The following is a 72089-nucleotide window of genomic DNA, read 5'->3' as shown; positions in this document are numbered from 1 at the left end:
AGAACCAACCACTACAAGAGGTTATGTGCTCTTGTGACGCTCTTAGCGACGGAAATACACTGGGTTTTTATAACCCCCGGCGTCGCTATAAGCGTCGCTAAAAGCGTCGCTACGAGAGCGTCGCTATGAGCGTCGCTATAGGCGTCGCTATAGGCGTCGCTATAGACGTCGCTATATAGCGACGCTCATAGCGACGCCTATAGCGACGCTTATAGCGACGCTCTCACAGAAGAGTATAGCGACGCATATAGCGACGCTACAGAGCCATAAATAGCGACGCATATAGCGACGCCTGAGAGAATATTTTTTTGGTGGCAGGGCATTGAATGCCTGCCACCCATCAACCATATTGTACTTGATTCACTTTTTAAAAAAAGTGCAAAGGTAAATAATAGACCCAAAATAGTCACCCACAAGACGCATTGTTTGCAAAATTGACAATTGTACACATCATAGACAAACTGAATTGATTGGCAAATGTAATAATGACAATTGTACAACATCATAGGCATAAAGAATTGACTGGCAAAAGGAATTGCGGTGACAAATGTAATAATATACATGGTTCAAAAAGACGTATAAAATCCGTCTCATGATACATAAGCTATGAGAAACCCTAAACTAATGCTATCTAGATACGGCTAAACTGACGTCGTCTAATCAGACGTCTCATCGCGTCCAAGCGGCGTATCTGTCGGATTCTGCAAAAAAAGAAAATAAGACAGTTTTCAGTAAGTATAAACATATAACGACATTTATAAAACAATACAAAAAATAAAAAAGAGTAAACCCTAATACTAACCATGCCGCTGCGAGAACTGAGAATGTCCATCAGGGCGTTTAAGCCCTTCCTGCCTGCGTACTCGCGCTCGTACGGTGTGGGATCACGTCCTGTCATCGACCACTGTCAAAACATACAAAGATTTCATTATGTTAGAACTAAAAAACTCATAAACCCTAAACTATCGAACATGCATAAAGTGCAATGTGAAAAGACTTACAAAATCGGCCTCAAATGATGCCCATCCACCGCTCCCCAAGTGGTGCGAGCTCCCTGCCTCTACTCGCGCTCTGGCTGCATCCTTTTGTTGCTTCCACTTGTCGGGATTCTCGCGCGCTGCTTTCTTCGCATTCTTCCAATCTTCTTTGGCCAGCCAATCTGGCCTATTCCACCCATTCTTGATTGCTTTTTGCACTTCGGAACGCTTGTGTTTGCAGTATTCGCGCATTCGAATCTTCATCAGGTCTTCATTGAAGCGCTGATCCCGTGTTGGAACGGGAAACTCATCATGAAGTATGCTGATGACTCTGTTTTTTAAATCACTTGGTACTTCACTCCATTTGTTTAGTATATAGTGTCTAAACAGCTGAGAGCAAAGACCACGCATGCGCGAGATCACCTTCTTGCCGTCATCATCCATGATGATGCCGCCGCTGATGTCGACGGAGTAAGGCAAGCCCTCTGGCCGGTGACGCGTGAACCTGGGTGTCCCGGCAGGGGTCTCTAGCGGCGTGTCGATGGGGGTACGGACGTCAGGTGTCTCCACCGGCGTCTGGGCCCCGAAGCGAGGAGTGTCGAGTGGGGTGGCTCCTGGCGGAGTAGGTAGAGGTGTGTAGCTTCTAGGAACAGTCAGCCGTGCAAAACCTGGCGTAGACGGCGATGCTGTGGCTGGTGTGGGGGCGGGCAAAGAAGGGGAGGGTAAAGAGCCTCGTCGAACACGAGGCGGTGTGGAGGCATCGGTGGCAGAATCCCCACAACAACCGCCACCGCCACCACTAGAGCGCCGGTGTCTAGAAGAGTGTGACGCTCGTCTCGTCGACGCCGAAGCTTCGGAGCGCGCCGAATGCTCCGAAAGAGAGGGAGATGCGGATGGTGTAGGAACGCGCGATGATGCGCCAGAGCGATGACGCTCCACGTACCACTGTCTCTGCTGCGGTGACAAAGAAGAAAGAAACTCCTCATCATCCATACCTGCATTAAACACACGAATATTTAAACTTAATATTGAATGAATAGAGTAGACAATGACGCAAAGACCATTAAATACAATGACGTAATGACGCATATAAATACAATGACGCAATGAATCGAGTGGTAGAAGAGGCAAGTCGAAAACTCAGAATTTTCAATCAAAAGATGTGAGCGCGAGTAGAAAAGAGCGTTACACACCATGGAAGCTACTTAGAGAGCTAGAGCTTTTACAGCACGGAGCAAAATTGTTCAAATACAATATTTGTGGCTTTAAGAGATCTCTCTCTCATCCTCGCATAACTCAGCATAACTTCCTATATCTATATAGAGCTCTCCGTTTAAACACATATCCTCTGTTTCATTTTGTAGCTCCTCTGCATGCACCCCATATAGAGTAGTAGCATCTTGATGCTCGTCTGGCACCACCGCAGCGGCTTCTGATTGAGCATCTTCTCTGATCTCCTCCATTGATGTCGTTGTGATTGGCACATGGTAGCCTTCATACGTCCTTGCACTACGAGGGGCTAACTCTATGACGTACCACCAGTTTGATGTAGACTTTGTAGGATGAAATACTACCTGCCAGAGCCACATAACTTACATGAGAGCTTTCAAGCACATAACTTGTAAAAGGGGGATGTTAACTATTTATATACTTACTTGTTCACAATGCTCGGGTAGTACGAAAGTGTCTCTTAGGTCAGTCCATTTCTTAGTAGAATCCACCTCAAGAAAACCAGACTCTCCTCTACGCACAGTAGCGTTTCGACCCTCCATGATTATCTTGAACCATTGCACGTCGAACAAGTCGACAAAAAATCCTCTGTAATCGATCCTCAAAATCTCTTGCAGCGTGCCGAAGTAAGTGAGTTCCGCCACCACGGGATCTGCATCAGAGGAACGTCGTCGACTAGACTGTTCAAATTTTGCCATGATTCCACAATCTTGAGTAAAACGCTTTTTGTCGATTCGTTCCACCCTAAAATGTCGACCTTTACACCATGCTGCTGTGTATGACTTATACTACAACGAACAAAGATTATGAGTGGCCGTTCAAACGTTTATAAATAAAGTCACTTGCTAGTCGTACATTGCAAACTTACCTTGGTCGCGCAACCCCGAGAGTACTCCCACTCTTCTTCAGTCACTTCGTCACCGCATTGTTGTGCGCTTTTCAATTGGTTGTGCAACCATCTTAAGCTCATGAAGGTTGGTAGGCTCTCCAGAACCGCTGTATAGTGCATCGGTGGTCGTCTTCCCCGTCTCCACTCGATTCGTGCCCTTTGTCGCTCTTGCTTTGCATCCTCATATTGTGAAATCCACTTTTGCATCACTGGATTGTGAAGCATGCAAAATCGGTTGATTTTAGCCTCTAGATCTTCCGTCATCTTCTTCTCAACACCGAGATTGCACATGACAATCCCAGATATGCGCTCATCATCTATGGTTCGCCATAGCGTGTCCCGGGATTTATCAAATCCGTCTAGCCACTCTCCAATGTACACTAGGGACTCTGATACCAACCAACCTTCTGCCATGCTACCCTCCGGACGTGCCTTTTGACGCACATATCCCTTAAGCGTTTTCATGAAACGCTCTAAGAAGAACATCCATCTGGAATGAACTGTGCCAGCTATTTCCACCTCATCAACTATGTGAATAAGAAGATGCACCTGAATGGTTAGCATTGTAGTAGGAAAATGTTTCTCAAACATGCACACAAGCTCCGCAGCATTTAGTTTGGCGAATGGTATGGAGTCTACGTCGATCTCCTTTTGTGAGATCCATTGCACCAGCTTTGCAAGTTTGTAGATTGTGTTACGGATGTCGAGAGACAAACATCCCTCAATGGCAACCGGTAAAATAAACTGTAAAGTATGTGCAGCAATGATATTAAAGTCCACATTTTATGCAATGATATTAAAGTCCACTATGAACGTACCTGACACATTTTATGCCAATCGTGTGACTTCAAACCGGTAAGCTTTCCTTCTTTAGTAAAACACGTTCGGAGCGAGTGCATTACGCCAGTGGGGGTCCGCAAAGATCGAATGGCCTCTTTTACTTTGCGTTCTTGGGCTCCTGTGAAAATCCATGGTGCTTTAGGAAGTTTTATCGATCCATCAGACGCTGTTTGCGGCCAATATTGCTCCATACGATCCACATTTCTAAGGTCAACTCTGGCTCCCAAAGTATCTTTCTTGCCGGTCAAATGGTCCCATAGTAGATTACCCACATTCTTGAATATGTGCATTGGATCGAGCAAGTGATTGATCACGAGTCGAGGCCAGTATGGTAACTCGTACCATAGAGATAGTCTCTTCATCCCTGGAGGCAATCCGTCATCGCACATCTCCTTCTGCTCTAACCATGCTTGTGCAGACATCCTTGGTGGCTCTCTTCCCAAAAAGCCGTCGCGTAACACATGATTCTCCGGAAGATACGCTTGATGACCTTCGTAGATTTGCTTCTTCAGTGAGGGTGCCCTACGTGCATTCAGTCTAGGTCCACATGTGACACATGCTCTGTATCCGCTTGTTTGAAGCCCTGCATGTATACACATGATAATAGATCAACTATGGGGAAAAACCAGATTTACAGTGTCTGAGAGAGGAGTGTCAATAGATCACCTGAGCATTCTGTTAGCCCGGGATAGTCATGCATGGTCCACATTAGAATACCTCTGATCAAAGCATTCCGTCGTCCTGTGTGTCGGCTCATATCCACCACCTCTATGCCAATCCACAATTGTTGTAGCTCTTCCAATAGTGGACGAAGATACACATCCATATTCCCCACTTTATATCGCCCTGGCACAATCAAGCTTAGCCATAGGTGCCCCTTCTTCGTAGTCAACCACGGGGGAATGTTGTAGTTGACGATGACAACGGGCCATACACTGTAAGATGTTGATCTTTGACCAAATGGATTTACGCCATCCATAGCCAGGCCTAAGCGCAAATTTCGAGCTTCCCTGGCAAAATCCGACCATGTTCCATCTATATGTTTCCAGGCTGCGCAATCTGCAGGAATTCGTAGCACACCATCCGAAGATTTATTCTCCTCATGCCATGATGCTAGGGCGGCCATGGACTTACATTCGAAGAAATGCTTGATGCGAGGAAGCAAAGGAAAATGTCGCAAAACCTTTTGTGGAATTTTTGTCCCGTGGAGATCTACTCGATATCTTTCGGAATCACATTTCGGACACTTCTCCATGTCTGTGTATTCCCCTCTGAAAAGAATGCAGTCATTAGGACAAGCGTGGATAGAATTGTAATCCATCCCCAAGTTTCGCAAAATCTTTCTTGCTTCATCTCGGGAATCTGGCATCACATTGTCAGCTGGTAGAATGTGCTCTTTCAGCAATCTACACAACATAAAAATATGATACAGTCGTGTAAAAATCTATCAGATCATTATACACCATGAGTTCTATTAAAGTAAACTAATTGTAATAGATCACCTGAAAAGCGCTGTGACGCTAGTGTCACTCCATCCAAACTTTGCCTGCATGTTGAGAAGAACCAGGAGTGCTTTCAATCTAGACATACGTGCTCCATTATACAATGATGTATCGGCTTCACTTTTCATATCATCATAGATAAGCCTTTCTGAATCCATGATCGTCTCGATCATTTCATCAATCTCGGGCTCAAACATTGCCTCGTTGGGAATGTGCTCTGCATGATCATCCCCCGAGCTGTCAGAGGCTACATCTTGTGGCCTCACATATGCTGCTTGACCAAAGCGCCTGCGAATACGTCTATTGGGTTGCAAGATTGCTGCTTGTTGGCCAGCGTCAGAGTCCGACGAGTTATAATTGGCAACAACTCGATCTATAATAGATGGATCGAACTCGCCAAATTCACGAACGTGCTGCAAAGAAACACGTCTTGTCCGTCGCACAGCATGCTTGCATTGATTACAAGGACATAAGACCCTCGTTGAGAGATAGGTGTTTCGGTTGGACGGTCCCACATCCTCGTCGCTACTCATAATGAGGATAAAAAACTTATAACCTAGACAACAAATTTAATATTCTATTGGCATTCTTCGTCTTATCTCTCTCTCTCTCTCTCTCTCTCTCTCTCTCTCTCTCTCTCTCTCTCTCTCTTTACCTCACATTCTCTAGTCATGTCCAATCCCCGCACACCTCGGTCTAGAGGTGCACGGAGATCAGAACCACCGGGTTATAATCTCGTCTTTATTGGTCAATACCTATATTTGTGGGTACAAGAAATCTAGACACCCACGTCTACATGATACTGCATGTAGTGGACAAAATCCCTTTGCCTCTTCTCTAGCTGTAGCACTTCACTTCATCTTAACATCTTTTCACAGTAGATCTTTTCACTGTTCGTCTAACTCTAAACCCTAAACCGTAAGTAATTCTTGCGTGGACTCGATCTAACGTAAATAAGCGTAAATCTAAATAAACGTAAATCTAACTAAAAATAAAGCTAAATCTAATTTAACGTAAGTCTAATGACTAGAGGTTGTCTAGATGGTCATTGTGTCGGGGATGTAGTGACTCTTGCCGCCCTGAAGATCCACCTTCTTCCCTATCTTCTGAAGATATTTCACCAGTACTTTTGGATCGACGGAGCCCACTATGAGAGAAGGCAGCAATACCCTATATTCCATTGAGGGCTTTCTTCACCCGCTTCATGCAGGCATCGCAGTCTATGGAGACCCGCATCTAATCTAATATAACATAAATCTAAATCTAGCTTAAATAAATGTAAATCTAGTTAAAAATAAACCTAAATCTAATTTAATGTAAGTCTACATATAACCTAATCTTTAACGTCTTTTAAAATAGTTTCCTACGACGTTATAACTCTCTTCTTCCTGTGTGTGTGCGCGTGTGTGGATGTGTGTGCCAATAAAAAGAGATAAATGGTATAACCTTTCTATCACCCATGCCAAGTATGATAGATTGATTATGCCATTTCTCTCTTGAATAATAGGTCTTCAGTTCAACTCTTCGTCGGCTAGATCTTTAGGTCTTTTAATTTTAATTAGTTTCTTACGACGCTCCCTTAGTTTCTCTTTCTTTCTCTTTCAATGTGTGTGCGTTTTTTTGGATCGTATGCATGTTTTCTTTCTCTTTTCCTCTCTCAATGTGTGCGTTTTTTGTTTATGCATGTTCTCTCTCTCTTTTCCTCTCTCAATGCATGCGTTTTTTGTTTATGCATGCTCTCTCTCTTTTTCTCTCTCAATGTGTGTGTGCATTCTTTGTTTATGTATGTGTGTGCGTTTTTGCACTCTCTCTCTCTCTCTCTCTCTCTCTCTCTCTCTCTCTCTCTCTCTCTCTCTCAAAAACACTATATGTGTGTGTGTATGTGTGTGTGTGTGAGAGAGAGAGCGAGGGAGAGAGAAAGAAAGGAAGGGAACATGAGAATGAGGAGAGGGAAGGAGCATACCTGTCTCTCCTTCCTCTCCTCGTGCGTGTGTGTGTGTGTGTGTGTGTGTGTGTGTGTGTAAAAGAAAAAGAGAGAGAGAGAGAGAGAGAGTGAGGGAGAGCGTTACCTGCTCTTTGCTTGAGGGCGCCGAAAAACTCAGATCTGAGATCTGAGTTTTTGGGCGCGCTCGGTTATTTTTTTTACCCCAGCTGGCGTCGCTATGAGCGTCGCTATAAGCGTTGCTATGAGCGTCGCAAATTTACAAAGAAATTTGCGACGCTCATAGCGACGCTCATAGCGACGCCGGGAATTTTTTTTTTGAGCGTCGCTGTGTGAGCGTCGCTAATGTGAAGAGCCTCTTGTAGTGAACCTTGGAATCTCAACACACCCAAGGCAACCCTCCCATCTCCGATTTATGGGATTGAGGTAATGAAAAGCAGATCTAATGGAGTAAAAGAGTGTATATCACTCCTCCTTTTTTTAGAAAAAAAGAAAAAGAAAAAGAAAAAAAAGAAGAAAAAAAAGAAGAAAAAAAAAGAAAAAGAAAAAGAAAAAAAAGAAGAAAGAAAAAACTCTTTTGTTTCATCTAGGAGCATGAATGATCCTAGATGAAGGGGGAGGGCTAATATGAGTAGCGTTAAATGGTAACCTTGCATTTGCACTACATTTCTACTTAAATGTATATATTTTTTATCAAAGTTTTAACCTAGTGTTCATTCTCTCTTTCCGTAATAGCCTTTTTCCATACAAACACCTTACCCTTCTCAGATCTTTATGCATTTACATCATATTTCTCTCTTCATGTTGATCTTTATGCATTTACATCATATTTCTCTCTTCATGTTAAATGTAAATAGTAAACTTAATTCTACTCTCCTAGTTTTTTTACTGCACATTCTTTTAACTAATTACCTTTACTAATTTAAATAGCTATCTACATCCCATAATTTGTAAATAAATAATTTATGGGCACTTATCTTACCCATCTTCTCTCAAGGGTAGGGTTAACCTTGTAGGCCTTCCCTTCCCCACCACTATGTGACCCAAGTCTTGGATCATTTACTTGTGTTGGTCAACAAATCTTAAATATAATGTATATCCCCAATAAATCAAACTTTATTGGAGCCTACCTCATTTGTTTAAGGTGGATTCTCTTTTGAAAAAGCATGCTACACCTTGGATGCATGCTAAAGGGGCCCCTACAAGGAGACTTGGTTCAAAAGGTGTTTTGGATGCATCTTGAACGCTTTAGCTCGTGGGTATACTTGAGGAACACTCCAAAATCATCTTAAACACTTTGAGAAGGTCAACTTTGCCTTTTACAGCACCCAATTCTGAGTTACAGGCTGAAAGTTATGGTGAAAACAAAGTGCTGCGGACACTGTTATTGCAGGTCAAAGTTACAATCAGGTAAACCACAAAGGTGAAAAGTTTTCTTGACTTCTCCAACATTCTAAAATACCAATGGGGAGTTAAAAACCACTTGCATGTGGAGGGGTCGGCTCAAGATGCTTCCAAAGACACAACAAACAGGATGGGGACACTCTGCAGGAGCCACTGGAGGGACATCATGGTGGGGCCCACATACATTATCAACCCTTATGGAGCCTCCACGACCTAAAAGGATATTTTTAATGAAAAAATAAGTCCCTTATTTGCATAATTGAAGGAATGGTCAAAAGGGAACCTAACACCACTTCCCTTTAAAAATTGACAACATAAACATAGTACTTAATTAACTTGCATGAACAATATTTTTGCAAGAGAAAGAGTATAAGAGAACATGACAATAGTTGAGGACCGGATTTACTTGGAGCCAGGTCCCCCCTCCAAAAGTCGTTTGTATTATAGATTCTCCCATCAAGAGAAACTTGATACAATATAATCTTTGTGTTCCTAGTGACCTAGAGTGATGCAATGAAGATGGAAAGCTTCATGCATCACAAGCATAAAAAAAACTTTTCAAAAATCATTAACTATCCCAAGCCTTAGTCCCAAGGCCTCTTGAACACCTTCGAAGGTGGAGAGATCTAGCGGGGAATGAGGGTAGGAAAGAGGAAGAAGAATCATCCATATGAGAAAGAAATAGTTCCTCCCTTATCATCACTCTTCTTGCTTAGCATAGCATAATATCATAGTAATGAAAATGAAGAATATGGCAAGCATAAGCATTGAAGCATGGCTCTTGGTTGGATTTGCATTCCATAGCCAAGAGTGTTGGTGTAGGCTCTCCACTTCTCAACAAGCTTGGAGAAGGAGATGGATCTCTTGCACTTTGCACTCCACACAATGAGAGAACGTGTGCATGTGTGTGGAAAAGTATACCCTCCCCTCATGCTTGGTCCACACCTCTCTCTCTCTCTCTCTCTCTCTCTCTCTCTCTCTCTCTCTCTCTCTCTCTCTCTCTCTTAATATTTAATTATATCATTTGGGACATGTGTCCTCATTTTTCTCTTTGATAGAAAGAACTTAATTATTTATTTTTATGTATCTAAATTCTCATTGGACCCCTTTAAAGCTTATCCAATAGGATTCAAGCACATCTTGAAGGCCACATGTGGAGAATTTTGCTATGTGTTTTTTATGCTTCTTAAGTCATTTGGTTTGAATTGAACACTTCAAGCACTTAGTCAATCAAACATGGAAATCGTTTATGTCTCTTGAGAGATTATCTTTGAATTAAACACTTCAAGAACCTTAGTCATTTTAATCATAAAAATCACCTCAAGCTTTGGGCAAGGTTCCCACAAACACTTTAAGAACTTTAGTTAGCAAGCCGACAAGCACCTCATGCTTGAGTAGGATTCCCACCTCAAGGTCAGCCATAGCTTGCCTAAGGTCAAAGGACTTTTTAACACTAACTTTTGGAGGTCTTTTAATGAAGCTAACCCTAGGGTCTTTAAGCTCCATTAGGTAGAGTTGCTCTTTAACAGACCATCTCTCATTTGGACCTTTAACCTTGGCCCTGTGTTGAGACAAATCCATAAGCACGTGTCTATATTATAACCCTTGTTCCTGTTTATTCTCCCACACTAAATAATTAGTTTAACATGAGAAAATCATTTGGGCTGGTTAGATATTAGATTTTATGACATCAAACACCACTCAAATGATGGGATGATGCATGTCCCTGTCAATTCACCAACATGGAGACACATAGAGACTCATTGGCCCGAGTTGTAGCTAAAGACTTGACACTTGAGGCTTGGGTTGGCAAGTGACGATGTCAATACCTTTGGCACCAAGTCTACATTATGGAGCACTTGATCATCCAGTACAATATTCCACCATTAGAAGACACCTATATAGCTTACAATGGCAAATCGAGCAACCATTTGAGAAGTGCACTACAATACTGATCCACCCCTATCTACTCCACCAAAAGGTACTCCATATTTTTAAGGCTTCCACATTGGAAGAACTTAAGAATACACCATCTCTTGCATCCCATGCATATATGCAAGAATGTTTCTCACACCCTATGAGACCACATTACATGAAAAAGGGACTCTTTGGGGGCTAGAGGAAATTTGAGGGCCTTGAAACGTCTCCCCACATACGCCACTCTATGTCGAGCCCAAAATGGTAAGAGTGTGTTTGCTAAAGCCCCATAAATTCTAACCAAAGATGAGCTAGATCAAGTGAAGGGTTCCATTGCATCTATCTGCACACCCATGAGGTACATGAGGTCACTAAAGGGAGCTTTCACAAAGGCAAAGAAAGGTGGAAGTGCTCAATTGTATGGGTTGAATTCCCATGATTGGAACAAGATATTATAGGTAATCCTTTATTTTCTCTCTATCCTCTCCCTCATTTTGTTTAGATATTGAATTTTGTACAAGACTAAAATCATATGGTATTTTAATCTTTTGACATTGTAGTTCGTTTTTCTGGTGAGTATGTGTATATGCCGAGATAAGAAAGTGATGGAAGCCATTTTCAAACTCGGGAAGTTCGTAAGGTACCTCAAATCTCTATTCAACTAAATTTTTCTATATACACTATATCTTCTAGTGTGTTATCTTAGTGTACTTTTGTGTGCTATCTTGTAGATTTGTGAGCTCCAAAGAAACCAAAATACATGCCATCCCTGTTGCTCAGTCGCTTGCTGTAGAAATTGTGTGTGCCATTGATAATGCATTTCTTGATTCATTTTCTTAGTCAAGTCCACCTCTTGGTTAATGTGGTTGAGGAGATTGTTATATATGGAGTAGTGCATGCACAATGGATGTTCGTTTTAGAGAGGTTTTTGAAGACTCTCAAAGATTATGTGTGACTATGGGCCCCCAACAAGAGGCATGCATGGTTGAAGGATGGATCGTGTAAGAGGCATTTGTTGACATTTGAGAGTATTTGGCACAAGTTGATCCCTCAATGCCTCGCGCGTGGTCAGATGAGGAGGATGTAAGGATGAATTCACACTTGCCAAGTGGAAAGGAGAATTTATTTAGCATGTATATATGCCAAGTCCTCAACAAATTTTGCATCCTCAATGAAAAGGTTATGACCAAGTGGGTGGAATAAAAAATTCAAGGCAAGAGAGGGAAGCATGGAAGCAAGGTCACGGAGGTAGAAGGGAACCCCACGTTCCTCGACACCTTGCATGTTTCCCATGTCTCATTAGTGCCGAGTGGATGAGAGAACGACCAAAGCAAAGGTAGGCAAAGAGGACACCGCCAAAAATGAATGGGAGTATGCACAAGGTTGCATGCCAAGGTATAGTACTCATATACTTAAACCATAATGCATAGTTTTTTTTTTTTATCTTTGTATTGTAAATTTTTTTCTATTATAGTGCCCTTTTTATAACTCTATGTGGTGAAAGGGTCGACACTTTCGTACATGCCACATTGACAACCATAGAACCACCATGGATTGTGCCATGGGTTTATTAATTTAAATCAAGCTACTTGTAGAGATCTTTTGGAAGATGAGTTATAAACATTTTTACATTTATTTTATGAAAAGTATTGTCTTGTCGTCCATTCATTGCTTTCTCTCACTCTCTCTCTCACTCTATAATTTTTTCAAGCATGATAGTTTATATTAATCAAGTAGATGTGATTAATCTAATAATAAAATAACTTTCATTTTTTGGTACAGAAAAATAACAAATACATGCTTTGTAACTATTTTTTTAGAAACATAGAATGAAATACTCAAATTTTTATATTTTGGCTCTAAATCATTGTGCGCAACAATGCTAAAGGCAATAACAACGGTTATAACGTCTCTCCCTTTCTAACATCCACCTTCACACATTTTCTTCTGTTATTGTTCTAAAGAGTTATGAGTGCTAGTAGTGTTCTTGTTGTGCAAATGTGAGTGCTTCCACTATTGAAAATTTCTTTGAAGAAGCACTCATTTATTGTGTTGTACCTTGCTTAACACCCCCACATAGTAAGAGTGTTCGATGCTCGTCGCCACCACTATGTAAAGCCTTTCAAAAATAAGCAACAAATGCATGAATATAGTCTCTCAGCTAAATGCATGCAAGGTATTTGGGAGAAGAGTGCTAGCCTCTTCTATTTTGTACATGATGCATATATTACTTGCGGCCCAACATTTTTTGACAGAGTGGTTGTATGCCTTGTGCAACCTAGTTTATCCAAATAACCGTTGTTTTATGTTTTAACATCAACTTTCCCCATTTTTGAAATTTGAAATCATTATGTTTTTAAAAAAATTAACAAGTAAAATATAGGAAATATTCAAATTTGAATGATTTAGAACCAAAGCGACGGTCAATAATAACCGTGATAATCTTTACGAGAATAACTTCAATAATATAAGTAGTAATTAAGGCGATAATTTCCCTGGTAATATTTAAACTACAACAAAATGTTCTCTTGTCCCCCCCTCTCTTCTTTGGCTTGCCCATTTCTCTCTCTCTCTCTACAAACTGCGATAAAACACCGCAGTAAACATTTTCAAATTTTCATAGTGTATGTTGGCTTTAGACCCCTCTAGTTTGATTAATGGTAGGTTCTATTATTTTTCAAAGGTAGAATCTGGGAATGATATCCATTCCAAGCATAATAAGAATTCCGTTTTGTATATCCTATGATGGATGTGCCTAATTTAGACATGTCATATAGAGGCTTGGATTCCATGTGTATTAAAGAAGGCCTCATGTATAGCAACAAACATTCTTGGGAGAGTGGACTAGCCATGAGCTTCCAGCTTCTACTTTGAAAGCTTGTAATATATTGATGTAATAGAGTTGTTTGGAGGTTCTTGATCTTTCCTTTCTCTTGTTAACACTTAGAGTCTTAAGCTAACCTTCATTAATGTTTCCTTATATCTATATATCTATATATATATATATAGTGTTTGTACTTGCATTAAGGAGCATTAATAAAGTGACTTTGTTCTCCCTTGGAGTCACAATTACTCTCTTATCAAACCCACACTTCAAGCACCACTTGTGTGCGGCGATAGCTTGCAACAAGAGCTTTCATTCAAGCCCTCAACCTTTGCATTTGGTAAGTTTTAGCACCATCTATTGATCTCGCAAGTTTCACCTTTTGCTCTCTGGTTTCTGTTGGAGAAGCTTGAGAGTATCCATCCTTTTTTTTATGTGTGTGGCTTTTGAAAGCATTAAGTGCTTCAACACGTTTTTTGGTGCTCAAGGATATTTTCATTAGGGAAATATTGGACTCTCAAATGGGCCCTATAAGGACTTTTGACTTTTTACCTCTTGTCCAAAACAGGCTCACGGTATTAAAAAAATGTACAAATAAAATCAAAACTTGTCGGACCTTTTGGATTCAGAATGTGCTCATCGAAATCTATCCTTTGATATATAGCATGCCATTAGATTCCTTATATTCTAGAAGATTCCATTTTTTTATGTGACAACTCCGTCTTATAAATGGAATCTCTCCCCACATTTCAATTTCAATTGGAAGGCATTAACTTCTACAAATCAACTCCAAATTTGTCCGAGTTTGGGGATTTAGAACCTATGTTCTAAGATCTTTCCAATGATATGCTAGTTGATATGGTTTTGACGAAGCGTTTATGTACTTCACCGGGTTGCTCACTTTGGACAAGAGAGGCAAAGTCAAACCTCCTTATAAGACCTCTTTGAGAGTCCAAATTTTTCCTAATACAGTAAAGCAAGCCGTGTGGGTACCCCAGATTCAGCACTTAGTGCCACAAGTGATCCATCTAAAGTATTTTTTGTGGGATTTATAAATATCCATTAAGCATGGAAATGATAAGTGGTTAGAGAACCCATATAATAGGATGTCTTTCTCAAAAGACTAGATAGTTGCCATAAGTGAAAGGTGCCAAGGAAAAAATCCTTCTCTTGGAGCCTTTTGTTGACTTCGTTGACCATGAAGTTCTTACAAGAAAATGATGGGTTATTTGGAGCTTTGTCCACAAAAGTGAGAGCATTGTGTTAGGTGGAAGCAAGAGAGCACTTGTGTCAGGTAGAACCTTAACAAAGCTATTCTTTGGGAGACTGATCTCACAACAAGACTAAAATATTTGGTTTATGTAATTTATACTTAAGTTAGTTAGGCAAAGGTATAATGGCTTTCTCACTTACCATGAGCTCTACACAATCCTAAAGTTTTACGATAGTCAAATGTAAGCACAACGGGGCAACTGGGATGTGATTCAAACCGTTAGCAAGAAGAGCTTCTTAAACTTCATGGCCTCATAACTAACAACCAAAAATAATACATGTTGTATATCATGATTGAAACCAATAAAACTAGGAGAACATGTACACGAGGTGAGATTACTGTCAAAAATAAAATCCTTAGCATTGCATAGCTGAAGCTTAAGGAAGTCATTAAAAGACTAGGCATAGCATATGGAACCCCAAACACAAAATCTAAACACAAGCTAAAAAAATCCTATCATACATCTTGCATCCAAAAAAACATTCCGATATTTATGGTGTAGAGTTTGCCGGTAGTTGAGGATTTTGTACTAGCCCAAAAACATCTCCCTACTTCATCAAAGCTTAGCAAATCCTACAATCATCCACCAATAAGAATCAATTATGCATCACACTTTTGACACTTGGGGCACAACTAGCATTGAAGTCCATGTGGATACGGGTTGAAGATTGAGCATGTGAATAGTTACAATTAGGGTGGGAGGCAGGTCTTTGCATGCCTAAAGGGTTGGCTAAGGTGCCACTACCCATAGAGTATCTGGATGTAGATTATGATGGAGAAGTAATGGGATCCAAGAAGAAGGTGTGGGTGGTTGAGTAAGATATCTAGGATTCTGATTCTTTGGCTTGTTTCTGCCATGGCCAGAATCACCCCAATAGCTCTTGCTTCCTTTAGAGTCAAAGGATTGGTCTTTTGGCAAGAAACGCTAGTTTTTGTAAAAAGGACTCCAATTGCCAACTCAGAGATTTGAGAGGAAGTTGTTGAAAAAGGAGGTTTGACTACCATCTAGAAATATTTCGGCCTTATATATGATACAAGCAAATAGCCTCTTCCTTAGCCGATATAACATATTTATTTTTACTGATTTTTGGTGAGTGAGATGATCGATTTATCATCTATTTCATTTTAGTCCATTGAGTCTACTTTGATTGTGCGACTCACATCATGAATGGTGCACTATGTGAGCAACACAAGTCTCATTAACTGGTATCATAGCCATGCCTTGGGTCGTTTATGCTCTTGGGCCCCTTCACCATGATCATCAACACTCCACTTTCTTCCTAATTAGCGTTAGCCTCATTAATCTTAGGATAAATGCATGTGCCCCATTAAGCACATACTCCCTTAGTAATATAGCTTCTTGCTACATTACATCCTGAATTTTTAGAGTGCAAGGTTCCTATCAGTCAACTTGAGATGAATTCACTCATAGTCTCAAAAAGAAAAAAAATTCACGTCACACGTTGTAATCACATCAATTGATCAACTAGTACCTTAATCTAAGTGTTGTTTTGTTTACAATCATGCAAATTTTGGATACATTCTCTCTACACAAGTGCTAACACAACCAAACATCTTTTAATCAAATCTAAACGGCTCTCCATTTGGCCATTTACATTAATGGCAACCAGCTCTCTATGAGTGTTGCTACTTTTCCACATCACCATCCTAGAGCTAAAATTTCATGTGTTTTAGCTTCAACACACCATCAACAGGAGTTAATATCACACATCATTTGTGTAAAAAGGTACTCTACAAAGGATCTATTATTGTACAAATCCATATAGACTTGGATTTAACTTCAAGAAGATTTGCCCACCACATAATAGTCCTACACAATCTAAAAATTTTTGAAGAGTAGTGGAAGTGCCCTATATCATTTGCAAGGAGGTATCTTTTAAAACTTTTTTATTCTTGAGACTCTTTACCAAGGAAGTTACTTATATCCAAGATCTTAAATCTATTAAGAGTTCTCGACAAAGAGCTGTAGTCTTTGCAAGTTATTACAACTCACTCAATGTCTTGGGAGGTTAGGGTGTCATAATCTTCTTCAATCATATTACAATAGGTTTCTCTTTTGATTTTTTTGGCTTTTCACTATGTGAGATCCTCAATTGCTATTTGTTTATGATTTAACTTTGAGTTTCAAGCTCTTTACTCCGTACCAATGACCTTCATCAACTATAAAACTATGTAATGTATATTGTAATCCTGGCTCATTGAGATAACCAATTGCCTGTTGTCTTAAGTGAGTAGGACTTGCTCAAAAGTCTACACAACTATCTGTCGAACACACACTCTCTAATATGAGTTTACAATGGGACAGTGGCCTCTAATTAATTGGCACTGGGCCTTCCAAAGAAACTCTAAAAATGATTGGTTATTTTTATATATACTAAAAGCACAAAAGTGAATTTTTCAATGATCAATGCATGTCCTTATTAAGCTCTCCTGGATGAGGACCGAAAGTATTTTGAAAACATGAAGAAAGATTATAGAATCACTAGACCATGCAAACTTTGCTTGCATAGCTGAACCTTTTATGTATGCAAGGCCTTTTACGAAAGTTGGCATTGACTGACATGACGCTATCATCAACTTGCCATTAGTTTGTTTTGCTCTAGTACATGCTTTTCAAAAATGAGAAAATTGGCGCTTCAAAAGTTGGCCTTTGGATATGTAGGACAAGAATCGATGTAATGCGAGCGCATCTGTGTTAACGAAAAGTATTTATGCTCGCATGCAAGAGCAGGCAAAAGGCATTGAATACATGCACATGAAAATGTTGCTTGAATATATTCACACATTTCTTGTCAAGGATACAAAGAATTCACAATGAAGAAAAATCTATGTGATATTGTATCTTCCACTTGAAATATCCTAACAAAGGTGGTGGCTTTCTACGCTAGCCAAGGAAGCTTTGATCTTTTTCAGAAAAAGTGGAGGGACTATCAATGATCTATGTTAGTGCTTCATTTTGCCGCCACAACGCATTATGTGAGATTTTGATAGGGATAAGCAATTTCAGGTTGGCATTATTGAGATGTCATGTAAGTATAGTGCCTTGTGCTTTTGAAAGCACAACTTCTTGACTAGCATCTTTTTCAAGACTTGGTATCTTACCATGTAGGATCCCACAAGATGCAAGGTTGTGAGCTTTTTGCAAATATGGAGCAAGGGTTTTTCTCCGGATAGTCTCTTGGTCTGCACTTTTGAAAACGTAAGCCTAGCATGGTTCAGACCACGGTAGCGGTGGGTTATTTTCAATAGATACAACAAGAGGGCATTTTCCAAAAAATAGTTACTCTTGCAGGTGTTCGCAATGCATCTTGTCAACATGTCATTAGATTACATGGTTGATCTTATTGGACATGCAAGGAAGGTTGGACCAAAATAGTGCAATTATAGTGATACCATGATCTAATTGTCCTGTAGCTTCATTTGCTCTTCTAATTGCTTGCCAGAATGTGAAGCTTGGAAGGCAACATAGTGACAAGTTAGCTATGGCTTGCAAGGATTCCCTCTCTCCTTCTCGACCAGAAAAACCACAGCCATCTCTTTTGCTAAGTTAGGAAGGAGGGAAAAAAATGGTTTGCACAATGATGGTGTCCTTCTAAGAGCATTACTTTTTGACAAGCTTTATGTGCCTGATGTCTACTTTATGACTGCATGATAATGTGTGCTAGCTTTTTTTTATTGCATAGCTAAACCACCTCTTGGGGCAGTAGGTTTTTTTATCAGGAGAAAGTTAGTAGACGTAAGGGTTATTTCGACTGAAGTTGGCATGAGGTTGTTCATGTAGCCGCGCATAGCTCGATTGTTGCAGTACATGAAACTGCCATCTGGGCTGTGGTTCCGTTCAAGACATTGTTCAAGTACTCACTATCACCATCAAGTTAACAATGGGGCGACTTTTGTTGTAAAACACACTGTTCCAAAAACAGATGTACTCTTTTTATGACAAGTGAAGAGCTTCATTGGCTTGCTCGACATAATGTGCATGCCAAGAATATGGTTTGCTTCGCTTGGATTTTTCTTGTTAACTTTCTCCTATCACTTCAGTTTAATGCATCCACTCCATGAGTGTTCTTCCCAGTTATTTATGTGGGTGGCCTAAGGGTGAAAATAAAGGCAACCCTTTGGGACTACTGGAAAGGCAAACCTGAGTTGGTAAAAACCTGGTTAAAATAGTGTTGCCTCCCGCTCCCACAATACATGTCCACGAGTGTTCTTCCCAGGTCTACGTATCTCAATAATGACACTCTACACTTAAAAGTGCAAGCATGAAAACCAGGTATGGAGAGAAGGGCTCACTTTTCATTTGATAAAATCAACCGAGAGCTTCCACATGTCTTGATTTCGTCCCCACTATGGCTTCCAATATGAAATTTGGGCCTCTAATGGCGCGACAACTATGGTTAAAAATGAATCAAATAGCCATGCCTTCAACTTACGCTGCTTCATCAAGCCATACATGATGGCTAGTATAAGCTATTTGTTGAGAAGCTTAAGGAGTGCTTTATTACATGTGACAACGGTCCTGCACCACCTTTGTGTTTTCCACCTCTTTACTTAGGAGATAGCCTATCCATGCTAAATCATTATTCAGTTAAGACCCAAAAAAAAGGCCACTTCAACCACATTCTGAGTAGAAGAAGAATTACACTTCATCAATTTCACAAAGCAATAAAAGATGTAGAAATAGAAAGATAGAAAAGCTAAGGAAAAAGGTTAACTTTAATTGCTTGATGAAATATTTTAAATACACAACAAAGAACAAGCCTAGGGAGCATAATAACATAAGGAGGCTGACAAATACTTATTTGTTGGAACCTTCCAACGGCACATTGTCCCCAAATACACATCCATCCATTTCTTTGAGTTGCTCTAGCTGTTTCAAGAGATAAAGGCGATCCGCACAATACGCAGAAGGAATCTATCAAAAGACACAATTCTCTTAGATTTTGGATTGTTCAAATAAGCAGAGAATAAAGCAATTACCAAAAACAACTCTAAATAGAATTATAATTCTTAAAGGAAAATTACCAACATGCCCCTGAAATTTGTCAAAATTCCCAAAATCAAATTTCAAAAAATCTGAAAATACCCCTCTTATTTGGCTAAAACTTCCAAATTGCCCTTCAATTTTATCAAAATTCCCAATATACCTCTCCTTAATCCCACAAACATCTCTCTAGACATTATGTTTTGCAGCTCTTTATAGGAATACTGGTTCTCCATCATTAGATAATATTAGGAGTATGATTTGTGATTGTACTGTGGGATCCTGGAAATAGTTCACTAGTTGTAGACACAAATGACGCTATTTATCAGCTTATCAGTGAAAATGTTTGTCTAGGTCATGCTGTAGCTTGTCCACGGACACATAGGGTTGGATGTGTCACATGACATCCCCTCCTTTTCAAAGTGAGGTACTGGTATTTTGGAAATTTCCACATAATACAAGGGTAATTTGGGTAATTTTCCCTAGCTCTAAATACTCCATACAAAGTAGTGAGGGAAGAAATCTCCCTATTTCCAAATCATCCCAACTTTCAAGACCTTCAAGATCAATTGAAACTTTGATAAGAAAGTTACTTACCAAAGCTGGAATATATTTTTGAATGGCTGCAAGCATGGCTGCATGCCCAACTGCAGTCACCTGAAGCACATATAAAATACAAAATTCAATGAATTATAAATGAGCTGCAACCAACAAACAAAGGAAAAAATGAGATTCACATACAGGGAGAAGCATGAGAAAACCAATCGGAATGACTGAAGCTAGATCTGTGCAAGTCCTACGAAGTATTCTTTTCTCCCTTTCAGTCAATTTGTGACCGGAAATCCTACTTCGAAGAAGAGAGATGGCGATAGCAATATCTGTGACCAGAAGTTGAGTACCTTTGAATACATCCTGCATATTCATAATACAACTATACATGACTATGAGCTTTACATCACAAAAAACTTGACACACAAATTTATAAATCTTACCATGCTGACATCTTTTAACTTCCTTGTTGACTTGCTTAAGAAGTCCCAGGTTTTGTATTTTTCAATGGTAGTCTCCACGCTTATGTGTGACATGCTGGCACCATCCTGAAATGTCATAAAACCCACAACCGCCTTTCTTAAACTCTCATGGCGAGACAATTTGAACATACTCATAATTAATTGATCAAACAGTAAAACTCAGTGACAATTATATCCTCTCCATTATCTCTCTATTCCTGAAGCACACTAAAAGATTCTCGTTGTACAAGGTATTTCGCATTGAACGTGCACATAACCAAGCCACAAAAGAGTGCATGCTGAAATTAACACCTTTTGAAATCCTTGCAAATGCAGAAATCCTCAGTATTGCCTTACCAATAAAGCACTTCCTTAGAAAGCAAGGAAAAAAAATGTTAATCTCTCATTCAATGGAAAATGCAAGTTTCACCTAGAGTTCTCACATTTTAAGGCCATAAAGACACTATCCCAACTCTGTTACAAGTCAAAAAATACTGAAGAGGTTAAAGAACGAGGAACATGCTTTGAAGCCGTTATTGTAAAACCATTTCCTCAACATCTTTAATTCAATGAAAATTGCAGATAAAACCTACATTTTAAGGCTATAAGAAGACACTTTCTCGACAACCAGCCGACAACGACACTCATCAACCAATGAACTAGCACTCTAAACTTCAATAATCCTCAAATTTGTGCCAAAATAGAGAACTGTCTTCAATCACTTATTGCTACAAACCGAGTTTACTATACAACTACAGTAGAATAACTCTCCGCAAGTTTTCTTGCCCTCTCTTTAATGTGGCAACTGGACCAAGTATGATACTCTACATTGCATCCCATAACCCAAAAGAAACTTGTCAGATGTAAATAACTGTTGTGAAAAAATTACCATATTATCAATTCTTGCGTCGCTGACATACTCACGAATTCGGAAATCGAGCTGATATAGTTCGGACTGCAACACCCCCAATTGCATTACTTCTTCTGAAACGAGAGTCTTGTCTGTTGATACCTCAAAAGCTCTTTGGAAAGTGTTTTGAACCTACATTGCACGATTCTCTTTTCTTGTGAGTCTGTTAATGCTACAAGTGTTAATATACAGCCAAATGAGATTTCACACAAGCTACAACAAAAGAAAATTGTGTCCTTCATTTCTTCCTTTGATGAGAATATATTACAGCACCTTAATTTATTAGTTAAATAAAAACCACAGACACTTACATTTAATATTTCAGCTTCATCATTTTGCAAAGCATCCAAAGACTCGTTCGATAGAAAATCCTTTGCCAAGTCATGGGCAGTGATGGTTCCACCCATTGAGAGCCTGCACAAAAAAGTTTCATTTGAAAAGAAGACAATTCACACGAGAATGTGCACATTTGAATGCATTCATGAGTTGAACTTTTTGAACAGATTTCTTCTTGAAAGTGAGAGAGAGAAATAAAAATAAAATGAAATCTTCTATTAATGCATGTAAAAGGCCAACAATTACCGTATGAGACCGAAGTTAATCCATGGTACAAAAAATACAACCGTCTGGGATAGAAAAAAAGAACCTAAGAACAAACTCGGTGAATAGATGTGTCCTAGAAGAATGTGCTGAATTCTTGCGAGTGGGTAGATAAATTATACAAATGTAGATAGTGGAGAAACTGAGCACTACAAATACTACAAATAATGACGTTTACAAAAACAAAAGAGAGAAATTATCTGATGAACTCCATAATGGGTCTTTTCATATACATGTTAAATCTCCTCCATGGAGAGAGAGAGACACAGATGCCCACTACTCGGATCCTCTGAAAACAGCACTTTGCCACCTGCGGGGCCTCTACTACAACTCGTTGTAAGTGTCCCCCACCCTGAAGCTCGAAGAAAAGAGATGGAACAGTCTCTGAGCAAGCCCTGACTGAGATGAGAACCTCAAGTCGTGTGAAGGCTCCCTTCCACCTGGGTGCTACTGGCTCGAGAGGCGTGAGCCACTCAGCTGGAACTGCCTCTGAGATGTCTTGGCACATGCTCTGCACCCCTCTCATGCCCTGTAGCTGGAAACCCTATACCTCCTCTGACAAGCCTATGAACTCTAAGCAGTCACCTAAAGAGCGTGCTCGACCCACTGCCATGGGACCCCAGGAAACATGAGGCCGACTACCAACCAAGTGGCCTCTCTGAGTGCTAACCATGGGGTTCCAGACAAGGGGCTGTTGTAGGTGCTCCTCCGTGCAAGTAGGCTGTCTCTGCTCCAGGCCTCGCCGCAAGAGCTCTCAAGATCGAAGCAAACTCACAGCAAAGCGGTCCTCCAGTCTCCTGCTCAAACCAGCTCTGCGCATCTTTGTGAAGATCCATCTGGTCGAAGGTCGCCAGGGGGTCTCCTGCCTGAGGCACCCTAGCACGAAGCCGTTGTAGCAAGAACTCCTTCCAAGGCTCCTCACCTGGAAGAAGTTATAGACAGTGATCGAACTCGTACGTTTGTAGCCTTGAGAAAGTATAAACTTGTGGAACTTATCGTACCATGCCCTCTGTGATTGTTTTAAGCCATAAAGACTCTTTAACAACTGGCATACCAAATCTTCCTTGCCTTTCTCAACAAACCCTTCTGGCTGCTGCATGTAAATTTCCACATCTAAATCACCATGCAAGAACGTTGTCTTGACATCCATTTGGTGCAACACCAAATCTAATATGGCAACCAATGCAAGAAAGCATCTCAATGTAGTCATCTTGACCACCGGAGAGAAGACTTCATCAAAGTCAATGCCTTGTTCTTGCTTAAAGCCCTTGGCAACAAGCCTTGCTTTGTACTTTGGCTGACTATCATGAGCGGTGATCTTATACCTGTAAACCCATTTACAAGGTAGAGCCTTTTTGCCCTGTGGTAATTTAACTAGCTTCCATGTCTTGTTTTTATGCAGAGCTGTCATCTCTGACTGCATGGCCAATTGCCAATTCCCGAAGTCCTTCATTTGCACTGCTTCCTTGTAACATGAAGGCTCATTGCAATCAGTCAACATGACATAGTTCATAGATAGAACAAACCTATCAGGAGGTCGCGTGATATGTCCAGATCTACGCACAATAGGTGGCTCAGGCTTAGCCACAACCTGTGGTTCCACTCTATCTTGTCCTTGCTCCTCTTGAGCCCTGACATTTTGTCTTGCACGTGCAGGTCCATCTTCTTGGAAGACAACTCTTCTAATCTCCTCAACCCTCTCTGGTTTACAATGATATTTGGATTCATTAAAGTGAACATCATTGCTGCGGACAACCTTTCTGGATTCGGGATCCCAAAGTCTGTACCCCATCTCACCAGAATTACCATAGCCTAGAAAGATGCACTTTCTACTCTTTGGCTCAAGTTTGTTCCTAAATTCCTTTGGAACGTAAGTATATGCCTCACAGCCAAAGACTCTGAGATGCTTGTATGAGGGCATTTTGCCTAACCATACCATCTCTGGCACTGAATCCTTCTGCAAAACCTTGCTAGGAGATCTATTTACAAGATGAACAGCTGTTGATACAGCTTCGGCCCAAAACCCATTTGGCAGCTGTGCATTAGACAACATACTTCTGACCTTCTCTTGTATGGTCCTATTCATCCTCTCAGCAACACCATTTTGAGGAGGATTGTAAGGAGCAGTAAGTTCACGTTTTATACCTTTTGACTCACAAAAGTCCTGAAAGGCCTTTGAAACATACTCTCCACCATTGTCAGTGCGTAAGCATTTAAGCTTCTTGCCACTCTGATTCTCCACAAGTATCACAAACGTTTTGAAAACACTAAACGCTTCATCCTTGTGCTTGAGAAAGTAAACCCATACTTTCCTCGAGTAATCATCTATAAATGTCATAAAGTAAGAAGATCCCCCTAGAGATAGGTTAGGCATAGGTCCACACAAATCACTATGAACAAGTGCCAACTGTGTATCTCTTCTACTGCTTCTATGCTTATGTGGCTGCTGTGTTTGCTTACCATACAGACAATGTTCACAGAATTCAAAATCATTAAATGAAAAGCCAAGCAAATAACCAGAACGAGACAAGATTTCCATTCCCTTCTTGGACATATGTCCTAACCGGCTATGCCACAAAGAAACGTTCGGCTGCTCGGTTACATTGATTACATTTTTAGAGACATTTGATACATAAATCATGTAAAGTCCTCCAGACTTTACTCCATGTGCTACTGTCATAGAACCCTTGGATATCTTCCACATGTTCTGTCCAAAAGTGGTGACGTAGCCAGCATCATCAAGTAAACCTGTGCTGATCAAGCTCTTTGTAATTGCGGGAACATGTCTCACATTCTTCAGCGTGAAAGAAGAGCCATTCTGAAACTTCAATTGAACATCTCCAACACCTAAGATCTCACATGTCTACCCACTGCCTAGCCGAACATGATCTTTAGTGGTCACATAAGAGGTAAACCACTCCTTGTTTGGAGACACATGAAGTGATGCCCCTGAGTCTATAATCCAGTCACTCAGTGCATGTCCATCAGATGCTGTAAGAAGAGCTGAGTCCATTGTATTCTTCAAGAAGTAGATGTCTCCTGACACTAGACTGTCATCCTCTACAACAGTGTTTGTCACATTTATTTCTCTGCAGTCTCTTTTCATGTGACCCTTCTTGTCACAATGGTAGCATTCTATGTCACTCTTGCCTTTAGCACTGCGGGACTTGCTACGAGATTGATCCCTCTTTCCACCTTTGTACTTTTCTTTGGTCCTTCCCCTGACAACTAAGGCTGTTCCTTTGCCTTTGTCCATTGTCTTTCTATTGGTTTCTTCAGTAAGCAGACTGCCTTCTACACCTGCTATGGTCAAACCATCTGGAGGTGCAGAATTACTCAAAGCTGTGCGAAAAGTGTCCCAACATTCCGGCAATGTGATCAACAGGAACATAGCTCTAACAGGTTCATCAAACTTGACACCTTGAGCTGACAACTGACTGTAGATGGTGTTGAATTCATTCAGATGATTAGACATAGGTGTCCCTTCTTTCATCTTCAAGTCAACAAGCTTCTTAAGCCAGTATACCTGTGAAGCTACACTCTGCTTCTCATAAAGATCACTCAGCTTTAACCATGCTTGATAAGCCGACATCTCGTCTACTACATTGAAGTAAACGCTTTCTGCCAAAGTCAGCATAATGGTGGAAAGTGCCAATTCATTCATTTCGCTCCATTCATCTTCGTCCATATCTTCTGGTTTTATCCCCTTGAGCTTTATAGGTTTTATTTGCTTCTTTTGTACCAACACGTGCCAAATCTGCTTCTTCCACAATGGGAAATTGGTTCCATCCAACTTCTTGATATTGTAAAGAGCAATGTCCTGTGATCCAGCCATAGCTACGCTTCACAGTAGTTTACTTTCCTGGGAAAAATTCGACAGAGTTTCCCCTGTAAACTGACCTCTGAACCAATATCAACCTGTCAAATGAACCAAGAAAGCTTCAGATTCTGCAAAAATTTCGGTAGAGTCTCCTTTGTAAAATGGCTCTCGTGTACTCAAAAAAACAGACCAAAAAACAGCTCAAAAAACCATTGTCTCTCTAACACTGTAAGCTGTGGGTAAACCTGTCCTGCACCTGTACTGTCTCTGACTGTCCTGTCACTGTCTTGTAAGCATAGACTGCGACAATGCCTCAACGGCAGTAAAGCAAAGATGCAATCCCAACTGTCTAACTCACAGTCAATACATCCCAGCTGCCTATCTAAGGGTGCTCGAGGGATCGCTCCAAGACCTGTATCACCGAAAGGATCTCAACATTCGAGAATCCCCCAGCTCAATAAAACCTCACTCGACCCTCAACAAAGGCTGCAGTAAATCTGACAGTACATAGACTTCCCACAAAGTCATACATCCACAAATTTCTCACTATATACTGTAACCGCTGCAGCGGTTGTTTGCTGCGTGACTCACAGCCAGCAAACCCTCAACAGACATACATCATCTCTGACAATATATCCCATGTGGAAGTACCTGCAATGTTAGGATGAAATCTGGAATATCAAGCAGCAAACACAAGCTACCTGATGAACTAGTGGATGTCGCCTACAATCTGTGTGTAGATACGCCCGTGTCGTATGTGACACGCCTCCAAGAACTGTGAGCCGTCCTTCGATGTGTAGACAGCCACAAATCATCACTCTGGGAGTGCCGATAGCACCTGCAGTCGTAGGCCGAAACCCCAAATTTGCAGAGTCGGATCTGCACCCGCCGAGACCACGTAGTCGAAAATGGCCTGCGCAAAACTTTGTCGAAGCCGAACGGTGGCCGAGATGACCTCAGAATGAAAATCTGAGAACACCGAGCCATTCGGGCTCTTCCACAGGATTTGGGGCCGTGTCTTCGCCTGTCGAATCTCACTTCAATCTGAGCAGGTGACTCTGGCTACCTGCAAATGCTGCCCCGAGCCTCAATCTGAGCTCTGATACCAGTTGAAGGAGTACGAGCGGAAGTGCGACGCGAGAGAGTGCGAGAAGAAGAGCACGACGATATGGTGAACTCGCTCTACTGTAATGTGTAGAGCATAGTGAGTTCTTATTAGGTTTTTACAAAAGAATATGTGTACATACCTGGCAGCCCGCCCACTTACCTGGGCGACCACATTGGGCTTTATACCCCAACACCCTCTTCTAAGAGGAATGAACCTACCACACCTTTACGCAACCCTAAACAAAACCCCAAGTTCAAGAAGGCCAGCCGCAAAGCATCACAAATAGATCCGAGTTTTCAACTTTGCAGACAAAGATGTAAAGTTTGGCAGTTATACTGACGGAGAGATGTCGCCAAGGCTCTCTCTTACATCAGAGAGTTCAAGGTTTCTTTCGCAAACGGCAACTTCACCGAGAAATCTAAGTTGCTCATGTTGAGATGTATCTCGAGGAGATAGCAAGCAATTGGTGGCTAGCAACGATTCTTGAAATATCATATAAAGTCACTTGGTACAATACTATCAGCCTGTCAGCAACCCTAAAATGTCAAATACACATTGGTTCACTCTATCTCACTCTAGGCAATATGTCACAAAAGAGTGGAGTGGCTGCCCTCTTGTGCAGCACTCCAATTGATTCAATGGGGCGATTTGATGTCAACTATTGAAATAGTCACAACTAAACTAAAAGCCTCAAGGTAAAGCTCTAATACCCGGGGAGTATCTACCAACTCCTCCCTCCACTTCGCATTAAGAGCATAATAGTTCCTGAACTTGACCAATTATTTCCGCACCAGCTTTCTCTTCCCTTTCTTTGTGTGCTAAGTTCTGCCCATGTATAGAAATCTCGTCAGTTTCTTCTACCTTTGGGTATTCCTCTCACTCCCTGTCCTTTGGCCCTTCACCCTTGAACGGTCTCCATAGACTCACATGAGAATCTTACAAGTATCTGGCTCTGGCAACTTCACTCAGCAGGATACATCATTGATCTTTTTTGAAGTCTAGAAGAGTCCATAATATCGCATACTTAGCTTTTAGAAAATCTTCTCCTTACCCTTCTCCTTTATAAGACATGCCTTCCCAACTTTAAGAAGCCCTTCAACTGCTGGTCATATCGATGCTTGTCTGTTGCCTTCTTATGCCATTCTTGAGACTTTTGCAAAGCCTCTTAACCTTGGCAAAAGCAGTCTCTATATCCTGTACGAAATTATTAGCCTTGAATATCTTGTCCTTGGTGCACAAGATAGGTGGAACCTTCTTGCCACCCTCGACAATCTAAAATGGTGCCTACTCCATTGATGTGTGAACAGTGTTGTTGTAAGCAAACTCCACAAATGGAAAATGTTTCTCCCATTGAAAAGTATTCTCCAAGATGTAACACTTCAACAAGTGTAGTACCGCTTAGTTGGTTATCTCTGATTGCCCATCAGTCTACAGATGAAAGGACAAAGAGACATACCTAGATGAAACCAGGATAAGCCCAAATTCACCCTTAAAGGGAAGTGCAAGGTATAGACTCATGTTAGTCACCCATAAGACAATATAATTATCAGCTCCATCATGCATAGTACTGACTAAGTACTACGACATCCCCACTAACATCGTCAATGCCCAATAGTGGGTTTGCAGATGAAACAACAAAGGGAATTTAAGTAACGTACCCACATTCTCACACACTGCTCTCAAGAGCAACCTCACAAACTCGTAAATTTGGGGTCTCTATCTCAAACAATAGACCGAGGCATCCCATGTAACTGAAAATGTGCGAGATGAACAGCTTTGCCAAATGATCATGGCCTTCAGTCTCTTCTTCACTGGTACAAAGGTAGTCTGCTTGTTGAATCTATCTACAATACATCAAATGCCATTATGCCCACTCGGAGTCTTGGAAAGATCAAAGATGAACCCATAGCTATACTCTCCCATGGTCAGTCTGGAATCGGTAAAGAGGCTGAAGAAGTCAAGTCACTTTGTTCTCGTCATACTTCACTGTGACAAACAGCACAAGTATGCACAAATTCATCCACGTTCTTCTTGAGTTGAGGGCAATAGAAGTAACGCTCAACATCCTTGAGTGTCACCTCTAAAAACCAATGCCCAACAAAAGGAGGATTATGACACTCTAACAACATATCACACAAAACATGGTTTTTTGCATCAAATACCCTTTCTTGAGAGAGTATCCTAAAAACATTTCTCTACTGTACCCTATTGAAGATCTCACCGTGTAAACATCGGCACTCAATGATCATGAACATTGCACAACATGTTTTAGCAAGATATGAATTACATATCTTCTCCAAGACTTATGACTTACTTGAAACTTGAAACTTAGAGCAGAATGAATGGGAACTATAAGACAGAAATTTTGGTCCTCAAAGAAACGCACGGCTTCAAAGACGTCTTGTGTGGAAGAAACACAGTTCTTGGCAACTATGGTACAAGGGAGATGGGGGAAGCGATTGCTGGAGAAGGAGATGGAGGTGGAGCGGATGAAGTCAAGGGCGGGGTGGTGGAGTTTCTCATTGGGAAAGCTGAAGAAGGCTCCTCCTAAAAATCTATCCTTGACAACCCAGAAAATCAAAATGGTTTCTAGTAGAAGCCCACTGTTGACTGTCTTGCTGGTTACTCTGACATCTAGGGCGTTGTTGCTGCATGTTGCAGGTTTTGCTTGCTTTGGGATTGCGTATGGGGTCACTGAGCTGGACAAGATCTCCAACAAGGGCACAATGCCTTAGCAAGATGTTGCTATGGAAGATAAAGCACTGATTAGCCAACTGCAATACTACACAAGCTGCCTGACCCTTGTGTCTCCACCATTGGAAGAACAATCTCCTTCGCGAGAACATAAGGGTCTCAAGCAAGAACTTGAATGGTAGGATCTCTTGCCACATTAGCATCTAAACAAGGAGAAGTCGTCAAAGACTCAATATAGGACCCAATGGGATCCTCCATATGAAGCAAAGAGAGATACTCGTGCTACAGGCCAGGGAGGCAAAGTTTGCTCCTCGGAAATCGCGTCAACTAAAGGGTCAACGCAATAGCGCCCACAACAAAGTATGCCAGCCAAGCCTTAATTCAAGCACCTTGGCAACCATCTCTTGCCCCTCAAACCTCTATTTGATATTATCCCCGGCAAGGACTCTCCACGTCGATAATCTTGCCCACCTCTTCCATTAGGCATGCTTTCACCAAATCCCAACCTTCCCCATTGCAGGAGGTGTGCAGACAATCCTACAAGCGACTAAGGTCGCCTGAAGGCGGTTGGCCCCTAGCAGCGGTTGGCCTCTACTGCTAGGCTCGCTACAACCCATGCGGCAACTACAAGCCTGCATTATTTTTTATGGAATAATCGACCCATCAACCTTAAGAGACAAAAGCATCTCCCTAACATACGCCCACCGGCCTTCTGAATCATAATCAAAAATGTGTATGCTCAACAAAATGAAGTAACCTCCTAGAAACCAAATTTTCTATGTCCATATATCAAGGAAACATATAAGAAACTTTCAAAAAACACATGGAATGCACATATAGCTGTTTCACATACCAACCACAAGTACATTTGATGTGCCATATATGACTACTGTTCGTATCAAAGTCTAGTATCCTTATGTCATCAAAGTGGATAACAATTAAGACATTGCGGGGAGATTGCAACTAGTCAGAAACTTGCCTTTTCTTTAAGAACAAGCAAGTAGATGAAAGCATTTTACGACGACTTTGTTCACACATCCTACATCCGGTTTGTTCGCTTCATAGGGAATGCACCTCTGCGATGGCTCCTAATCACCCGTCCGATTACATTCAAGCAATTCCTAAAAAAAATTCTCTTTTGAGAGGGGAAAAACCATTCTGAAGCATAAAAGTTAAAAATTACTTGGTGGAAGACTATAACCAGATGTACCGAAGACAAGCATAGATTCACCTGTTATAGACTCATGTTTTTTTTCCCAAGAAAGAGATCCTTCTATTAGTTAATGAAATTGCACATAGGTCTACAACCACCTCTACTAGAGAGGGCTACAACAATCATAAGGGGGAGACTCTCCCAATGAAAGAACAACATATGTACAATGAGGCTAAATGAAGAGATGGGAGGGAAAAGCCACACAAGTGGGCCGTAGTGCCATCTAAGCACACCCTGGACCATGGTGAAGAAAGGAACAGGATGCCAGAGTCGAAGGAAAGCCTCTCTACGCTCCCGCATGCGGTCGGAGCTGCCCTGGAGTCTCTCGAACTATCCTCTGAGACTATGGATCAGCTCTAGCCAAAGATCTCTAACTATCTCTGCTGGTGGTACAGGGCAAGCCTCAAAGATGCGGAAGTAGCGGGCCCGCTAGATGAACCAAAGTGTCAGGCCGCAGATGAGCTCCCAACACTAGCTTTGTAGAAGGCTTGAGTGTAGGTCGACCCCCCTGTAACAATATCATCCTGCTGGTGGAGGATAGCTCAAACTGTAGTGCAGGGCCCGTGAGAGTGGACCAAGCAACTACCCCCCAAGTTACTGTCGTGCTATGGAAAAAGCTGGCATCATGCAAAGGACACGAAGCCAAACCTGTTGTGCCATAGGACAGTCCCAAAGAAACTGACACTGACTCTCCACAGGATGGCCACAAGCTGCGCATGCTACCGAGAGACCACTATGTACAAGCCAGCTTCCCACTACTATAGCTCTATGTGCAACCAGTCACTGGAACAAGGTGACTTGCCGCGGTTGTCTGGCGTCGCACAACCTCGCCCAAAAAGCTGACAAGAACTCAGCTGTGAGACCCTCCTCCTGCCAATGAGGTGTTGTAGCAGGACAAACCTTTCTCCGTGCTGCCAGTATGTGACGTCCTGGCCACTAGAGGCTATGGGCTTGGGAGAGATGTCCACTGGCACGAGTGCAGTGGGATCCTAGAGAGTGGTTATGGCAGGACCCTTTTGCCTCAGCCGACCATCTAGGTGTCCCTTTCTTTTAGTACACTGTTGGACTAGTCTCAAGAGCTGTTGGGTCTGGATCTATGACACAAGTTCTCCCACAGATGCCCACAACTAGGATCCTCTGAAAAACAACACTATGCAACCTGTGGGGCTCAACTAAAACTCGGTGTAGATACCCTCACCCTGTAACTCGAAAAACAGGGAAGGTACAGTCTTTGAACAAGCCCAAATTGCGATGAGGACCTCCAATCGCGTGAAGGCCCCCATCCATCTCAGCGTTGCTGCCTTTGTGATGTCTGACACATGCTCTACACCCCTCTCATGCCCTGTAGCTGGATGCTCTGAAGCTCCTCTGACAAGCCTGAGAACTGCAACCAGTCACCTACAGTGCGTGCAGGACCCTCTGCCATGGGACCCCAAGAAACATGAGGCCTACTACCAATCAAACGGCCTCTCCGAGTGCCAACCATGGGGTTCCAAACAAGGGGCTATTGCAGACGCTCCTCTGTGCAAGTAGGCTGGTGCTGCTCCAGGCCTCTTCTCAACTGCTCCCAGGAACGAAGAAGACTCATAGCAAAACGGTCCTCCAGTCTCCTGCTTAAGCCAGCTCTGCGCATCTCTGTGAAAATCCATCTGGTCGAAGGTCTCCAAGGGCCTGCAGCCTGAGACACTCTAGCACTAAGCCGCTGAAGCAAAAACTCCTAGGCTCCTCCCTCGGAAGCAAACCTTTGACAGCAAACTTCCAAGAAGGCCTCTTCTCTGCTATGCTGGGTCTATGATCCCCAACCCCCCCTGAGAACAAGGAAAAACGATGACCTGCCAGGCTACTTTGGCCCGGGCTACCTGAGTGTCGCGCCCTGACCAAAGGAAATTCCTAATCAGCCTCTCTACCTGGCTGATGCAGGAACTCGAAAAGATCCAACAAGATGTGATGCACCACATAGTAGCCAACAACGCCTGGTTGGCCACTACAACTCTGCCTGCCAGAGAAAGTCGTGTGGAGCTCCAATGTAACAGCTTCCTCCAGATGGGCAGGAGGAGAGGAGCTATCTGCTGCTCAGGAGACAAGTCCAAACCAACCTGACAGCCCAAGTACTGAACTGCAGTCCCTGGGGGAATCCATCTGAAACCCTCACCTGGCAGGTAGGAGCACTACCAACCGAGAAAGCCATTGTCTTTCTCCAATTGATTCGTGCGCCTGTTATAGACTCATGTTGGTCATCCATGAAGTGATATAATGATCAGCTCCATCATGCACAGTATTGACTAAATACTATGACATTTCCATGTATGTCATCAGTGTCAAGTAGTGGGTGTACAACAGTCAGCAATATATACTCCACAACCACACACATAAATACTCACGTACAGAGTACATGTGACCAAACAGACCTGCAAACTGAATTTCTGCTTTGACTCCAAAGACTCAAAGGCAAACTCATCAATCAGGTTTTCAGTACAGGACAAATGAATTACCTCACAATGGAAATATCACGCCTGGCATGCAGATATACAAAAAGATAGAAAACATGTAAGCTACATATACTTCGCAAGTTCACATAGAAAATGTTCGCAAGTTATATCAACTACCTAAAAGCTACAATTTGATGATCTATTTTGTCACAAAGCAAAAGAACAAGATGAGACTTGTATAAAGGAGCATATATTTTATTCTTTGGTAAAAAATTAAATCCAGATATTAACGAGGAAAGGGACCTGGTTTCTAGATCAGGGGAGTGTCCATCACTATTGCTGTCATATTCTTTGTACGTTGGTGCATTTCCAAAATCACTTTCTTGCTCATCATATCCGTGCTGAAGCTTCAACTTCTGTTAACCACAGAACCAACCACTAATTTTCAAAACATGTACAAACCTTGAGATACAACCAAGCATGATTGCATAGTACTATTCCAAACTTAAGAGTAATTTCAACTTAGCTTCAAGACTTGCAAGACATAAGATTTCCCAGAATTACACAATATAATCAAAACTCATAACTAAATTAACATAATTAAAACTAGATATCTTCAAAACATATGGAGTCTTGAGCTCAGTGATAATATACTAGCCACCAAAAAAAGAATTTTGTATTGACCAATCAAGTTTTTGAGTGTTTCACATCACAACTTGTCAGTTAATTTCCAAGATTTAAAAATAACAATCAAGGTTTCAAGGGTTTAACTTCACATACTTGTTAAATAATCTCCAGTCCAATTTTGAAGTATTTGGCTTCACGGACTTGTTAGTTTAATTTTTTAAGAAGGAAAGTTTTAATGGATGCCACTAGCATATCACTCTAGTACCTTGATATCCACATGTATATACCTAGATGAATGCAAGATAAACCCAGATTCACCCTTTAAGGAGAGTGCAATGTATAGACATGGGGAAGAGCTCGCTGCTGCTGCCTGCACCATCCCTTGCCATGGCTGAACCCTCTCGCCTTCTTGTAGCTTCTTCCACCCCCACCTCTTGCTCGCTGCCATCATGCCCGCCCCAGCGCGCTGTGCCCTGCGTGCAATTCCCTGCCCATCCTCAGCGTGCTGCCCCCCGCCCAACACCTGCACGCTGCCAACTGTTGCCCTCTCCCAGCCTCCCGCCATTCGCCTCCGTTGTGGTTGGCTGTTTGAAGCCTATCGGCGATAGTTTCGACACACTCGTCCCCGCCTCGACAGCAGCAAACACAGAATGGCGGTCCCTGCTCCACCATAGAGGGACTCCTTAGAATCCCCCTCGCTCGACCCTGCGGAGCTGACCTTCAACTTGCTCTGAGCTTGATGGCCGAGGTGGAACGCTTGCAAGCCTCCTCGGTTATCTGCAAGATTATTGGCACTCGACCCAGCCAAGGCGAGGCTCAGGACTTCAGGCCCGAGTCCTCTCTAATGTGGGCAAGATCATCGATGTCCAGATCCTCTAGAGAGGGTATTATCAGATAGAGTTCGAGTCTCCAAAGATGACGGCCAAGGTGATATCGATGAGCCCGCTCGATATCCGAGCAACTCGAGCTTACTTCAGACGATGGCATCATGGTTTCTACCCTACTACAGATGTGCTTGAGGAGGAGGCCGACTTGCCTATCTCAGTTTGCTTCCTAGGCCTGAGGAGAGAGTACCTCCCTCTTCTTCCAAGGATTGGTTCCATGTTTGGGATAGTTCTAGTGTCACTGTGCACTGTAGCTTCGGTTGTGGCCAAGGCCGTAGGTTTACCTACTACACGGGTTCTTGTTCAAGACACACACTCCCTCCCGAAAGCGATATTGTTGCATCGAGTGAGCGGGGCTTAAATCAGACAGAGTGTGGAGCATTCGGGTCTCCCGAATCAGTGCTTCATTTGCAGGCAAATGGGCCACTTAGCAAAGGCATGTCCTCGCAGGAGATCTCGACCCACAGCGCATGGGTAGCCTCCCAAGGCTAAGCATGCCCAGCAGACACATACCCTGCCACAAGATGGGCACCACGTGCCAATAGAAAAGATCAGGCTGAACAGACTTTTAGCACTTTAATAACAACTGAACTGAAGAGAGAGACGACACGCGACACGGAGTGGCGGAATTCCACCCTAGAGAGTATTGGCCCCAAACCTTGGCGCCCCTTTCGGTATTTCTTTATATTGCATCAACACAGTACAAGCCGGTAATCCAGACTCTCCACCTTCTCCAACAAGCATGCCAGAGAATGAGCCCTAACCACGTATTTAAAGGCCCTAGGCCCCAAAAGCAATTTTACATGAAAAGCCTTCAAACTCAAAAGCTTCTGGTCCAAAAGCAATGCCAAAAAGCTGTTAGCGTAAATCACGGAAATCCGTACAGCCTGCCACGTCCTCATGCCAGCGCAATTTTTGGAAATCTGCCACAAGTCTCTTTTTTTTTTTTTTTGTGTGAGAGTCCTGCTTTATTTTAATCCTTTATGTTACTTGGGGCCCCATCGGACGGGCTCCCCAAAAGTTGGTAGGACTTCTTCTTCTGTCACTTGTTCTTCTTAGGGTTTAGGCCCCTCGGCCAGCATCTGCAAGTTGGCTCTCTTCTTCAGGGCTTTGACACGTCAGCTGTTTGTGACATCTCCCCTTCTCGAAAGAGAGTAATCGTCCGCGATTACAGCATATCTGCAAAACAACTCAAGTTACCTCAAAAATTTCCGAGGGTCATTCCGAGGGACATTCCGAGGGACAATCAGTTTGCTCTTTTTGTTAACGAGTTAGCTTCTCCTTTCGGCTCTTTTGATCAAGGAGTTAGTTTCTCCTTTCTTCCAGATCGGAACTCTTGATATTCCGATGTAGTAAAATTAACCATAACACCGAGACCGTACTGATCTTCCACGGGTGTCTTGATGCACTAAAATTACATACCAAGGCAATCTCATCCAATTAGGAATATTCAGTGGTTGGCACATCACAATGCAACACAAATGCTCACATATGCATGTTACAAGACATAGAAACATAAAACCACCGATGAACACTCTCCCCGCAAATAACCATCCAGGTCCGGGCCATGAGCTGTTCGACGACTCCCTCATCACTCCTCCTGCAAATAACCTAAAAAGGTCGGGGCCATGAGATATAGAGGCCTTTAAAACCAAACGCCCCCCAGACCACAGTCTGCGTCATTTGGAGGTGCTGAGAGTAACCACTACTCAGACTTCTTCATACTCCCCACGTAAATAACCATGCAGGTACGGGCCATGAGTAACAACACTTTTAAATCATTCCCTCCGCAAATAACCACAAGGGTCCGGGCCATGAGTATGAAGAAGCATTCTCAAACATCATTTCTCACTACTACACCCGAGAGTCACCAATCAATGAAACCAGTATTAATTTCAAACAAATTCCAAACAAGATCACCAAACAAGTTCTCAAACAGATTACAAACTTAAAAAGAAATCTCTGTTAGGTGCAGCAGAATGAATGTTGTTCTTTCTCAAGATGAGTGCTCCAAAAGGTGCTCAAGGTTCCTTTTTGTTCTTATGGAAGGGAGAGCCTTCCGTTCTTAATGAGAGAGTGCAATGATCACAAACAAGTGAATGGACATTGTGCGTGAAAGTGTATGAGACTGAGAGATAGAGAGAGAAGAGAATACGACACCAGAGACGTTGTAAAACCCTCCTCCGAAGGCCCCACTCTCCTTGGCGAGAGTGGTCTACGATTGCACAAACTGGTACAAAGTAGGTGCATGTGAGTGATGCAAGTCTAGGCTAGGTCGATGTCGACGACGGGGACGACGAGACCGATCTAAGGGCTGAAATTGGCTGCTTTTGTCTTGCTGTCCAAAAACAATACTGGCTGAAATCTGAGGCAAAATTGCTGCTCTCCTCAAAACGCTAATGGCTGAAAATGTCTGGAACCAAAAACGCTGATGTAGGCTGGTTTCTGCGGGCTGAAATCTGCTGGTCTTTAGGTGGTCAAAGGCTGAAATCTGTTGGTGTTTTATCTGCTGAAAACGCCATGCAAATGGGGGGGCATTTGGGGTTTCTGGAAACGCTAGGACTGAGGTTGTCTACGATGATGCCTTGATGAAAACGCTAGGGCTGAGGTCCTGGCGAGGAAGCTATGCTGATGAAAAACGCTAGGTGAAGGTGAGGTTCTTGCTTGGAGGAAAAACGCCACCAAGGGGATCTTGCTGAGAAATTGCATGTCGAGCGATGGTGCTCCTGCTGCCTCTTCTGCCAATTAGTGCTAGCCTAGGTTTGCTTATATACTAACTTGTAAAGAAAGAGGATGCAAGAGAGCTACACAAGACAAGCACACAGCACACAGAGATCGAAAGCTTCTTCTTCTTCTCTAAGAAAAAAGAGTACAAAATGAAGAAAAAAGAGTACAAAATGAATAAGTGCTAAAGCTGAAAAGTAGCACATATGTACATGCGGTCACTAAGTGTGAACTCGCTAGAAGCGTACTAGGCTGGCACTATAAGTGTAGTCCAGCTGTAGAATCACTGGCAGAGATCCTCCGTGTCGGTCACCTAACGCGCCAGTGAGTAAATGTCGTAAGCGGCCAAGACCCGTGGTGGATGCCAGCTCAAGATGTAGAGTTCGACATCTCAACACTCCCCCTCGAGCTCTGCATGTAGCAGAGTCCAAGCATAGTCCGGAAACGTCGAAGCTTCTCAGCTCCGAGGGCCTTGGTAAAGATATCCACTATCTGCTCCTCTGTGCTGACGTAGACCAAGTCGATGTCGCCCGCCAACACTCGCTCTCGAACGTAGTGATAATGGACCTCTATGTGCTTGGTCTTGGCATGGAACACTGGGTTCCTAGCCAACTGCATGCTGCTGAGGTTGTCACAATGGATGACAATCTGCTGGTTCACCTGCACTCCCAAGTCCTCAAGTAATGTGCGTAGCCAAGCTACCTCGCACGTCGTAACTGCTGCACCTCTGTACTCGGCCTCTGTGCTCGATAAAGCAACCGTAGGCTGCTTTTTGCTGCTCCAAGTAACAGCAGCACTCCCAAAAGAGAACATGAAGCCACTCGTAGATCTCCTATCAACAATGCTACCTGCCCAATCTGCATCTGTATACCCATACAATGCTAATGGCGCATCTGCTGCATAGAACAATGCGTAGTCAAGAGTCCCTTGCACATACCGAAGTGTGCGTCGTACTCCATCCAAATGTGGCTTCCTCGGAAGCTGCATGAACTGACTCTCCAAGCCTACTGTGTAGCTCAAGTCTGGCCTCGTGATAGTCAAGTAGATTAGACTACCCATAATCTTCCTGTACATCTTGACATCCTCAACAACATCACCCTTCTCTGCACTCAGCTTTGCATTCACATCCAAGGGAATAGAAATTGGCTTACAATCAGCCATACCATACTTTGACAACATGTCCAAAGCATACTGTCTCTGTGACAGCCATACACCCTCTGGAGTCATGATCACCTCAATGCCAAGAAAGTAGCGCAACTCGCCCAAATATTTCATTTCAAACTCCTGTTTGAGAAGACCCTTCACATGGTCAATCTCCATAGCATTGTCACCCACAATAATAAGGTCATCTACATATATGGTAATGACCACAATCCCCACATCACTCCCACGTACATAGAGTGAATGATCAGCATGAGCTCTCCTAAAACCAATACTGACAAGATACTTGGCAATCCTATCATACCATGCTCTAGAGCCCTGCTTCAAACCATACAAAGCTTTGAGAAGCCTGCATACATAATCTGGGTAACCTGGATCGACATAACCAGGTAGCTGATCCATATACACTTCCTCTTGCAACTCACCATTCAAGAAGGCATTCTTTACATCCATTTAATGCATAATCCACCCTCTAGATGCAGCCACTGCTATGACAGCTCTCACAGTCGTCATCTTATCCACTGGAGCAAAGGTCTCCTCATAGTCTATGCCATACGTCTGTGCATAACCCTTTGCGACCAGCCTTGCCTTGTGATGCTCAATGTTACCATCAGCCTTATGCTTGGTTTTATACACCCATTTACAGCCAATAGCTTTCTTGCCACTTGGCAATGGCACCAACTCCCATGTGTCATTTGCTTCCAATGCAGCCATCTCTTCATTCATTGCATCATCCCAATGCACATTTCCAACTGCATCCTCAAAACATGTGGGCTCCACATCTTGTATCACCTTAGCCATGTAGGCTTGGTGATGCGTTAGATACCCATCATAAGTCAATTTCTGAACTGGATTTCTGACTCTCTTAGATCTGCGCGGTCCTGGGTCACTCCTTTGCCCTCTAGCATCTTCTTGTACTTTCCTTACACCAGGTGTCCTGACAGCCGGAATTCCAAATTCCTCATCAAGACTTTGTTCAGAACCATCTGAATCCATGTCTACATGTGAAAAACCTGATGATGCATCAGTCATAAAGGGAGGTTCATCAACCTTTTCCTTTCCTTTTCATGATGCATTCCCTGTACCTGCTGGTGGAGTAACCTGCGTACATAGTCTACCATTCCATGGCTTCTCAACAGAGCCACGAGAAGAGGACTCTTGTGGTCCACTCAAAGCCTGTGACTGTGGCCTCACATTTTGTAGAACCACATCATCTTTTACATCAGCCCCAATAGTGCCATGTGCATTACTGTACCAGCTGCTCATCTCATCAAAGACTACATCTCTACTAACTTGTAATTCTCGTGTAGTAGGATTGTAGAACCTGTATCTCTTTTGTTCAAGGGAATATCCCACAAGAATACATTTCTCTGCTTTAGGATCCAATTTCCTACGCAACTCATCTGGTACATGCACGTAAGCTATGCAGCCAAGCACTTTCAAGTGTGCCAAATCAGGCTTTGTACCTGTAAACTTTTCCTCAGACGTTACATCATGCACCGCAGCTGTAGGTATCCTGTTCATAATGCACACAGCTGTATTTACAGCTTCAACCCAGAAATGATGAGGCATGTTCTTCTCATTCATCAATGCACGTGCAACCTCTGCAATGTGCCTGTTTTTCCTTTCTGCGACCCCATTCTGCTGTGGAGTATATCTGCATGTAAACTGCCTGCGTATACCATGCATTCGCAGAAAATCTGAAAAATCGTTGGAGAAGTACTCTCCCCCTCCATCTGACCTCAATGTCTTGATTTGCATATCTGTCTCCTTCTCAATCATGACTTTGAAGTCCTGAAAGTGACCAAACACTTCACTTTTGTTACGCATGAAGTAGACCCATACTTTCCTTGTATGGTCATCAATGAAAGAGACATAATACCTGCAACCATGTATACTTGCAAAATCGGTTGGACCCCAAACATCTGTATGCACCACCTCAAGTGGCTTTTTACATACATTGCGCTCATGTGGAAATGAGCCCTTTGACTGTTTTCCAAACTGGCATGCTGCACACACTTTATGCATACCATCCACCTTGAATTTGGGCAAACCTTTTACAATCTGTTTTGATTGCATGCTGCGCAATCTCTGCTCATTGACATGGCCAATGCGTTTGTGCCAAATGTCAACATCAGCCACAACACCTGTGCCGTGTGCAAATAATGCAGCTTTTACCTCAGGCATGTCTACATTCAGCGTAAACATTCTGCCCACACATTTGCCCTCTGTGATCAGCTTATAGCCATTCTGGAAATCTTCTACATAACAACCATTTGGATTGAAGCGAACCTGCAAACCCTGCTCAACCATTTGTTCAACAGAAACAAGATTCTTTGTAATGTTTGGGACATGAAGTACATCTGCTAAGTACTTTGATTTGCCACTCTTCGTATTTAGAGGTATGTCCCCTACATGAGCAATGGGATGAGCTGTGTCATCTCCTGTCTGCACATAGCTTAACACATCTGGTTTGCGCATATCTCTAAACCACTCTCCACGAGACGTCATGTGATTAGAGACACCTGAATCCACATACCAAACATCATCTTAGGTGGAATTCTCTGCAGTTATTGTATTCATTACATGCTGCATAACAAACATGCGCTCGTTTTTGCTGTCATCTGTATCTCTGCTAGTAGATGCATAGTTGCCCTGTTCTCTCTTTCCACTTGCTTTTCCCTTTGGACAGTCACGTGACATGTGACCTCTTTCACCACAAGTCCAACATTCTCTGCTATCTGCAGTATGTTGCTACCTGCTTGATCCTGCACCACGACCTCTTTGACTCCCCCTGCCTTGAGACTGGTTTCCCTTACCACCTGTATTGTTTTGATTTGATTGACCTTCTTGAAATTGGCCCCTGCAACCCCTTGGGCCTCGACCACGACCTCTACCTCTACCTCTACCTCTGTTGAAGTTAGAATAGAAGGCCTGTTCCGAATTATTTCTGCCATGAGAAGATGTGTCAAGGTTCTTCTCCTCAAGAATAAGCATAGAAATCAAATCTTGGAACACGGGGATGTCGTCTCTTGTATTCATGGAAGACCTGAAATGTACATACTCATCTCCTAAACCATCCAAGCATGCACGGACAATGTCATCGTCTTCCATTGAGACTTTAATAGATCCAAAAGCCTCAATGATACTCTTGTCTTCAAAGCATAATCATTGATGGAGAGGTTGTTCCTCTTAACCTGATTTAGCTCCGACTTTAGTTGAAGCTTCCTGGCCTTGGTGTTCACCTCGAACACTCTGCCTAAGTTTTTCCATGCAATGGCGGGGGTTTCAGCATCCTGTAGATAGCCCATCATGCCATCTGTGATGCTCATAGAAAGCCAATACATCACTTTGCTCTGGCCTTGTTGCCAATCCCTCAAAGCTTTCCTTTGTTCTGCTGTAGCATTTGCCTCGGGAATCTCTGGTTCCTTTTCATTGTCTCCTTCTACATAGTCCCAATAACCTTTTCCTTTTAGGAAATTTGTTATTCTGAACTTCCATGCAGGGTAGTTATTTTTCTCAAGCTTCTCAGTAACAATCTGACTGAAACCGTCAGACATCTTGAAGCACTAAGACAAAATAGCTGCAATCTGCAAAAACCTGCAAATCTGCTGAACCTGCTATCGTGGTACCTGTAACGCTTTCTACACTCAACGAGTGTCCACAATCAAGCGTACATACAACCATTGTACTTGTACAGTAAATCTCTGTGTACTGCACTTTGGAGACCTGTTCAGAAAGGGATTGTGAACGAAGGGATTGTGATGCTCTTGCTCTCTTAGCCTCTCTTGCCTGCACCCGGATTTGATACCATGTAAAGAAAGAGGATGCAAGAGAGCTACACAAGACAAGCACACAGAGATGGAAAGCTTCTTCTTCTTCTCTAAGAAAAGAGAGTACAAAATGACTAAGTGCTAAAGCTGAAAAGTAGCATATATGTACATGCGGTCACTAAGTGTGAACTCGCTAGAAGCGTACTAGGGTGGCACTATAAATGTAGTCCAGCTGTAGAATCACTAGCAGAGATCCTCCGTATCGGTCACCTAACGCGCCAATGAGTAAATATCGTAAGCGGCCAAGACCCGTAGTGGATGCCAGCTCAAGATGTAGAGCTCGACATCTCAACATAACTTACTCAATTTGCCCTACCTACTTTTCAACAAAAGTCACTTAAAAATAAGAAGAGAAACATGTCAAAAATAGGGAAAATAGGCCTATGCACTGTAAAAATGCTACTGATGGGATCTGATTGGAATCTGATGGTCATGCTGTGTGCAACCAAAGGATATGCATCTACACTAAGTGCCTGGGTATGCACGGTCTGCAAACAGACTCACAAAAGTGCTAGAACACTTCTAAATCTAGACTGACTGGATTGACGGAACCCTTGTCGTGCTGTAGCTTGTCCACGGACACATAGGGTTGGATGTGTCACGTGACATCCCCTCCTTTTCAAAGTGAGGTACTGGTACCGAACTGTATGGCGTCGAGGGAGATCGCCAATAGCATCCGGAATCGTGGAAGGGACTCATCGCCGGCCTACTCTGATGTGTGGGTCTTGCGGTACTTGAACTTCATAAAGGTCTACAACGCTTGCTTCTTTGGGCCGCGCTGGAAGCGACACAAAGTCTTATGTGGCTCCTTCAATACTTCAACTTCATCGAAAGTCATGCTTCTTCCTTCTTCAAGAATCTCCATGGCTGAAAATTCCTGAAACCATTTCCAACACAAAACCATGAATATACCGATTCCATGTAAAGTGAGTGGAAAAAATCTTGGCTTCCTAAAAGACTGTGCATGCAATGTAGATGACCAAAGAGACGGAGTGCCAACCCGTTCACCACACACACGCAAACAATGAGATCGAATCTTTCTCTTATGATCTAAAGCAATCAACTGTGGCAATTCGCAACAGAAATGCCCATGCTTGGTGCTCATACTTTCATGTGCTCATTCTACGAATGTGTCATGCCAAGGAAGAGACATGGAATGTGACTTCCTTACATTTATACTTTTTAGCTTTTCATGAAAAATCCGCATACATTTGTGCTCATTCATGAGTGAAACGTGCTCAACGTACAATATGTCATGCCTAGGAAAAGGGATCAAACAAAGACGCTAACGAAAATACAAAAACTGATCACGAATGAAACACTCGAACAATGCGTGCATATGAATCATGCGAACACATAATACTTCCTGTCAGGGTTCTTTGGACCGAGGCTCGAGATCCAAGATCGGTTCTTCCTGAGGGGGTTTAATGAACCTAGGCTCGAGAACCAAAATCTCTACGGAAAGCAGCTTGTTGAACTGTAAACAACACATCAAGGCACTCTTTCGTGATGAGAGAGTCCATACCGGGAGCAAAGCCAGAGACCTCGAGAGGAGATTCTGACTAACCTCTAGGCGGGCTCTCTCAACAAGAGAGGGACTAATCACATCATGCATACTGCCTGGGTCAAACAATATGACAAAACGTTGCCCCGTCATATGACCATAACATTTAATGAGAGACTCATCAATGGGAGGGTCAAGAGAAACTTGGGGCACACTCGTGCTGTCATTGATTGCATTGACAGAGGAAGTGGGTTCTGTGGATTCTTTAGATTCATTAGAGTTAAGCTTAGGACATATTCATTTTATGTGACCCTTAATGTGACAATGAAAACAACGACCAGATTTTGGCACATAAAGAAAGAAAAGAAAAGGCAAGGTTGCAAGGTGCTGTTTGGTAAAGTTCAAAAGCTATTCACCTCTGGATGTCAAGTGGATGGAAAAAAGTGAACTTGCAGAGTCACTAAAAGTATGGGAACTTAAAACCTTGGTTTGCAACCTACCTTGACCCTTGAGATTCAGAGCTACATGGATTGTCAGTGTGACAATGTCTTCTGAAAGAAATGATGTACATGTTACTTACAGTGAGCTCAAATGAAGTGCATGTTACATGAATGTTAGAGCTGTACAGATTGTCAGTTTGGCAATTGCTCTTATGGAATGTCCAAAAGTTTGTTTAGTGCTATAGAAGTGAGTATTTCTTGTCAGTTTGTCAAGGGTACATCAATTATTTCTATTGAAGAGTACATGTGTAACTGCATTCTTAAATTGTCGGTTTGGGTATGCTCGAAAGGCTACTGGATCCAACGTGTACTAAAAGATAGTGGCAAAATGCGTCGCTACCATTTTGTCATTGGAAAGTTAATGACTCAAAGCAATGGCAGAGTGCGAAGCTACCACTATGTCATTGGGACAGGGTTCACACGCAGGCAATACATGTGTCGACGAGGTGTTGAATACACCAGGGTTGACAATGAGCATGTATGTGTCGTGCATGTGTCGACAGGTGTTGAATACACCCGAGTGTTGACTGTAAGGATGTACCACATAGATGCAAACGAGGACGTTTGAGATTTCAAGAGGGGGGTATGTCACCAGCCAGTGGCAATTCCATTTTTGTTTATTTCTCTTTCTTTGGGGAATTTCGTTTGTTTTACCTTTTGGAAACACCCCTCTGGAAATCTAACTGCCCTGCATTGCATAGCCAGTTGTGGAACTGTTCAGAGAGAGTCCAGGCCTGAGAACTAAAGAGCACTAAGGTTGGACAAGGACTATGGTTAGCCAAAGTGGGGTCATTGGCCAGCCAAAGCGGAATCCTTTGCTACATAGGCTACCTTTCAGTTCTGGGTGTGGCTGCAGTGTACAAAGAGGGTCAGATGACCTAGAAGAATGTAATGGCAGAAACTCCTAAATTTTAGGGACTGCTATTTTTGGACAGCAAAATGTCTTCGCGTCATTACGTGCAGTTTGACATGGGGATCATTTTGTTACTCTGTGGCCAAGTCAGCAGAGGCTGCAGGTGAGATATTTCTAGACCCGAGGGTCTAAAGCGGGAAAATGCACAAATGAGTGACACTTGGTACTCTGAGGCCAGTTTACTACTTAAAGAGAAGGCAAAAACGTGATTTTCAGTTGTGAGCTCGTTTTTGAGTGTTGTCACAGGTGGGAGAGCTTCAATGGAGTGCTAGCTTACCCTCTATGTACAGTGAGGTGCAGGATGTCATGACCTGCACACCTCTCACTGCTCTCTCTCTCTCTCCTATTCTTTATGGTTATGCCCCTCTAGTGGGCTCATCAGATTGACCATGTACAGTTGTGTGGGTTCATGCGCGATTGCCGAGGCAAGAGCCTCTTGCACAAGTACTGGATTAGCTAGCGGCTAATCCCCCGCAGGTACAGGTGATTCAGAGAGGTTTCACGTGCGAAATCTCGTCCGATTCAAAGGACAAGTAGCCCTACAGGTGCGGGAGCTTGAGGGCTTGCTACGGATGCGACCGGCACGCGAAATGGAGCCCGAAACAGTGAATTACAGCCTGCTGTGTATTTTTGCAGGTTTAGGGTTTTGGCCCTAAACGGACCCTAATACCCCCAGGAGGTTCGGGGACGTGAGGGGACCGTTGTACAAGTGATCTTGCGCATTTTCGGGGCAAAAAACAGAGAATTCAGCGTGCTGCAGATTCTCGCGAGGTTTTGCAAAGTGTCCGTATGCGTCGGGAAAGTCATCCAATGCGTGGGAATACTGACTGTGAAGGGTCCTAGTACAGTTATGCTACCGAAATCAGGCCAGAACAATTGAAATTCAGCCAAGATTGTGCGGGGCAGCTTGTAGGGAACCACAGCTTTTATTCCCTCTGTTAAAGAATAAAGAAATACCGAAAGGGGCGCCTAATTTAGGGGCCAGTCTGGTGTCGGTCTTCGCATACAAATGCATTCTAGCATCTGTATCCCATTCCCCTCTCTTGTGTCATTATAGCACAGGTAGAATAGACGACTAATAATGGGTGAAAGCTAAATCAAGGTTTGAAGTACAGTCTACCGCCCTTTTTGAAGTTAACAGGCCGGTTACAGCTGGATCATATTGAAATAACCAATGTTTGCCAAGAATCATGTCGCAATAAGATAAAGGTATCACGTCAAAATCTGGTTAATCTGCATAATTTTGAATCTCAAACTGCAATTGTCGAACTGTCTCATCACAAGTTAAAATTGATCCATCTACTAATTCCACATCATATAAGTGAGATGTCTTCTGAGTTGGCAAACCAAGCTGTCGAACTATCTGAGTGCTGACGAAATTATTTGCGCATCCGCTGTCCACCAAAACATTGATGGAGAGACCATTGAGAGTTCCAAGAAGGCTTAGAACTTGCTTTGAAAGAGGCTCCAGAACTGAAGAATCACTTTGAGCGTGCTTCATAAGAATATTCGAATCCTTTGAGACTAATTGTGTTGACCACAGATTTTCCTTTGTCTTGAGTAGAAGCCGGTTGTTCAGAATTCAACGATGTATCCATGTTGGAATTTCTTTTCAAATTAGACGGATTTGGTCTCCTTGGACATGGATACCATCTATGGTCACCTCCGCAAATAGTACATGAACCATCGTTCTTTGAAGTCGAAGAAGCATTTGACGAAGAGCTTGGCTGAGTATTGGAACGCTGATCTTGAGAAAAATCACGTCCTTCACCACGATCAAGTGGAGCATTTGAAGAAGATCTGCTTTGAGATTGTCAATCTTGAGAATAGAACCTTGAAGTTGAATAAGACTCCGTTGCATGCTGTCCGAACTAAGATTGTTGATGCTAACTTTGGCTATAGCTTTCTCTACGATCACGTTGTGAAAAGGAAGCGCTATTTGAAGATCTGGCACCAGGGAGAAAATTCCGTGTAGGGCGCCGATTATCGCCAAGATGCTCCACATAGGCTATTGCAGCATCCAAGGTGGTAGAATTGTATTTGTGCACATCGTCCTTCAGGGTTGGTTCAAGCCCGTCAATGAAACTGTGTAGTTTATTAGAGGGGTTGAGATTCTCTATCTCCATAGCTAGTCTCTGAAACTCTGTGATGTACGCAGCCAAGGAACCTGTCCGGCTCACGCGGCGAAGAGAGAACCGGGCAGACGATCCGCATTGGCAGGTTCGAACTCTTTGCGAATAGCACGTCGGAATTTATCCCAAGAGGTGTGTGTTTACCGTCAACAACCCGTCGTTGCCACCAAAGAAATACTGTGTCCTAGAGCAAAGAACTAGCAAGTGCAAGTTGTTTACTCTCGACCAAATCTTTGTTTCATAAGTAAACCTCCATTTTGAATAGCCATTGGTCCAGCACACGCTTGTCGCGGCGACCATTATAGGGCTCACGTAGTTTAACATCCAGTTTCTTCTTCTCTGCAGCATTAAAAATTTTATGAAGTAAATGAAGTTCGCGATTGTCTACCTCATCAGTTAGATCTGGTTCGTTTTTGTTCGTCCACTGAAGCTTCGAAAGAAGGTGGTGGAGAAGCAGCATTAGTCGTCTGAGAAGCAGTAGGACAACTTCGAGAAGTGTTTTGCGTCTGTATCTGATCCAAGCGAGTGTGAAGTGACGCGAGGCTTGTGGAAAGTGTTGCCATCTACTCCTTCATAAGAGTAAGGGCGTCTTCAGAATTACCTTCTCCGTCCTAAGAAGTCGGCATGGTTACGCCTCAAAGTGAACTCAAACAAGTGCAAGAGCAAGTTCTAGGACGAGTGCTCCGAGAGAGGAAACTATGTTCGGAAACGGGTTCCGGCTCTGAAGTTCGGGAATCAGGAATACTTATCACTTCGAGTACAAGGGAGGTTTTCCAGGAGAACACCTTCGGTCTACGGACAAGAGGATGGGCACCCTGAACGTGTCATCTACCATGGGTGCGATGCCGACTGCGTGCAGAGGAGAAGCGGATGACCAGCGCTAGAGGGTGAGAGAAGGGCAGCGGGGAAATGCTGGAATTGCTGGCTGGCTGTTTTTCTCTTTTTTCTTTTTTTTAATCTTTGCGTAAGTTGAATGTGATCAAGAGGGTCACTTAAAAGGTGTGTTCACATGGGTTTTAAAAAAAATGGGGCAGTCCAGCCAAGTGTGGCCGGCCACTAGGCAAAAAAGCTTTGGGCTGTTTATTTAAATTGTGCACCCTTGTTGCTTAGCGTAAAAACATTCAGCCAGCGAAGAGGTTTTGTGTTTAATAAAGGGCAGCCCAGCGACGTGAACAGGCAAATTCAGCCTAGTGTATTTGTTCAGCCCAGCGTCTGTGACATTCAGCCCATCATTCTGTGAAATTCAGCCCAGCGTATCTATGAAGGGATGCGATCCTTGGGAAGGGCTGCGAACCTCTGGGAACTGAAGGGGCAGCATGAAGCAACCGGCAAAGAGGTTTGACGATTCAGCCTACAATCAGACGCTTCATCCCAGCAATGTAGAAAAAATAGCCAACATGCCTCCTGGGAAAGGGTGCGAGCGTGGAAGAAAAGGGGGCAGGCTGCTTGCTGTGTGTCTGTTTGCGTGAAGGGGCACAGACCGGCTATGAAAAGACGCATTGTTTGGGGAGGGGTGCGATCCTTGGAGAGTTGGTGGCCGCCTGCTAGTTCAACACCTTATTACGCGAAGGGGCACAAACGAAGGGGTACATCCCAACGAAAGGGGCACAAACGAAGGGGTACATCCCAACGAAAGGGCACGCTAAGGGGCACCAGCACAACGATCCCAAAATTCATCGCATACGCCACACACACCGCCATATTGCTGTCTCTTATTACGCGAAGGGGCACAAACGAAGGGGTACATCCCAACGAAAGGGCACGCTAAGGGGCACCAGCACAACGATCCCAAAATTCATCGCATACGCCACACACACCGCCATATTGCTGTCTTTTATTTATAAAATTGGAACAAAAAATTTAAGTTACGTCCTACCATCAGGAGAAAAATTGCATTCCATCTTTCTTCTGCTGCCATACAACATGGGGAGAAGGTTAGTGCGTAGCAGCGAGGGTGAGAGGCTCACAACCTTCGGATCCCGGGGAAAAAAATTCTCTAATACCACTGTGGGGATTAGTGGTGCTAATCCTATATCAAGACTTAAAACTTCATGCTTAATATCAAATTGAGACTCAAGAGACTGAATGTGTGTTTGATTGATTGAATGAATGCTTGAAAACTAAGTACAACAGGCTCCTTATATAGGAGACGAAGAGACACAAATGAAAAGACACATCTCATGGTGAAAAGACACGACTTTAGACATAAAGACACATCCTTTCGGCGAAGAGCTGCAACCATTGGACGAAGAGTCGCAACCGTAGAGAGAAGGGGTGTGACCAGTCGTCGAAGGAGTGTGGCTTTTGGCGAAGAGGCACGTCTTTTGAGCGAAGGGTCGTGACCATTCAAGCGTAGGGGTTCTCCTTGGCATGGCACTTTGCGTATCTGCAACTAGGAGTAGATGTAACATTGCAACATAGTCACAATCGTGACATCGAGACAGGCAGATTTAGAGGAGTACTCGTCAAGTCCAAGATTTGTCAGGTGTGCCAGATAGAGCCCGAAACAGAGCTACATTACCTGTGTCACTTACTGCCCAGTATACTATGAGATACGAGGCCACTTTCATTGTCTATTCAGAGAGGGTTTTGGACCACTTTCTAGAGTCATGAGATACCAGGATCAAAAATGCCTCGGATTATACTTACTGGAGATTCGCAGACACAGAGAGGAACTCTTGAAGAGGTCACGATGAGAGAGAACCAGCCACAGCGGCACATTACAGATTTCTTTCAGTCACAGAAAGAGGAGTTCGAGCAACCCCCACAACATAGCAGCACCAGAGGCATACTGCTTGATCGGGCGATAGAGTTGGGGCGGTCCTGTCGCCCACGGATGAGGGGGCCCTCCCGACATCGACGCAGATTGCGATAGAGAATCCATACCATACTGGCGCGACATAGGAGCCTGTGGTGGCTTTGGCTATGCTTTATGGGGTCCAGATTTGGGGGCCATCTGTGGATCAGGATAATTGGAAGTCAATGGAGAGACCTTTGGTATCTATGATTTCCCGAATGATTAGAGCCAAGGCCTCCGTACCACACGCGATTATCCGAGCGGAACTAGCTGCCCCTCCGATAGAAATTGAAGCTCTTACCAGATCAGTGTCCTTTATACATGGTTTATGGGATACAAATAATTGCCGATATACTAGATTGGCCCTCGAATCCTCTCGACAATTAGCAATGAAAGGAGATTCATCATGCTGGTATGCGCAACTGTCCTCGTGGTTTCAGAGAGACAGGTTCAGTATGGAAAGATTACCCCCCTTCCAATACTCTCTTGAGGCTCTATCACTGGCAATCACACGAGCAGAGATTAATAAAATCATCCGCCAGGATCTTATACAGGTGGACACTAAGAGGACATGGGTAGACCCTACACAAGAATTGGGCACGAAGATGGCCGACTACAAAGAAAACTTCTTACAGCTATCTGATGGTTTTGTGATTCGCCCGAGCTACATGGATACCCACCTGTCTCATGGTTTGAGATGTGCTATTGGTCAGATTCGTACATCCTCACACCAGCTGGAAATTGAATTTGGCAGATTTAGGGGAAACCCACCTGAGAACAGAATTTGCAAGTTATGTGGAATGGAGCCGGAGACAGAATTACACTACATATGCCATTGCACCGTATACTCTGAGATACGTGGGCGTTTCCATTGCCTATTTAAAGAAGGCTTTGGACCTCTAGATAGAGTCATGCAATACCAAGATCAAAGGTGCTTAGGCCTGTACCTTTTGGAACCACATCGGCACAGGGATAATCTAATGAGAAGACAAAGAGCACTACAGCCTCAGAGGTAGATCACAGATTTCTTCGGATCGAAAGAAGCAGGAATGGAAGGAGAAGCAAGAGGCCAGCAGCAAGCACAAAGGAGTACCCACATTCATACCAAAGGCACCCTCATTGACACGGCGATTGAGCTTAGGAAATCGAGACGACCACGACCGAGATGCAGAAGCACACTTCATCGGAGGAGACTACAACAAAGGATTAGAAGTATTCTAGCCAGACACCAAGAATGCTCCTAAGCAGTTTATCTAATACTTTGTATTTAGTTTTTCGCATTTATTTTCACATTTTTCAGACATTGTAACAGATTCACCACTTTTGTATCAATTTGGTCTCATAGGTCACTCAGGCCTTTTGAAGACGTTAATATAACATTCATTTCATTTCATTTCTCTCTCTCTCTCTCTCTCTCTCTCTCTCTCTCTCTCTCTCTCTCTCTCTCTCTCTCTCTCTCTAAAAAAATGGGGCTTGACCCTTTGCATTGCATAAAATCGACCATCAGTCCATATACAAGAAATATGGGAAAACCCTGACGGATGTACAATGAGATCATGGGGAGATATCCCATAACAACTTACAAGAAACATCTAGGGATAAAGATACTTTATCAAGGTAGTGAAGTGTAGCTATCTGGCCGGTGATCAAGTCTACACAAATTTGCCCAAAGCTATGTCCACCTCGAGCATTGAAAACCATCAAGTGTTGTTTATCTGACTGATATAAAGCATCCACTGTAAGAACCTCTTGTAGCAGCTCAAAAAATACAAGGGACTGTGAAACCCCTAGGTCATGCCTCCAAATCATCCGCATCCATTCTAACATTTCCTGATGATGAACTCCAAAAAAGGATGCAGATCTGCAACAAAACCAAACTGTAAGAGATTCAGGGGGGACCCACTCGCTGTCCACCTCAAAGGCCAAGGGAAGGTACCAAGATGCACATCTCTCTGACCAAACCAACTTCCCTAAGGTCTCTCAAACAGATCTGCAAACTGCCTAATATCCATAAAGTAATTGGCCTCAACCATTGCTGCTCCTATAAGATATCATAGATAGCCTCCCTCGTCCCGAATAAGTCACCATGTAAAACCTGTACTCTAAATCTGATCATGGGGGCTCTCTTTGGGCCAAGGAAAACGTGACGTGTACCTGATAACTGTAGGAAAATAATGTTGACACATTGTGGCCCACTCCTCAAAGAAACATCTAGAGGTCTCTGTGGACCAACCACAAAGAACTGAGGTGGCAAGATCTCAAAGAGCGTAACATCAGCTTGAGATGCAAAGCCTGCTAAATAGTCAAAATCCTATACAAACTACGAATACTCACTCTCTTGCTCCCCTTGAAGCAAAGCCTACTATGAAAGGCATCTGTGACTGCATCTCCAAGATATCCAAAGCCAATTGAACTGGTCTATCCTAGGGTAGCTCAAGCTGCTCCTGAACTACCATCGATTGCTGATTCTCCTCTCTCTCTCTGTCCAATTGCTCTTGTACCTCCTCTCGATCCTTGTTCGGTAATCTCTCCTCTGGAGGTCTGTCTGTGGGTGCTTTGCCTCTGCCAACCTCTATCTCATTACCCTTCTATAAACAAAGATAGGTTGTGTTTGTCCCTGTCTACCTGCCTGTCTCTGTCTCTGTCTTTGTCTCTGTGTCTAGTGTACACTATGCTGTTGCTTAGCACATTGTTGGCTGCTTACTTTGTGCGGGGTCATGCTGCTATACAGAACTCTGTTGTGGCTATAAGGGTTGTCTCCTCCTCCGACCAGTCTGTCTCTGTTGTCGCCCTGTAGGGCAATCCCTCGCCAAGCGCCCCATCTCATGACATCAAGGCATTGGTTCGGTCTGCCCATAACCACAATCCTCTCCGAGTGCAGCACCCCTTTCTTCAGCTCACAACGGATGGATTTATGATTAGACCTGCCTATATGGCCTCTCATTTATCCCATGAGATACGATGTTCTATTGGTCAAATGCGCACATCATCGCATCAGCTCGAGATTGAGACTGGTAGATTTAGGAGAATATCGGCAGAGGTCAGGATTTGCCACTTGTGTCATATAGAGCCAGAGACAGAGTTACATCACATATGTCATTGTCCAATAACTATGAAATACGAGGCCACTTTCAATGTCTACTCAGAGAGGGCTTTGGACCACCCGCTGGAGTCATGAGATATCACGATCAAAGATGCCTCAAGTTGTTTTTGTTAGAGCTACGAAGACACAAGGAGAGTCTCCTAAGGAGATTAGATAGTGGGAGACATTCATAAAGGAAAATTAGTTATTTCTTTAGAGCAAAGACTCAGACTCAGCAGTCAAATGAGCAAGCTTTGCAATAGACTTCAAAATCCACCTATACCAAAGGCATATTGACTCACAGAGCCATTCATCTTGGGAGAGCTAGACGCCCATGTCTACGAGGGCCACCACAAGCAACGGGGGCTCCATCAAAGGATCACGACTATTCTAGCACGGCATGGGAGACGTCCGATACGGCTATTTACTTGAGCGCACATTGACAATATTCTTAAGCGGCCGATGCAGTACATCCTCGACAGTGCCCGTGTCGGACATCGTCAAACACTGATGTTCATTTTATCTTTTATTCTACTTTATAGAATTTCGTACCAGACATTGTATTCGATCCACCAAGATTGTATCAATTTGGTCTCATCAGAGACAAGGGAAGGAAGGGACTAAGTTGACCTGCCCATAAGCACGTCAACATCAGCAAGCCTCATGTCAACTACAGCATCTTGGATGCCTGCCTCATAGGAAGCAAAGCTGGCAGGTGAAGAAGAAGCCCATGAATCACTACATCTCTGTAAGAGTGTACCACCTTATTCCATGCATCCGCAAGAGTGTGATTGTCATTGCAAAGAAGAGGTTGCACCGCAGATTTCACTTCAGAAGGTACATAATTGCGAGAAGAGAGTTGGGGGCGTATTTTAACGATCTTCTTGGGGGTCACCCAAGGAGATACCCCCAAATCTACATTTCTCCGATTATTCCTAGCAGATACAATCTTTTCTTTGCTTGAAATGTTTGGAGCAGTAGCAGATTTGACCTTGCCTTTATCCAAAAGGGGAGTCATAGGCAAAGTAGAAGCCCCATTAGTGGTGGATCTAGGATTAGAGGCTTCTTTCTCATTAGAAACTGCTAGTTGAGGAACAGTTGAAGGAGGCGGTTACGAAATAGGCTCACGCAATTCCGATTGCATGTGTCCAAATTTCCCACAACGAAAACATGAATTTGCAAATTTCCCCCATTTGAGCTTAAAAGGGCATTTCCCTATGAGGGGGTCCCCCGAGTTGACAGTAATACCTTCAGGGTGGGAGCATCTGCGTCCCAAAGCACACAAAACCGATTTGTATTGGCATCAAGCTTGGGAGGACATATCACTTTCCCAAGGTGAGTTGCAAGCATAGGAAGAAAGTGTCGCCAGGTGCACGGAAAGTCAACTATTTCCACCCATACAAGCCACTTGTGACGGATTACGCTTTGGTAGTTTGGTAAGAGCCCATGGCAATACATGTGTCATTTGAGTACCAAAAAACAATGGGGATAACTCAAGCAACATATTACCGGCGTCAGTGTCTGCCATCAAAACTTCATAGAATCCTCTGGCGTTGAAGTAAACACCTCGAACTACGTGGCGTTTAAGAAGGAAGTCTACCCACTGACCCATGTTTTGTGCAGTAGACATCTTGCCCGGAAAGAACAAAATCACTGCATTAAGAGCATCTTCCACCATTGGGTCCATGAGAGCTTGAACAAAAATGAGCACTTCAGTAGTGGGTTCCTAACCCTCCCAAGCATTCCATGCACCTTCAAAAGCTTCCAATAAACAGGCTCGGGTTTCAATGAAGACTCAACAGACATCTATTTCCTGCGTTTATAGGAGCTTATAATGGATGTGCCGGAATCCATCGACATACACTAAAGGGAACCTAGCGTTTATAGAACTTCCACAATTCTGTACAAAATCCACATTAAGTATTGATGCAAAGCAAGCTCTGCAAACCTCCCACAGTTCTGTACAAAAAACACACTTCTGTACTTTCGACAGCACACCAAAGGCAAAGAACTGTCGTAACCGTACTAACTTGAAGGCTTAAACAACTCGCTGCAAGAAAATTAAACACAGCCTCTGCAAAGAGGAAGAGAATTGTACGGGAGGATGACTGCGTAGACAGCTGAATAGGGCCAAGAGCTACACAAACTGTAGACTGCACAGGAAGCTGACTCACACACACGCACTCGCACGCGCGCGCGCGCGCACACACACACACACACACCCCAAAACAGAATGCCAGCTGTACAGAGGGCTGAGATGAGACTGCGCAGGGGTAAAACTGCTGAGCTGGGGGTCAACTGCCGCAAAGAGTGTGCGCAGAGCGCTCTGGGCCGGTAACTCACGCAGGCCATGCAGGGGCAGTTCCCACCGCAGGTGCTCTCAATATCTCTCACACTCTTACACAGACACACACACACACACACACACACTTCTCTAACACTCTCTCACACACACATAAGAATTCTCAATGCTCAATGTGCTTTATGAAATGAACAAATAATTCCGACCCAAAACAGTGAGGTAATTACAGAAAGGAAGCAGAAATACGTCGAACCTGCTCAACTAGATGCTGTTCCTTTAAAAATGCCTTCCGTTGAAGAGATCTTTCAAGAGCTTGTGCTTCTCTTTTCAAACGTCGAATCTTTTGAAGATTTATGTTTATTGCAGTTAAATGGATGTTCCCATTCTGGAGCCTTGATAGATCAGTTCCTGTTAGTAGTCCTTCCAACTTAAATAAAATTTTCTCTACCATGTGCAAATCCTGTATCAAGCAAATACATTTAAAATACACCACATAGGATATGGGAACAAAACAAAAGTAGATAAATGCATTGTTCTTCAAACAACATAAAAGAAAATAAAGATTTCAATTCTGCTTACATATTAATGAATTACCTCTGCAGACATTAGAGCAGTTTCATGATTCTTTCATGCTGCATGGCATCTTCGGCCCATTTGGTAATGAGTTATGACACACTCATTGTGCATCTTCATTGTGGGCTTCGTCTCACTTTGAGGTTTCCACACAAGTAACATACAGTAATATCTAAAATACTGTGTGCGCACTTGTGTGACACACACATAAATACATAATGCGTTATGTGTTAAACCTCTATGTAGTAAGTCTTTCTCAAGGAAAACACAGGTTGGCAATTTATTGTGTTTTGAAGAGCGATTGCCAATCTCATTATCCTCTAAAATTATGCTTTGCTAGGCTGCAAAAGGTTTTCACTCCTGGCAAAAGAGGAAGGGATCACAAGTTCTCGAACATCTATTGACACTAAAGTTTTTTTGTCTTCACAACCATGGACTTGAAGTTGATATTATCCTCTTTTTCAAGTATAATACTTGTATTTGTGTGTCACAAAACTCCTAATCAAAAGATATATATCAATGATCGTCTTTACGAGCTTTCTTTAACCAGTTGCAGTGAGACATGGTTCATACCTAAAGAAACCAAAATAATATTTGAAAAAAAGCCAAAAAAAAAGGGGCTTGAAAATGTTTGTACTTCATCAAAGGCCTTTAATTGTTCTTGCAACTCTTGTAGATCAATGTCCACCGAGATGTCCCCTGAAGTTTTAAAATCCTTCTGCATCCTTCTCCAATCAAAGGTCTGATAAACAGCCTTTGCTTTCTCTACGAAGCCCTTGTATATCAGTTCTTCTTTCATAAGATTTTTCAGAACCTGCTCTATTTCAGTTGCAGCTCTTGCCACCATAATCCTGTAGTTAATCAAGAACAAACTTTGCAATTCAGACCCACAAACATCCAAAATTTGTGCCAACAGTTGAGTACCTGTTTAAATGCAAAGTTTTGGTAGAAAATAAAACAAGAGCACGATTTTTATACATAAAGAGGCTTTGTTTGCTGCTTACTTATTAGACTCACTCCGTCTGTATTGTCGACTAATTGCAGTAATGCACTGACAAAGAATACTCTGGCTGCCTCCCATTCACAGAGTGGAAAGTAGAAAAACCACCGAGCACCAAAAAGAGACCATATTAATCGTAAACTTTTGAGGTGATAGTACTTCAGAGCGATCAAAGTCACTCACATGTTTGTTAAAAACGTGGTCACTTCACCACTTTGCATTTGTTGATATCTATCATTGTAAAGTATAAAATCATCCACCCAGCAAGTGCAGACATTCAAAACATAAGCTATTGTATCCATTGCTTCACCATTAGTAGGTACTTGCTCTTCTTCACCCTTTGTAATTTTTGACTTCTCAATCAATCGCAAACTATTTTGTTCAAAGAATGATAGCCATTCTAACTCTTCACTAGCCACCTGTCAAGAGAATTCACAAATGTAACAATCCATAAGACATGATTTGTGGACATTTTTTATTTTTGTTTTTAACACCTCGATTGCGTAATATAAATGAACATAATATCAACAGAATCTTTCAACCTCCACAAACAGCTGATATGTTGCCAAAGTTGCCAACTCTGGGCAAAAAGTAACATAACCACCCTCTAAGTATCTGCAAAGGCAAAAACTATTTGAATTCATAAATGCATAAAGGAATTATCCTTTTTATGTTTAACCAGTATGATATATGAGGGTACCTTAATAATCCTATCAGATCGTCATCGATCTGTACTTTCCTAGATGACAAAAATGAGCGCGCTCTCCTTCCCAGAGCAGTAAAGAATGCAAAAACTACCAGACTGCGATCAAGAACCTACAACAGGCATCATAGAGATCAGTCAATGCACATAGAGTTTCTCATATAAACTTCATCAGAAGAGTTTCATTCGTTTAAAACCAATATATATGTTTTTCAAAGAAAAAGAAAAACAATTACTCAAAAATGACTTAGGAAAGAAAGGTGGGCAAAATAGATCAGAGAAGGTTACATGAATAAACTTTTGAAAAGAACTGCATTTTAAAGGCATTCACAACAAGCACAAGATGGTGCAAAGACTTACTTCCTACATTTCAAACTCATACAGCAACACAAGACAAAAAACAATTCTTAAATTATCATATGGAACAAAGAAGATTCTACAATGTACCCATCTAAGATGAACATATACATAACCACATCGAACAAAATTTAAAATTTAACAACATGTGACCTTAACTTCGCTGCTTGTCCAAACAGAAAGGGAAAGATCATCATCTTATCATGCATAGCTTAACGACAGTGACATCCCTACTTACATTATGAATGCCCAAGTAGGAGTAGATTTGTTTAAGTTTAATTCATTATTAGACTTTGCTCTAAAGAACCAACAAACTAAGTTTCTATCACAGGAACTATGATGAACTATTGGGTCCATGCCTCCTTCAAGGCGAATGGGTTTCATTGGGGCGCCTAGAGTATGTATCCACATAGCGTCATTGCCCCAGTCATGAAGTGCTTTAATGTGCCGCAACAATGGTCGGCAAATGAGCAAAGGAAAGCCGCCCTCAACCTGGGGAAGTCGAACCACCAAACTCTCTATTGTGTACAATACATACTCACGCACAAGTTCGGTAGACACTGACTCTAAGTACCAAAGCACTAGACAACACAGATCTAGCACTTGCACAAAGACGACACAATCAGTGCACATTCACATCAAATCAATCACATAAAAATTGATTCCAAAGCTAAGACCATGATTCTTGGCAACGTATTTAGCAATCGCACATAGATCCATCCCGGACCTCGGTGATGTCGAATTAGCTAATTCTTATGTCTATAGATTCTCAAGACCGAAATGCTGCAGTCATTTCGTCTTTCATTCATGCACTCAAACAAATCACATGAGAGAGTACATGTCACAAATTGCTGACGTGTCAAAGCCCTGAAGAAGAGAGCCAACTTGCAGATGCCGGCCGAGGGGCCTAAACCCTAAGAAGAACAAGTAACAGAAGAAGAAGTCCTACCAACTTAAGGGGACCCCGTCCGATGGGGCCCCAAGTGACATAAAGGATTAAAATAAAGCAAGACCCACACACAGAGGAAAAGCTGGCAGATTTCCGACAATTACGTTGGTTGATGACGTGGCAGGTTGTACGGATTTAGGCTGTCACGTGACATCCCCTCGTTTTCAAAGTGAGGTACCGGTACCGAACTGTATGGCGTCGAGGGAGATCGCCAATAGCATCCGCAATCCTGGAAGGGACTCTTCGCCGGCCCACTCTGATGTGTGGGTCGTGCGGTACTTGAACTTCATAAAGGTCTGCAAAGCTTGCTTCTTTGGGCCGCGCCGAAAGTGACACAAAGTCTTCTGAATCTTCTTCAATGCTTCAACTTCGTCGAGAGTCATGCTTTTTTTTCTTAAGAATCTCCATGGCTGAAAATTCCTGAACCCATTTCCAACACAAAACCATGAACATACCTATTCCATGTAAAGTGAGTGGAAAAAATATTGTCTTCCTCAAAGACTGTGCATGCAATAATGTAGATGAACAAAGAGACGGAGTGCTAAACCGTTCACCACACACACGCAAACAATGAGATCGAATCTTTCTCTTACGATCTAGAGCAATCAACCGTGGCAATTCACAACGGAAATGCCTATGCTTGGTGCTCATATTTTCATGTGCTCGTTCGGAAACTGTGTCATGCCAAGGAAGAGAGATGGAATGTGACTTCCTTGAATGCATACTTTTCAGATTTTCATGAACAATCCGCATACATTCGTGCTCATTCATGAGTGAAACGTGCTCAACGTACAATATGTCATGCCTAGGAAAAGGGATCACATAGAGACGCTGACTAAAATACAAGAAACGATCACGAATGAAACACTCGAACAACGCGTGCGTATCAATCATGCGAACACATAATACTTCCTGTAAGGGTTCTTGAGACCTAGGCTCGAGAGCCAAGATCGGTTCTTCCTGAAGGGGTTCTTTCTGAGGGGTGTCTTTGGACCTAGGCTCGAGAGCCAAGATCGGGTCTTTGTGATTGATCGTCTCTGCAATGAGGTTAGCTTCACTAGAGAAAGTATCAACTAACACATCATCCTTCTTGTAAACAATCACATCTTCTTTATGCAACTCATCATGCTTGTGAGAAATCACATCTTGATTATGCAAATAATCATGCTTGTCATTATCATCCAAATCATCATGCGTAGCATCATGCAATTCCTGTGTGTCATGCTTGGGAGAAGAAGAGACTGAAAGAGTCTCCTTTTCCCGAATCCTTTCAATCTTGTCCTGCATATTAGCAATGAGAGAGGGAGAATGTCCTCTCCACGAATGACAATGGGAGAATCACTTTTGGCATTGAGAGTAAAAGTGTTAGCCTCCCAATCAATGAGAGGGTTAACATCACGAAACCATCGAATGCCCAAAATCATATCACATCCTAAGAGAGGAGAGACAACAAATCTTCTAGTGAAGGCAGCTTGTTGAATTGCAAACAACACACCAAGACACTCCTGCGTGATGAGAGCGTCCATACCGGGAACAAAGCCAGAGACCTCGAGAGAGGATCTCTGACTAACTTCTAGGCGGGCTCTAGGGACTGATCACATCATGCATACTACCTGGGTCAAACAATATCACAAAACGTTGCCCCGACACCTAACCATAACATTTAATGAGAGAATCATCAATGGGAGGGTCAAGAGAAACTTGGGGCACACTCGTGTTATCATTAATTGCATTGACAGAAGCAGTGGGTTCTGTGGATTCTTTAGATTCATTCGATTCAAGCTTAGGACATGTTCTTTTTATGTGACCCTTAATGTGACAATGAAAACAACGACCTTCCTTACAATAAGTGCTTTGCTCTTCCGACGTGATGTATCCTCCTACAATTCCTTGTGCCACCTTTTCATCTGGAGTAAGCTTAGGTTTAGCAATTGTGTTAGCCTTACCCTTAGATTCATTGGAAGAATTATTTTCTGAGAGACTATTAGAAGATTGGTTGGAAGAGTTACCATTCTACCATTCTTACCGTTCTTACCGTTCTGAGGGTTTTGAGAAGTCTGCGAGGTACTTGTGGAAGTCTTGTTCTCCTTAGGCTTTCCCTTCTTGTGCTTCATCTCCTGCGCGAGAGCAATCACTACCGCCTTGTTGAGATCGATTGGATCGAGCACCTCGACATCATACTTGATATACTCATCCAATCCATAAAGGAATGCCTCTTTGCGTTCATCATCCGACTTGCGTAATTGGTTACCTAGCTGCAAAACACGATTAGAAAAAGACATAACCGGCATACCATTTTTCTTGAGAGCGTGCCAATCGTCCTTCAATCGTGCAAGGTACTGAGGTGGCATAAACCACGCCTTGAGCTTGTCTTGGAAATCAGCCCAATTGAAGGAAAGGGACGTGAATTCGTCGGCTTCCTCTAGGTGCGCAGCTAACTGTGCCTCTTGCCATGCGTGGTACCAATTAATGGCATCACCGGCAAGGTACATGGCTATCGTCAAAACTTTGCTATTTCATGTCTTCTTAGTTGTCGCAAAATAAGCATTAAATTGATGCAACCAAGAATGAATAACCGTAGCATCCATCTTACCATCATACTTACTAACAGTCAACTTCTCTGTGATCGGATGATTGGAATCCGCATCGTGGCTTGCGCCACTTGAGGAACTCCCACGATCTTTGGCTGGTTCGGACTTCGAGGAAAGTACTTGTCGAACCAACTCTTGAGTGCGTAGTTCTCTTTGAGCCTCACGCTCGACCTCCAAGGCCACTCTTTGAGCTTCACACTCGGCCTTTCTTTCTGCTTTTCTTTCGTTTCGTTCATCACGCTCGCGTTCTAAAGCAATGAGATTCGCTTCTTGTTGTGCTAACGCAATTCGATTCGCTTCTTGTTGTTTGGCCATCATGTTCATGCGAGTCTCTTCTTGTTTGGCCATCATGTCCATCATCTGCTTGAGCATTGCCTCCATAGGGTTTGGTACACTTTGTGGCGTAGATGGCGAAGGGGGAGGGTCAGAAAAATCTCTTGGTGGAGAAAATTCTTCGTCGCCTCTCTCATGCTCATCACCTGTATGCGAAGTATCCATTCCGCTTCGGGTGACGACCATGCACTATGATCTTTGGTTCTTAAGTCCAAGAGCGACTTGGGTTCTTGAGTGTCTTGGGTTCTTGGGCTCTTGAGGGTCTTGAGGTTCTTGAGATTCTTGAGGGTCTTGAGGTCCTTAAGGTTTTCTTTCGATTGCAAACCGTGTTTGAGAAGGATCTTCTCTTCACCCGAGTTCTACTCCTTTCCGTGGGCGCACCCCTTGGCAGCCTTGCGCTCACACCAAGGTTGCTTTTTCCCACCTCACGTCGATTGGCCGGCCACTAAGCGCACGGTCCGCTCTCAATGAGTGAAAAGAGACACAAGGGGAGGCTGGACAAGCCCTTCTTTCCTGGGGTTCCTGTCACTCTTCAAAAACACGATTAGGAATCAACACGCCCAAGCGAACTTGGGTTCGTGCGACCGCAACAAGGAAAAAAAAGAAATTCTTGTGATTCTTGTGGTTCTTTCCTTGAGTGATATAGAACACTGTCAAAGCTCTGATACCAATGTTAGGTGCAGCGGAATGAATGTTTGCGCTTTGCTCAAGATGAGTGCTCCAAACTGTGCTCAAGGGTTCCTTGTGTTCTTATGGAAGGTAGAGCCTTTCGTTCTTAATGAGAGAATGCTATGATCACAATCAAAGTGAATGGACGCTGTGCGTGCAAGTGAATGAGACTGAGAGAAGAGAGATAGGACACCAGAGACTGTGTAAAACCCTCCTCGGAAGGCCCCACTCTCGTCGGTGAGAGTGGTCTACTTATGATTGCACAAACTGGTACAAACGGTATGCATGAGACTGATGCAAGTCTACGCTATGTTGACGACGACGACGGGGATGACAAGGCCGACACTAGGGCTGAAATCTGCAATCTTGTATCTGCTGTCCCAAAACTCTATGGGCTGAAATCTGCTGCAGGTCCAAAAACGCTGATTTTGGGGACTGTTTTCGGTGGGTCTTTGACGCTGAAAATCTGCAGGTTTAGGGCTGAAAACTGAGGTGTCTTTAGGCTGAAAACAGAGGTTCTTACCGGGCTGAATCTACTACACTTTAGGCTGAATCTTGTTGGTCTTTATCTGCTGCTGAAATCTCTGCAGGCTGAGGTCATAATGGCTGAAAACGCTAGGCAGATGAGTTCCCAAAAACGCTAGCTGTAAGGTTCTATGGCGATGGTGTCATGAGGCAAAAACGCTATCTGATGGTGCTCTGCAAAAACGCTAGGCTTGAGAGGATCTTGCGGGAGGATCTGATGCAAAAACACCAAAGGGCTGGACTTGCTAGCGATGGTGCTGATGCAAAAACGCTATGTCTGGACTCTAATCTTGCTTCTGGCGAGGATCTGCTGATGAGAAAAACGCTAGGGCAAGGGTTCTTCTCGCTTGGAGGGAATCCACCAAGGTCTTGTTGAGAAGTTGCCTGCTGAGCTTGGCTCCTGTTGCGTCTTCTGCAAAAACACCAAAGGGCTGGACTTGCTAGCGATGGTGCTGATGCAAAAATGCTATGTCTGGACTCTGATCTTGCTTCTGGCGAGGATCTGCTGATGAGAAAAACGCTAGGGCAAGGGTTCTTCTCGCTTGGAGGGAATCCACCAAGGTCTTGTTGAGAAGTTGCCTGCTGAGCTTGGCTCCTGTTGCGTCTTCTGCCAAATAGTGCTAGCTCTAGTTTGCTTATATACAAACTTAGCGAAATTGCCCTACCTACTTTCTAACGAAAGTCACTTAAATTAATAAGCGAAAAATGTCAAAATTAGGTAAAATAGGCTAAATGCACTGGAAAATTCCCCTGAAGGATTTTGATGGATTCTGATGGGAATGCTTATGATCATGGTGTGTGCAACCAGAGGATATGCATCTACACTAAGTGACTGGGCATGCACGGTCTACGAATAGACTCACAAAAGTGTCAGATCACTTCTAATCTAGACTGACTGGACTAACTGAACCCTGATCATGTTGTAGCTTGTCCACGAACACATAGGGTTGGATGTGTCACGTGACAAGGACAGCCTAGGAAGTGTTCTACCACCCTTGTGAATCTGTATGCAGGACTTGCATACCCAGACACTTTAGTGTAGTTGCATACCCTCTGATTGCACATGAGCTCAGCCAGTGTCTGCTAGGTGTAGGCACTAAGGAGTGTTCACATAGTCTAGCATCACTAACCCTGCATGTGAAGCACCTGAGTTTATTAACTTATTTATGAGTGACATTTAGCCAGCGTTATGGAAGTCATGGGTTTTTTTTTGGCATTGCCCGACCCAGCTTTATTTCCATATATAAGCTTCTCAAGCATAAGTCCGGTACCGGCAGTACAAGTACCAACGGCACCATGCCTTGGCGTTTTTCCTAGGGTACCATCAGCATTGCGTTTTTCAACCATCAGCCCTCATCGCTAGCAAACCAAGCATCGGCCCTAGTGTCTTCAACCCACAGTAGCAGATCAACATAGCAGATCCAGGCCAGTCCTAGCTTTTTGAGATTTCAGCCCAAGCATCAGATTATCACCAGCGTTTCGAGTTTTCAGCCATCCTCGACATCAGCCATCCCATAGCCTCATCGTCACTTGCACATCCCATCAATTCCCTCATCACTAGCAGACCAAGCATCAGCCCTAGTGTCTTCAACCCACAGTAACAGATCGACATAGCAGATCTAGGTCAGCCTAGCGTTTTCAGATTTCAGCCCAAGCATCAGATTATCACCAGCATTTTCAGTTTTCAGACCATCCTTGACATCCGCCATCCCATAGCCTCATCGTCAGTTGCACATCGCATCAGTTCCCCTAGCATTTTTGCATTCAAGCCTCGCAAATCAAAGAACTTTCAGCAAGATCCCATCAACATTTCAGCAACTAGGACCATTGTATCAGCATTTGTGCAATCTAAAGAAAATACCTCTCTAGCGATAGAGAGGGGGGGCCTTGGAGGGCAGTTTGGGACCCCATCCGGTGTTAGTCTTCTCTCTCTATCACTCTCAGAAACTTCACTCACAATATCATTCTCTCTTCTCTCTCTAGTCTGCACATCTCTCACATGAAGTAAAAGGAACTCTCATGCACTAAAAGGAACCTTGAGTACGTACTGAGCACTCAACCTGAGCATTCACCATAAATCACTTATGTTGCACATTACAAATGCTATCTTGTCTGTGAAACCTCTCTCAACATCCGAGATACACCTAGGATGCTGGCCTCTTATTTTTTTTTAAAAGAAGCAAAGAAGTTGCATCTGTCCGTATACTTCAGCCCATCCGTATTGCATGCCATGTCATTGCTACAGTCGTCCGTTCAGGCAACCACGCCAGCACTTTGTGAGAGCAACAGTCAGCTCATAGAATTTTTTGAAAGGACTGCTATTGCACCCAATCGCACAGCTCAGAGGGGTCAAACTAGAGCAGCCAGAGGCTCTCCGGTCCCTCAGGAATCCACAAGTGCCAGGATACCATGCCCCAAGGATACATAAGAGGGGGATCATAGAGGTCAGGGTGCGCCATCAGCAGGCCAGACAAGAGAGAGCGCATCAAGCACGCTCGAATCCCAGCCCTACCCTCCTTACCCACTTATGCATGAACTCTTACACCGCCACTTTGACTCTGGATAGAGATACATGCATATCATGGTTTTTATGAGCCCAAAAAACAAGGGCTATCTATCATCATGTAAGAGTCATCAACGAGGACTTCCAGCCAGCCCAGGTGGACCCAAGATGTTACTACACATCATCATGGCAGCTTCCAAGAAGAATCCAACTATAAGCAGCTTTCAGATTGGCATCTACAACTCTGCCACTTTTACAGATTTCCAGCTTATTCTCTATAGTCTATCAGATACATGCTTCACGTCACGATACAGAATGCAAAAATTCAAACTTAAGTATGTTAACTTGTGCTTATTCAAAAAGGTCCAAGGAACATCAAATACCAAGGGTCACATCAAAATTCAAACTTGAGTAAGTTAACTGTGCTTATTCGAAAAGGTCCAAGGAATATCAAATACCAAGGTCACGCATAGCATCTTACCTCAGATTGCGAAGAGGCTGCCAATTTTGAGCGGACCCCCTCCCTTGTCAAGGAGCTTTTCAACAATTTTCGGATTAATCCGACCCAAAAAAGGCTCTCTTTGTTGTCACTCTTGGAATCAACGTTGTGCAAAGAAGCACGCAAACCAAAGTGTTTCAAAAACTCATTTTTCAAGCCAATGCTTGAAGTGAATTCATACACATACTCAATTGATGAGAACTCCACAAGCCCGTCCATCAGATAACCAGTCTCCTCCACCAAATTGCATGAGAAGGCCAGACAAGAAAGCTTCCCAGTCCCAAGCTTCATAATTGATGCAAAAGTGCTCAACGATAGCATAAACAAACCAAACCCAACATTTTTGTTTGTTGACAATTGGGAAGCCTCACATGAATCTCTGTTCAAGAATCAGCAAATTAGAACCTCGAGAAAACTTTGTGACAGCTTGTTCATAAAAAGAAAATAGTCAATCCATGTGGATGTGGAACAAGAGACTTCATACACTGTATCCATAGCAGCAAAACGAGAACCTTCTTTCAAATTGCTCAAAAGATTATTAACAGCAACAGGGTGTTGTTGATTCCAAAGCCATGCTTCCGCAGCTGGATCCCTTGCACGTAAATGCTGTCGTATAGATTCTTCTAGTGGGTTTTGTAGCCGCAACATACTGTAAAAACTCAATGTGTGATTACATAGAAAACAGCATTGTCTTTACATTTTGCATGTTGTTGCGACATCAGGACAAACAATGGTTTGAAATGTCCAATCCTACCATTTTTGTATCATTGAACTCACAGAAGAGTTTCTGCTCTCTTGCCTTCGAGCAATATCCAGCAATGCTTCAATAAGAGCATGCACAGCAGCCTGCAGAAAAGGTTTAAAAACCCTTGTGCAATAGCCTCTTAAAGAGCAAGAATAAGCAAAAAAGGATTGGATTCGGACCTGATAAGCTATTGATTTGATCCAAGCGCTGTGATCGACACCTATCCATGCTTTTGCAAACCAGGGTCCTTTGGTGAGCGACTGTTCCTCTTCTATTGCGACATGGAACATCCGAGCTGTTTCGTGCAAGGCTTGCAACATGTCCATATCCATGGAAGTACAATCCAAAGATGCATCTAGCATTCTTCTTGTATGATCCAGCTCTGTGTTGGGTTGCATTGTACTTGGGTCATAGCATTGAAGTCCGTTTTCAGATGAAGCTGATGATGATGATGCTGCAGCTTTCAACCGTCTGAGTTGCTTCTTTGAAGGCCATACTCTGTGAGAGAATGCGTTCTGTTGGTGCTTTCTGAGGACCCTTTTGACGTGAAGGCCAGAAAAGTAGCATAGAAACCACGGAGAATCTGCTGCATCTTTTCTGCAGGCATGTCCAGAGAAGGTGCCACCATGCAAAGCCATCGGAGAAGAGGAATAATGATTCTGCTAAATCTCACCGCCAAGCGGAATGCTATTCTGTACGAGGAAGATGGTGAGACTGCTGCACATACGTATACACACACACACAATTATTACACACCAGGAAGAGAATGAATTCGTTTTAGCTGCATCAAAATCCATTAATACAAACATGCCATGCTTATGTAATTCTCTCCATCGTAATCCTTTCGATAGGATCAAGGGTCCATTTCTACTATTAATTTCCCAATTTGCATCGCTGGCACACCCACCCTATCTATATTTGATATACAAGTGCATACACATATACATGTGGCACATGGGTGTACACAATATAGTGCACACACACATGTATGATTGTGTGTACACATAATAGTTCAAACCGACTTACCGTCCGGTCTATTCGACTTTACCACCTTCGTGTACACAATATAGGCACACACACATGTATGTGTGTACACACAATCGTCCAAACCGACTTATCGTCCAATATATTCCACTTTGCCACCTTCGTGATGGTTTATGGATAGATAGACAACATACACATATGCGTATGGCACATGGGTGTACACAATATAGTGCCCACACACAAGTATGAGTGTGTACACACAATAGCTCAAACCGACTTACCATCCAGTCTATTCCACTTTGCCACCTTCGTGATGGTTTGTGGATAGATAGGGATAAACAGCACATTTGCATGAAGCTATACATGCAACACATCCCAAAACAACTCCTAACACTTCTCTACTTCCCTAGTTTTAAGTGCACTTTGCTTCACACACAGATCACTATTAATGTGTTTAAATGTTACGCTTTCAATTTTGAATTTTAATAACTCTCATGTAATTAAGTTTCTTTTGTCCAAGCTGATTACAACTTAATTTCTCATGCAGTTTATACATATGAGTTGCTTGAAGCATTTCAAGGGAGATGGGATGTCAAAGGTTAAAATCTTGAGAAACCTATTGCGATTGGACCAAGGGTTCTATTTTTAGACTGCTAAAAAGATGTTATTTCAATTGGATCATCTTCATCACCATAGGGATAATGCTTGTATCAAGAGGAGAAAAATAGCAAAGACCCAATTCACTCTTAGATAAGCAAACCTATGTTGCATTCACGTTGTGTGTGTAGGAGGAATTCAATAATCAAAGCACAAAGATGACAATCATCTACTAATAACCAAAGAATGCCAAGAAAAATCCCAATTTATCATGTGAAAATGTGGGCAAAGTACAATCAAAGAAAAACCATCCTCAATATTCCATTTGCATGTAAGATATGGCAAGTCCTTCAAATGTGTGTGTGTGTGTGTGTGTGTGTGTGTGTGTGTGTGTGTGTGGTGTGTGTTGGAGAGAGAGAGAGAGAGAGATTCCTATTATGTTTATCTAATTATCTATGCTTGAGATGTGCTCGAGATGTGACAAAACAAAGTTGATGTTTACCAACGTCACTAGTGAAGCTCCTATCCTTTCACTCTATCACGCTCCCATATGGCTATCATAAAATCTAATTTCTTACCAACCCAAATGATTTTCTCATATTAAACTGATCATTTAATGTGGGAGAATAAACGGGAACAAGGGTTAGAATATAGACATGCGCTTATGGATCTGTCTCAACACGGGGCCAAGGTTAAAGGGGTCCAAATGAGAGATGGTATGTCAAAGGGTAATGCTACCTAATGGAGCTTAAAGACCTTAGGGTTAACTTCATTAAAGACCTCCAAAGGTTAGTGTTAAAGTCCTTAGACCTTAGGCAAGCTAGGGTTGTGCTTGAGGTGGAACATGGCCCAAGCTTGAGGCGTTGACTAAGGTGCTTGAGGTGCTTCATGACTAAGGTGCTAGAGGGAATTAAAGTGTTCCAAAAAGTCAAGCATGAGCCTACAAAGGAGGGGGCAATCCCAAAGAGTATGGGTGTGTGTTGACTAACTCCTTCTTCACCCCAGGGACACCCCTTGCTCAAAGAGGCAAATAGGACACATGTCAAGCCCCTAGCCAGGTTGCCCTCATAGTGTACCTAAAGCCTATCGGTTGGCCTCTCAAAGCGTCAAATGATAATTTAGCTAGTTTTAATTAATTGAGTATGCATTTATCAAGTCCTCTCTCTCAAAGGGGAAAGGAGGGACACTTGTCCCAAGGCTAGAATGCTTGCTTGATATGCACTCTGCATGTGATTGGCTAGGCTTGAAGGGGTCCAATGAGCTTCCACCAAGAGCTAGAAGGGGGGGTCAATCAAAGCAAGGAAGGGGCTAGCTTGGGGTGTATACCCTCCCACACACACACATACTCTCTCTCTCTCTCTCTCTCTCTCTCTCTCTCTCTCTCTCTCTCTCTCTCATTGTGTGAGGTCCAAAGTTCAAGAGCTCCATCTCCTTCTCCAAGCTTGTTGAGAAGTTGAGAGCCTACACCAACACTCTTGGCTATGGAATGCAAATCCAACCAAGAGCCATGCTCAATGCTTAAGCTTGCAATCTTCTTCATCATGATTACTATGCTATTATGCTATGCTAATCAAGAAGAGTGATGATGAGTGAGGAACTATCTCTTTCTCATATAATACTTCTTCTTCCTCTTCCCTATCCTCATTCCCTGCTAGCTCTCTCCACCTTTGAAGGTGTTTGAGGCCTTGGGACTGAGGCCGGGGATGGTTAATGATTTTACAAAGTTTATGTTATGCTCGTGATGCATGAAGCTTTCCATCTTCATTGCATCATGTAGGTCACAAGGAACACAAAGATTGTATTGTACCAAGTCTCTCTTGATGGGAGAATCTATAATACAAAAGCCTATTGGAGGGGGGACACCAGCTCCACTAAATCCGGTCCTCAACTATTGTCAAGTTCTCTAAACTCTCTCTCTTGAAAAAGTATTGTTCATTGATGGTGTATTTGTCTTTTTATGTCATTACTAAGGTGATTTGTGCCCAATAAGTAATGCCAATGATGATGACTATGACTACATAATGGACTAAGGGGGAGTTTCCTACTCGGAAATAAACCGCAATGTTTATCCCCAATATTTAATCATTAACTATAAAGTCATGGGAAAGTTTTTACAAATTTTTATTTTAAGGATGTAGTTTGGGTTCGTTGAAAGTATAAAAAATAAATGTCAATGCTTATTTTGCTAGTGTGTCTAGGTAAGCTATTAGAAAATAGAGGAGCCCTAAGGCCTTAAGGGCCTAAGCATTGCATGAATGAAACATGAAGTATGAAGGGTGCCTAACACTCATTTGTTGTTGTGAGAGCTCTCTTATGTGTGGCTACCCTCTTGTGAGAGAGGAGATGGTTATGGTCTTGAGCTTCCATATCCTTGGTCACTCATGCAATGCTCAACTTTGAACTCTAATGTCTCTCCTATTTTTAGTGGTGTTCAAGTTCTTTGCTGCTTTAAGATTCATGAGCTTAGATGGCTAGACTTGTTTGAGAAATCTTTTAGTTAAGCGCCCATGTGTGATGGCAATATTGGGCTAGAAGACCTCTCAAATCTCTCTCTCTCTCTCTCTCTCTCTCTCTCTCTCTCTCTCTCACACACACACACACACACACACACACACACACACACACACATGTCCCCTCTTTCTGCAAATAAACATAGTTGAGGCCTTCATATGCATGCACATTAGTTGAACAAGGAACTTTGTTTTACTTTCTAAGAAAACATATGCTTGTTTGCAAACACTACACCACTCAAAAAAAAATATGTTTGAAGTACGATGTGGTAAAAGCTAGCTTTGTGCTTGGCACACTTGCAAACCATGAGTACTTCCTAGTTTAGAAGCAAACATATTGGTTAGCCATTGTTTTCTAGATGAGCCAATTGAGAAAGTGTAAAACCCTATATATTGTTTAAGGAAGTGATAGAAGCCACACTACACAACAACAAGTAGGTAAGAAGTGAAGTCTTTTGAAGAATCATAGTAGTGCATGGGAGTGCAGTTAAAGTGTGGGAAAGGC

The 72089-nt window shown here is 42.9% G+C and overlaps 1 protein-coding gene across 2 annotated transcripts; it reads right to left on the bottom strand.

Annotated features, from left to right (window-relative positions):
- Positions 1-19517: 19517 nt before the first annotated feature.
- Positions 19518-68410, bottom strand: LOC147441499 (uncharacterized). 2 transcript variants are annotated; one of them, XM_086483130.1, is made up of 18 exons: positions 68305-68410; positions 67673-68210; positions 67503-67594; positions 67233-67397; positions 66731-67127; positions 58320-58435; positions 58162-58234; positions 57803-58038; positions 57624-57689; positions 57257-57470; positions 56300-56506; positions 33891-34003; positions 22035-22137; positions 21703-21855; positions 20796-20900; positions 20545-20715; positions 20401-20460; positions 19518-19734 (listed from the first exon to the last, which is right to left on the bottom strand). In XM_086483130.1, the coding sequence occupies exons 2-18, from the start codon at positions 68129-68131 to the stop codon at positions 19618-19620; spliced, it is 2847 nt and encodes a 948-aa protein (XP_086339256.1). In that variant the 5' UTR covers positions 68132-68210; positions 68305-68410; the 3' UTR covers positions 19518-19617. The 2 variants fall into 2 exon arrangements, with proteins under 2 accessions (XP_086339256.1, XP_086339257.1); XM_086483131.1 differs by having other exon boundaries at positions 67673-68207; positions 68305-68408.
- Positions 68411-72089: the final 3679 nt, after the last annotated feature.

The sequence above is a fragment of the Adiantum capillus-veneris genome, chromosome 15 (assembly GCF_014529385.1).
Source record: "Adiantum capillus-veneris isolate H3 chromosome 15, ASM1452938v2, whole genome shotgun sequence".
NCBI classification, from domain to species: Eukaryota; Viridiplantae; Streptophyta; class Polypodiopsida; order Polypodiales; family Pteridaceae; genus Adiantum; species Adiantum capillus-veneris.
The sequence above is the reverse complement of the archived record's forward strand: the minus strand, read 5'-3'. Positions and strand labels throughout refer to the sequence as shown.

Coding starts and splice junctions, on each gene's coding strand:
- LOC147441499 (XM_086483130.1), bottom strand. CDS start 68,131: ATGGCTTTGCATGGTGGCACCTTCTCTGGACATGCCTGCAGAAAAGAT. Junction 67,128..67,232: donor TTTGCTGCTATGGATACAGT/GTATGAAGTCTC, acceptor ATTCTTGAACAG/AGATTCATGTGAGGCTTCCC. Junction 19,735..20,400: donor AAAAATATATTCCAGCTTTG/GTAAGTAACTTT, acceptor GTCTTTTGATAG/ATTCCTTCTGCGTATTGTGC.